Raw genomic sequence first — 72,089 nt, forward strand, 5'->3', positions numbered from 1 at the left:
AACATCTATGGAAATAAATGGGAAGTATTCACACATCCCCACACACAGCATTTGACAACAGGTATAGGATTTCATTGATCAGTTTCTAGCCTCAGCACTTTGAATAGCAGCCATAGCATTAAAGCTTGCTTAAATACTAGGGACTATGGATAATCTTGAAAACTCCAAGGACCCATGTCAGTGGAAGTAGAAAGGCACACAGGACAACTCTTCCCATTCTAAATATTCTCAATGTTTCTTATTTATTTACTTAAACTATTTTAACCCACTTTTCACCTTAAAAAGACCCAAGGCAGCTCACAAAAAAGACAATATTTACGCGAAGAACAGTTAGTGTACAATAGTAAAAGGATCAATGAATACAATACCAAAACACATAAGCAACACCAAAGCACACTCTATGCAGTGGGGCACAACAATCCATTTTTAAAAAACCCACTTGACAGCCATTCACTCTGGGAAAGCTTGCCTGAAAAGAAAGGTCATGCCTACTTGTATTGCAACATGAAGAGATGCATGCAGCTAGGAAAATTCTGATAAAATACAATATTTCTTCAATACCTTTGTATACCTTCCAGTCTTCCCATAGTTCCTCCAAGAGTTAGTTAAGAGCATTAAGTAGAGGGAAGCACAGGATAAAGATGGAGATCACTTTGCAGTAGCAGTGGAGACCAAATTAAAAAGATGTGTATTATTCCTTTACAGACTGCAGTTCATGGTGTCACATTACTGGAAGAAGACAGATAGCAGGCTGAGTGTCAAAACCAGCCTTTCAAGAAAAAAAATTAAAAGATATTTTCATTTCAGAAATCAGGAAGCATTTTTATTTTTGACTTCAGGAATTTCTTTGAATGATGATGATTAATTTACAGTGGGGAGCTTTCTGTAAATTGTGACATTTTGTAGCACCGTCAGGTGAAATATTGATCACTTCTTGATGGTAACTGACACGCATGGAAGTGCTGCCAGCCTCTGTGTCGCGAATAATAGTGGAAGATATTAATATTTTTGGAGTGAGTTGCAAGCAAAAGTAAAGGTCTTTTCAAACCCCAGGGAGTTTGATGTTGAGAAGCATATGATTCTCCACGGGCACAACATTTATGACTGCCACACTGGGGCCAGGAGAAACGACAAGAGAATAAGGCTCAGATTACTGTTCAGTACAATTGCCATGAAATCCGTTGGTTTCCGCTCAGCTCCAATATAAGCTGATCATAAACTTAAGTGTTCAATAAGGAATTCTTGTTTCAGAAAAGGGCAACCTTCACACTGCACTGTTTTATCAAGGCCAACAGCTTAAATGGTACATGCAGGAGAGACCGTAATGTATGGCGGTTCCGCCTTTATTACAGCCAGTTCCAGAAAGATGCGTTCAGAATGGGGGTGGTGTTCTGAAACTTGTGCCCTCACTCTATATAGGAGGGTGTGGAAGTGAACATCCCTTGGAAGCCATTGGCCCCAGCATACAAGTATCAGGCAGCAGGAAGAGGGTTCGTTTTCTCAGGATCAGGGTGACACAGCTGATGGAGAGGCAGTTCCCTGGTGAGAAACAGCTGGAGGAGGCAGGGCCAAGGGGAATAAAAGAGCAGGACTGAGAAGACAGGGGGTTGTTACTAGGCATGGGAGCGCCATATTCATATCCCAGAGGATGCGAACATGAGGCTTGGCACCAGAGATGCCGCAGTGGTCCATTCCTGCCCCTAGAATCAGCCCGGTCTCTTCAGAAGGCTCCTCACAGCACATTTGCCCAACGGTGGCGACATCATGCCAATCACAGATGTTGTCCTGCCCTACCTCTTCCCACAGCCGACCACTCTGATGAGGAGGCAGGAAGAAGAGCCTCCCCACTCAGATGCTGAGCGGTCAGCTGAGGGAAGAGGCAGGGCCGCACCTGTGGGACTACATCTGCAATTGGCGAATGTTGCCACTATTGGACACATGCGCTCTGAGGAGCCCAGTGAGTGGGCCTGGCTGGATCTGGGGAGCAGGAATGGAACACCATTGGCAACTGTGGTGCCGAGCTTCATATGGATACAAAAGCACCTATGTCTAGTTTTTACCTATCTCTGAAGAAGGAGGACATGTAGGAATAAGTAGCAAAGGCGAATGCTGGAAGATGTCTACCTTCATCTGGCTTGCTTGCAACAGGAGCCAGACACCAGAGGTTCCAGGCATAACATAGTAAGGCTATGTTAACTTTGCCTCCACGACAGCCCTGGAGAGGCAATTGGCAGGTGTGTCAAGGGAGGGGACTGTGAGCCTGATGTCTTCTGTTCATCTATATAAGCCTTCTCTAAAACGTATATTTCCTCAACCTAAGCTCTTCTCTCCTTCCTGCTTTCCAGAACCTGGACTCCAGAGAACTCAACTGGGTCCCCGAGATAGCAACTGGTGCCCAAGGGTTAAGAAACTATAATTCAGCCCTACGTGACTGTGAAAGGAAAGACAGGGAGAAATGATGCTGTAAAGGTAATAGAAACTGTTCTGAGCTAAGAAACTGAACTGGAGCCTGTAGAGTTATGGCCGGGGGACCCCAAGTTCAGCTGGCACTGTATCAAGGAGTGCTGGTGGGGTGCACATTGAGCGATTGGTTAAGATTATGAGAGGCAGGAACAGAGTGGTCGCAACGACCAGATAGGCGGGATATAAATAAATAAATAAATAAATAAATAAATAAATAAATAAATAAATGAATAAATAAATAAATAAATAAATAAATAAATAAATAAATAAATAAACAAACAAACAAACAAACAAACAAACAAACAAACAAACAAACTTGCAGAAATATATACACATCCATCCTTAGACCTTGGAGGTCCATTTCCTCTCCCATAACCCCAGTTCAAAAAATTTCCCCCCATGTCCTCCAAATTTCATTCACTTTAAACTTACAGAATTATTTTTTTCCTGATATTTGCATTACCGTTGGCATGCATTTTTGTTTACCCTGTATTAACACGTATGCTTGTGTGCAGTTTTGTCCAATGTATATATTTCTCCAAACAATTCTCATGATATAATGTTGCATCATCATGATGATGGAAGGGACCCTATGGATCATTAAGTCCAGCCCCTGTCAAGGCAGCATAGTGAGGAATTGGAACTCCCAATCTCTTGGCTCCTGAGCAAGAAACCTAAACCACTGAATTTTCCAGCTTTATTATTTTCACTATCGTTTTATATGTACTTTCTCTGCGAGGTGCATTTGTATGCTAGACTGCAGCTGGAAAACAACAACAGAGAACTACGCATTTCAAAGGATACCTAAGTTTGGGTTCACATAGTGGTTAAGAAATGAGATTAATTAAGTTTGCCTCAAAATGTGACACAGGTCGGCTCCTTTCCTGCTCATGACACCACAACCACACTGCTCTGCTTTTCTTCGTCATCTGAGTCATGTGGGGCCATGTAGATTCTGGAGGGGTGTCTGCACTGAGGAACAAATCGGAGGAAGGCCAGCAAAGTGAACCACAAAGCTTCTAAGTTGCTCCCAAGTATAAATATTAAACTAACAAGTTTTTGAGTTCCTGTCTTTATTCATCTCCACTTTGGTCACACTCTCTTTCCTGAGTCAGCAAGAAAACAATCCTGACAGATTTCACTTGCTGCAGCAGTGTTTATTTTGAATTTTTCTATGGTCCTGTGCACATTTCCTTAGCAGCAAGTCCCATTGAAGCCAACCTTTCTTTCTCTTGCATAGGCACATAATTCAGAGCAGTGAAAGGCAATTCCATGCCATAAAGGTTCTTGAACGTATGGCAGGAAGTATAATGCCCTCCTTTGGTATTTTCTCCTTGTTCTTCTCCTGGCACAGTTGAACATCATCATGGCTGTATTGATTTTGGATGAGCCACTCTAAAGAATGATGCGTTGCATCCAAACCAGTTACCAACATTCTCCGGCAAATAAATTCTCCTTTCCTCACTTCTTTTCCCATTTATTTTATCTCGAATTATCCACTTTAACCATCTGCTCTTTTCATTTCTCATTGTGTGATTAAAGTATTCTGCCTTTTTGCATTTTATGGTTTCTTTTAGCTTTATTAATTCATCTCAATACTTCTTTGCTGGTCACCTCAAACCATGAATATTTTTTGTGCTGATTTGAGAAGCCAAGCTACTGTAAATCTGATGGGAGAAGAGTGGTAGCTATCTCTATAGGGAATTAGATAATTTGGAGATAATAGAAGGAGAAGGCTGTAAATGAGAAGATGTATTTCCTTGTGATTTTGGTATGTTTTTCCTTGTGATTTTGGTATTTTCTGCACATGGTATTAAAATATTTGGTTCAGCCTTAGGCATTCTGCAACTTAATGAAGGCCAAGGGTCATTTGCTGATTCTCCTAAGACACTAGAGAATCACATTTCAAATTGATGATGCCAGGAACCAAGGCAGTGTAAAGAATTCTCCAAGGATCTGCTAGCTCTAGCTTCATTTGAAGAAATCTTATACAGATGCCAATTTCACAAGGACATTTATCTGGACATCTGGAAGGCCTTTACTGATATATAAGCATAATATAAGATATATGTTGCAAAACTATGTTGTAAATCTATAATGGTGGTTTATAGTGAGTACGAACATGACTGAATTTACCATTTTTGCTCTGTTTTTGCTTAGTTTTTTCTTTGTTTGTTCAATTTAATTTTTTTGTTAAATTTGGAAAAATGAAAATAAAAAAGGAGAGAACAGAACTCTCCAAGAATTACAGGAAATGATAAAATTAGTGGGAAGAGATAGTCAGTAAATGACAAGGGTATTTTTGAAACCTTAGCTCTGTACTAGTAAAACATTCAGTTATTTTGCATTTCCCCTTCTGCTTGCTGTTTCTTTCCAGGGCCAATTCCTCAAACATTCATTAGTAAATGAATTTTTATTTTTACTCTGGGTTATCCTCCAGGGAGCTGAAGGTGACTTCATTAGCTTGGCAGTGAAGCTTCTTCTCTTTCTGCAAACTCTCTGGGTTTCTTTCCAGAGCAATTTCATATGGCAGTTCTAAGAGAACCATTAAATAATCAACCAAAGTAAACCCATTGGACAGCGTCTTGTAGATTATTTACACATGTATATGTTAAGTGATATAACCCACCACAGCAAATTGCCATAAATTAATAAAGTGCTCATTGTGTTACTAGAAACACATCTGTGGTGCAATTGGGCACATGCCTCATAACATGCCCAGCACCTTGTTAATTAGCAGCAATTCACCTCAGTGAGTTATACAAGATTCTGGCCATTGAATTCATTGCTGAATAGTAAATGAACATTTACACAAATCCTATTGTGCAATTACTCTATTCTGGTTGGCCGTTAGATTCAAGCCAATATTTGAGAAGCCTGATTCAATATAAAAATGCTCAACGTTTGAAAGCCAGTGTGGGAAAGAATGGGGGGGGGAATGGGCAGGAGAGAAGAAGAAATTGTCCTGTGCAAACCTATCACAGCTTAAGCATCTTGAAGGATAATTAGAACTGAGGATTCCCCTGGACTCTTTGCTCCACCACATAATCACTGCAAAAATGCACAAACAAACCTGGTTTGTATTTACACAGTTGATCCAAGATGGTGCACATGAATAAACACAAGGAAAATGCAGAATGTATTCTCGAAGGTTGTTGTGGGCTTTTCGGGCTCTTTGGCCGTGTTCTGAAGGTTGTTCTTCCTAACGTTTCGCCAGTCTCTGTTCTTCCTAACGTTTCGCCATTAGATCCCGGCCGTGAAAGCCTTCACAAATATATTCTCGAAGGCTTTCACATCCAGGATCTGATGGTTGTTGTGTTCTTCAAATACCCCCAAAACCCGCAACAACCCAAATGGAAAATGTTTGCTAAATTCCTTGCTCTTATTAGAACTATAAACCTAATTGTATTAGACTGTTTTAAAAGTATTGATATAGTATCTCAGGATCTGATTGTCATGTCAGTTGAACTCCAGTTATGCTCCCCTCTCTCACAGCTCCACAGAGCCTTAAAAGCCGCTAGGATTGCCCATTGCACCATCTCTTCCTTCCCTTTCTGCTCAGACCCCATTCAACTATGACTATGATGTAAGGCTTTTTGCTCTATTGGTATTGCTTTGGATTTCTACCAATTTTTTTCCTAATATGATATACAGTATATAGTGGCTAATGGTTCTGAGTTCATACAATTCTGCACAGGTAAATTATTCTTGTCCATCTGCATCACATTTAAATTACAGGTTTAAATCTCAGTAAAATATGTATCTTTCCTGCTCACAGACAACCCATTATTTGCAATACCAATACGTTTGTCTATAAAGGGAAAGGTGTAACGGCATATATTGCTACAGAGATGAAGTCTCTTGTGTAACTAATCCATATCCAGATGGAAAAATAAGGAAAAATATATAACTATTCTTTTCCAGGTCTGCATGGGACGAAAAAACTCTCAAACAATCCTGGATGTTCAACGTGAAATCTGTGACAAAGCTGTCGGAATCCAATGGGTCCTTACAGACTGCCCCCCCTCTCTCTGTGTGTGTGTGTGTGTGTGTGTGTGTGTGCAATTTGAATAGTAGAATGAAGGAGTGGAAACTGCAACTGAACTTTCACTATCTTGCTTGCCCTCCTTTGGATACAATCCAGGTTTCCCATAGCTTTCTTAAGTTGAAATGTCCAGGACTGGACACAATAGCCCAAGGAAGGTCTAATCAATATTAGATCACATTCCAGCTTCAATTGTTTTAATTTTTATTGTTGGCCAAAGTCTTATCATTCGTTTTGCTTGCAGGCAAACCTGACAAATCACCATAGGCATTGCCTATTCCATATCGAGTTGTGCAACTTAGCAAACAAGAAAGGTCTACATTGACTTTATATATATTTAAAATTTAAATTAATTTAAATTAATTTAAAATTTAAATTAAACCGTAATAGGATTTTGGCCATTTCGTTTAAACTGTTACTTTGCCCAGTTTCTCAGTATGACAGCTATAAGACAATGAGCACATATGCATTTTTTAAAATTCTGAAACATTGGCTGAAATCCTGTTGCTTTGTGTAGTAAGTCCCAACTAGAGTACTGTATAGGCCAATTGAATCAATGGAACTTACAGGGGAATTGAGTCACAAAAACTGCTACTGATTCAATGGGCCCACTTTAGTGTGACCTATACTAAGCAACAGGATTTCTGCCATTAAACCCTTCAATGCACAACTTTTATACAGTTCCCATTTCAAGACATAGAAGGATGAATAATAAATATATCCATTCCTGGCTCTCACTGCAGTTAATTCTTCCTCATTAATTCTAGAACTCACTTCAAGTAATGACAATGGTTTTTCTTCCATTCTAGACCTGGGTCCATTCCTTCACCTCCCAGTTCTTTTCCCATGCTTAGTACAGTGGTACCTCAACTTACGAACTTAATCCATTTTGGAATAGCATTCGTACATCAAAAAGTTCGTAAGTCGAAGTACCATTTTCCATTGAAATGCATGGGAACGGAATTACTGTAATCCGTTCCAGCATTTCAAAAAATTATCTTTCGAATTTCCAGCCCTTTCTCCCCGCCTTTTTTGCCTTCGGAGCTCTCAAAGGGCTTCCTCCGATGTCGGGGGGGGGGGAAGCCCTTTGAGACCTCCGAAGGCGACGAACGGCTCCGTTCGCAAAAAAATGACATTGACTTGCGAATGGAGCCTCGACCTCATTCGTAGGTCGAAGCTCCATTCACAAGTCAATGCCAATTTTTGCAAAAGGAGCCATTCGTAAATCAAAAAGTTCATATGTAGGGACATTCGTAAGTCGAGGATTGACTTTACCTTAAACATGACGAATAGCATATACTTCTCAACATTTCATTGCCTAACATTTAATCTCCATTCTGCTACAACAGGTGCCTATTTCCTTCACCCTCTAAATTGTCAACAACTTTGGCCCCAATAGATATGATATCCCTCTCTGTAATTCTAGCCATGAGAAGAAATACAGTACAAATATATGCCTGTTAAATGTGGTAGTAATAGAGGGATTAGAGGTTCTGTAGCCATGACAGCAATATCAGACCTCGGTATCCCCCTTGCCATGAATGGGATCACAAGTTTAAAACTACGATGGTGTAAATTGCTGCTCACACTGTGAGAATTTAAGCCAGTCTCTAGAACTGTACTGCCAGTTTTGTGTTTCAAAATTCCATCCACCCTCTCCACATCCTTAATTCCTTCTCGCTCTTTCTTCACTTGATAGAAAAGATAGAAGAGTGTATCATGATAAACACAGTTCCTCAATAGCCATAACAGACATTAGCTGTCTCATTTTCAGTTCAGCTATGGAAACAGAGCTTAAAAATATAAGTTCATCTCCAGGGCAGTTTTATTACAGTTTTTTTCCGACACAGATACGGATGAGTTACAGGAGCCATTTTATCAGCAACCAGGACACAGTCGCTCAGCCAAAGGAACGTTATCTATACACAGGCACTGAGAATAATTGACAAGAAGGTTTCTGCCTGATCAGGAAATGTATTCAGAAACTCTTTAAAGAAAGAGAGGCACTAATGCTGTTCAGGGAATTGGGGGAAGTTCCTGGATGAAATTGTTTTAGATGGCATAGCATGGTCCAAGACTTAAATAGGTTAATCACTGCTGTTGTCATATAGCAAACGTCCAATCCATATCCTATATAAATGCTGTTATTCTGATTTGTACGACTGTTGCAGGTATAATTAACAATGCAATTTCGGTTGTGTTCCATTAAGGTTTTTTTTTAAGCTTAATTAGAGAATCTGGTAGACTTTATCTATGATTTCTATGAACATTGCATACATATATTTTTATCCAGACATACGACCATTTCACGTTGCAACCAGCTCTGGTCGCAAAATTTTGCTTCGACTTGTGGCCGGAGTTTTGAGTTGTGATCAAAAGAGGCAGGGAAAAAAGGCAGGGAATTCAAATTAGAGGGCTAACCATTGGTCGGTGAAGAGCTTCTTTGTAGCTCTTTCGCCCCCAATGGTTAGAGTGTGTGCGTCGGAGGAGGCTTCGGACTGCCTGGTGCTGCTTTCTGCTCCTGAGTAAGTACATTTACTTTGTTTTGCAGGGTGGGTTTGGGTTTGGGGAGGTATGTTTCTATGCTGTATGGGGGGAATGTTTTTCTGTTTTTTTTTCCAGCCCCATCGCATTCTGATGGGGTTGACTGTGGTTTGTGTATGTGTGTGTGTGTGTGTGTGTGTGTGTGTGTGTTTGTGCGCGCGCGTGTGTTGCTTTGTTTTTCAGCCCCATTGCGTTCCGATGGGGCTGTGTGTGTGTGTGTTTGGTTTTTTTAATTTGTTTTTCAGCCACATCATGTTTTGATGGGGCTGGCTGTGGGGGTTTGTTTTTTTGTTTGTTTTATGTTTGTGTGTGATTTTTTTTCCTGCTGGAACAGATTAATCCTATTCTAATGCATTCCTATGGGAAATGGTGCTTCGACGTACGACCATTTCAAGTTATGTCCATCTTTTGGAATGGATTATGGTCATAAATTGTGGAACCACTGTATTTAAAATTCTGCATGGCCAAGCTATATCTACGATCTGCTACCCAATAACCAGCTGTGCTACCCAAAAAAACAAGCTCTCAGCAGGTTATGGTAAAAATGAAAGTGTTAAGGTATTAAAATAACAGTGACAATGCATGAGAACATATAATGCAGAGCAGACCTTCCCAGCAGCAGAGAACAAATACAGCAAAACAAATCTCTCAAGCCATACCAGCAAAAATTTTAAGCCTGTTTTACACTGGTTTAACTTCCTCTTCATAGTGGTTTGCAATAAAATAAATGACAACAGTAAAGAATAAGCATTGTTATAGAACAACAAAAATAGCAGTTAAAAACAGTGTCCATATAACTTGTCTTAGCTTGTAGGAATAAAATCACTTTTGCCAAAGGTTAACAGGAAGGACAGTCACTTTGCATCCCTGGAAATGGGTTCCAAATACGGTGTGCTGGATGCGGAGTGCCCTCCCAGTTGTGGTAAGAATATCACTTCAGGATCTTTTAATTAATTAATAAATAAATAAATAAATAAATAAATAAATAAATAAATAAATAAATAAATAAATAAATAAATAAATAAATAAATAAATAAATAAATAAATAAATAAATAAATAAAAACTTACCCCAAAATTTCAAAACTGAAATGTGGGTGAAAGCAAAGTAGAAGTTTTTTCTATCCTTCTCTGTGGGTGTTGTTTGTGACCTGGGTGGCAAGGGTGCCCCACAACTGAAATTTTGGGAATAAGCCCCCCCAAATCCTTAGTCACCACCTGTCTCATTGCGGATGGCAAGGAAAGTGTCTTGGTGAACAGGTAGTTTGGAAGAATTCTGTCAGACAGAGCCGGCCCTACCATTACACAGACTGAGGCAGCTGCCTTAGGCTGTCAGATTTTGGCTGCTGTGAAAGCAGAGCAAACCGCCAGTTATTTGCTTTATTGTCGTGGTACTTTTTCTGCCAGAGAGACCAAGGAGTCTTTGTGGGATTTTCTGAGTGACTGGTCTCATTCTGGGTTCAATGTGCCTTGATTTCACTAGATTTGGGATGATACTATTTGCACCTCCACCTCAAGCCATGAAATGTTTTGAGCCGGCACTGGCAGCAGGTGTCAGAGTCCAAAGTTTCATGGGATGTTACAGGTAAGCACATTGAATGACACCTGGAAACAAAGCTGTTCAAAACACAAATTTATTCATGAACATAACACAATGAATTAGAGATTTTTTTTAAAAAAATGAATGTGGGAAGATAAAACTACCAGTCTATTAACTGTTTGTTCTTAAAAGTCAAGATTTGAATCCATGAGTATTTTCTTGCTACAGGGATGGTAATCTAAAGAACAAGTGATAATCTATGGATTAATTTGTATTCAGAGAGTTCTAAAAATAGCCTGCAGGTGTGATGAGTTATTTACAACTGTGTTTCCCAACAGTAACTCCTGAGATGCTGTTGGACTACAGTTCTCATAATCCCCGCCCATGAGCCATGTTGGCTATGGTTTTACAGAGTAGGAACCCAGCAGCATCTCGAACTTGAGTTAGGAAATAACTGGAGTGGGCGACAGACCTGTGGTGTCTCCAGACAACTTTGAATACAGTCAAGGGCCGTGCAGATGGGATATCTTTTCCAGAAGCCAGGTAGACGTTTGGGCTTAGTCTGGACTTCTTGTATCTAGAAAATGACAGTTCTCTTTTGGATTTTTCTGCCATGTCTTAATAATAACAATAATCTTAGAACTGTAGAGTTAAAATGTAACCTGTGGATCATTGAGTCCAAACCCTGTCAAGGAGGTGCAGTGGGGAATTGAACTATCAACCTCTGGCTCTGCAGCCAAAGACCTTAAACCACTGAACTGTCCTGCAATTGTTGGAATCTGCAGCCAGATACCTAAACTCTTGAGCAGTTGTTCAATTTGTGGATCCATTTTTGATACATATGTGTTCCATCTCGGGCCAGGATCAGGGAACCAGGAAGATAGGTGGTAGGAGAGAGGTGAGCACCCCTTGATTCAGATCCTAAATATAAGTTAAGACGCTTGCACTGCCCATAATTACAACAATTGTAAAGTCAAAGAACCTGGATTCTAGACTGCAGTATTTGTCATCTCTACCATTTATTTTTCCATGCATATGGTACATGTCCTGTGCTAGATTGACAGACACAACTAGAGATGGGCACAAACATACAAACCAGAAAATTTGGGGAAATGCTTTTAAAAGTCTGTGGTTTGGGTCAGTTCAGATTCTCTGGTTTTTTACGAACCTGAACTGATGAACCAGCGATTTTCCACTAACTTTCTGGTTTCTGCCTATGTCTAGACATAACTAAGTAAGCTACAGGATGGCTTTTCATACTATGAAGATACAACTGTTTCTTAAAAACAAAAAAATGTTAGACAAGTGCATATTTTTCAGGAATATTAAGACGCTTGTAGGGGCCTGTGTGGCTTCATCCAGTGCTGCACAAATTAAGAAATACTGCAACTGTGATAGGCCAGGAGTGTCAACACATAACCTCCACTTTTCATATGGGATTAGCACCACCAGTGAGGTCCAAAGGTGACCACCCTCAGCTAAACTTTCCAAAGATGCATAATACTTAAAAGTTCCCAGTCAGTGCAATTTCACTGCTTTCAGGCTGACTGAGTAGAAGCAGCAAGCTGTCTCTTGAAGGCTCCTTTGGTAGTTTGCCTCTGACCCCCACTGACCCCTTTCCCTCCTCAGAGAAGCAGCTCTGATGATCAACAAGAAAAGCCAGACGCTCAGAAAGTACTGCTGAAGTCAGCCGCCAATATGCTTCTGCAGAAACAAAGGCTACCGTTTCCTTCTACCTTTGCTGTTCCTTTTTACATATTTCTTAGAAACAGAGTTCTCAAATTGCCATACTGAAAATGCAGTTTCTCTAAGGGGGAAAGTGTTCTGGTTTCCAGGAACCACAACCCAGCTACTTCTAAGAATGCCTCAAAGCCAATGCAACTAGATGATGGACCTTGTCAGGAGGTCTGGCTGACTGAGCTGTGTGCCTTCCCTTGTATTTACTGACAGACTCAGAAACCTTAAGCTTTTCCTCTGGAAACTCTGAGGGGCACCAATTGTTCACACTCAGAACAGTGTAGTATGCCAGAATGCTGTAAGTCTAAAAGCCTGTCCACCTCTTTGTTGTGCTGAGACAGTTTTCTGGCTCAAAGGAATCAGGAGTGGTTGTTGTAGGTTTTCCGGGCTGTTTAGCCATGTTCTGAAGATTTTTCTTCCTAACATTTCACTAGTCTCTGTGGCCGGCATCTTCAGAGGAAAGGAGTTAGAACTTTGTCTGTGTTCTGGTATAGTGTAGTTGAGTATTTGTAGCTGTGGGATCAGCTTTTTGTTCTTTTCAGGAGATTGGGTGATTATGGTGATCAGGTTGTTTTTGTTATGGGTGTATTGTTGTGATAAGGGGGGAGATGATCTGTCACTGTGATTGACGGGTGTTGTTAGCTAGTCTTTTGTATGCAGTGATCACCAATCCTTGTGGCTGGGTAGAGTTCGTTGTCTTTTTGCAGGCTGTATTTTTCAGTGCTGGGAGCCAGACTTTGTTGAGTTTTAGACTTTCTTCTTTTTTGTTGAAGCTCTGCTGGTGTTTGTGGATTTCAATGGCTTCCCTGTGTAGTCTAACATAATAATTGCTGGTGTTGTGCAGTACTTCTGTGTTTTGAAATAGAATTTCATGTCCAGCTTGTTTTAGGGCATGTTCAGCTACTGCTGATTTTTTCTGGTTGTTTTAGTCTGCAGTGTCTCTCATGTTCTTTGATTCTGGTGTGGATGCTGTGTTTTGTGGTCCCAATATATACCTGGCCACAACTGCAAGGTATCCGGTATACTCGTGCAGTGGTGAGGGGGTCCCTTTGGTCCTTTGCTGACCATAACATTTGTTGTATTTTTGTGGTGAATACTGTTTGTAGGTTGTGTTTTTTCAAAATCTCCCCATGCGGCCCGTGACCCCTTTTAATGTATGGCAGAAATACTTTCCCACAAATAAAGAGAATGGTGAAACGTTAGGAAGAAAAACCTTCAGAACACAACCAAATAGCCCCCCCCCCAAAAAAACCAACCCTACAACAACCATCAGATCCCAGCTGTGAAAACTTTCGAGAATACATTGAATCAGGAGTGATCTATTTATCTTATTTATTTACATTTATACCTCACCTGTCCACTCAACAAGGCACTTAAGTGAGATGAAAGGAAAAAAATGTTATAAACACATTAAAAATATTGACTGTAATCCTATTAGTGCTTGTGAAGGGAATGATAATCAACTTCTGAGTATAGCTAGAAAACACTAGAAAGAATAACCAAAAGCCAGAATCAACCTGACAGCATCTTGCTGTTGTTTGTATAATGTGTCCCAGCTAATTGTGGTTAACTGCTGAGATGGCACACCTTGGTTGTACACTTGGACACACAACCAGACATACAATGAATACATACCCCAGCACCTTGTCAGTAAGCCACAATTATCTAGGGTGAATTACACCAACCTTACAAGAACACCAATAGGACTCTGGGCATTGGAGATAAACAAATAAATCAAAAGTGCAACAATAAGACCTTTGTCTTCAGACAGGCTTTCCCTTAGTGATTTGCTGCCAGAGTGGGAGTTTTAAATAAAGTGTTATGCCTTCTTGCTTTGAACATGGGTCTGGTGTCGATTTTATTTACTGTTTTTAGAGTGATGTTGCTTTGATTCTTTTTAAATATTTGTGTACTTGCTGTATTTAGGTTCAAAATCTTGTCTTTTAACAAAAGTAAGCCACCTCTGGTCTTTTTTTTTAAGGGAGAAAGGCAGGGTAAATGAATGAATGAATGAATGAATGAATTAATTAATTAATTAATTAATTAATTAAGTGGTGCCATGTTTACAGCAGATATCCTTGTATCGCAGCTGTGGTCTCCCTCTGGGGCGGTTTCCCTGCACTAATTCTCCATACAGGAGATCCTTTGGAATCCGACCATCAGCCATTCTCACGACGTGCCCAAGCCAACGTAGACGTCGCTGTTTCAGTAATGTGTTCATGCTGAAAATTCCAGCTCGTTCTAGGACTACTCTGTTTGGAACTTTGTCCTGCCAGGTGATACCAAAAATCCGTCGGAGACAACGCATATGGAAGGTGTTTAGCTTCCTCTCCTGCCGTGCACAAATGGTCCAGGACTCACTACAGTACAGGAGTGTGCTTAGGACACAGGCTCTATAGACCTGGATCTTCGTATGTGTCGTCAGCTTCTTATTGAGCCATACTCTCTTTGTGAGTCTAGAGAACATGGTAGCTGCTTTGCCAATGCGTTTGTCCAGCTCAACATCCAGAGACAGGGTGTCAGAGATGGTTGAGCCAAGGTACACAAAATCATGAACAACCTCCAATTCTTGTGTGGAGATGGTAATAGAAGGAGGTGAGTCCACACCCTGGCCCATGACTTGTGTTTTCTTCAGGCTGATTGTTAGTCCAAAGTCTTGGCAGGCCTTGCTGAATCGATTTATGAGTTGTTGGAGGTCTTCAGCAGAGTGGGCAACAATGGCTGCATCATCTGCGAAGAAGAAGTCCCGCATGCATTTCAGTTGGACTTTGGTCTTCGCTCTCAATCTAGTGAGATTAAAGAGCTTTCCGTCTGATCTAGTCCGGAGATAGACACCCTCGGTTGCAGTTCCAAAGGCATGCTTCAGCATGACAGCAAAAAAGATCCCAAAAAGTGTTGGTGCAAGGACACAGCCCTGTTTCACTCCGCTTCGGATGTCAAAGGGGTCTGATGCTGAGCCGTCAAAAACTACAGTGCCTTTCATTCCCTCATGGAAGGATCTGATGATGTTAAGGAGACGGGGTGGACATCCAATCTTGGGAAGTATTTTAAAAAGTCCGTCCCTGCTAACCAAGTCAAAGGCCTTTGTGAGATCTATGAAGGCCACTAAGAGTGGCTGTTGTTGTTCCCTGCATTTCTCCTGCAGCTGTCGGAGGGAGAATACCATGTCAGTGGTGGATCTATTAGCTCGGAATCCACACTGTGATTCTGGATAGACTCTGTCTGCAAGAACCTGGAGCCTCTTCAGCACAACACGGGCAAGCAGCTTCCCTACAACGCTAAGAAGAGAGATGCCACAGTAGTTATTGCAGTCACCCCTGTCGCCTTTGTTCTTGTACAATGTGACGATGTTTGCGTCCTTCATGTCCTGTGGGACTCCACCTTCCCTCCAGCAGAGACAAAAGACTTCATACAGTTCAGTGATGATCTCCTTACAGCACTTCAGCACTTCAGCAGGGATGTTATCCTTTCCAGGTGCCTTGCCGGAGGCGAGGGAATCCAAGGCCGCTTTTATTTCTGCTAAGGTTGGTTCACTGTCCAGCTCTTCCAAGACAGGCAGGCACTCAATGTTATTTAATGCTTCTTCGGTTACTACATTCTCTCTGAAAGCTGCGATACAAGGATATCTGCAAGCGAGATCTGAAGGCCTTAGGAATGGACCTCAACAGATGGGAAACCCTGACATCTGAGCGTTCAGCCTGGAGGCAGGCATTGCATCACGGCCTCTCCCAATTTGAAGAGACCCTTGCCCAGCAGGCTGAGGCAAAGAGGAAGTCACAAAAGCAGCAAAACCAGGGAGCTGGACAGGGGACAAATTGGATTTGTCATCAGTGTGGAAGAGACTGTCACTCTCGAATCGGCCTCCTCAGCCACACTAGACGCTGCTCCAAGTCCTCCATACAGAGCACGATACCATAGTCTTTCGAGACTGAAGGATGCCTAACTAACTAACATGTTTACAGCAGTGGATTTGCATTTAATAATAATAGCCTTTGAACAGCAGAGCTGAAAGGGACCCTATGAGGCATCAAATCCAGCCCCTCTCAAGGGGGCACAGTGGGGAATCAAACTCCCAACCTCTGCTTCTACTGCCAGAGAGAATTAAGCCACTGAGCTATCCAGACTGCCTTACAGCTTTCCACTACAATCAGTGAAGGCTGTTGACTTTGGTGAATCACAGCCCTCACAAAAATTGGGAAAAAACAGCCTCTGTTGTTCCCAATTTAGTGTTTTCTCCTCTTATCATTATGACCATAATATGCCACTGTATTAGACTAATTAGTTAAATGATTTCCTCCAACCAAGGCAGTGCTTTACCATTTCTAAATGAATTCCTTCGTAATGAAATGCCGTATCCCTGAGGAATGAAAGAGGAGATGTTGGGTTCTCTGTGTTAACAATAATCCTTCCTCCCCACCCATTTTTTTGCGGAAGAGCTGTACAAGGTAAGAAGAAGGGGAACGAAATTAGACACAGCTGCTGCAGACGAGAGCTCAATAGCACAGTTCCCATTTGCATAATGTTCATTTTGACTTCATGTTAATGAATCCTCACCGTGTGAGCTGTAGGGATGCTTCCTCCATAATTTGCAGAAATACATCACGTTGTGTAACTAAATAATAATTCAAGCATTAAGAAAATGAAATGTTCCTTCATTTTCATTTTCATTTCATTTTAAAGAGGGAGGGGGAAAAATAGTGTTGCTCTGAAGTTTTACTCATTTTGAAAAAGTATAGTCAGTAGTACAGCACATATATTAGTGTAGAGGTACTACATAAGGGTTGGCTGTTGGCTGAATAGCTAAATAGCTGAGTGAGTTATGCTTCTGGCTTCAAAGCTTGAGGTTGGCAGTTCAGTTCCTCAACGGTGCATCTCAGAAGAGCCAGGGCAAACTCTACAGTCCCAGGACGAGCCTAGAAGAAGGGAATGGTGAATCATTTGAATACCTGTATTCTCTATCTAGAAAATCCTGAAGAAGTTCATCATAAGTCAGAGTTGACTTGAAGGCACACAATTATTATGAATTATATATGGACATCTTGCTCCCTCTCCCTTCCTGTCTCATGCTCTTGTCTCTCTTTCTCTCAAGTAATATCTCTTTCTTGCTTGTTTGTCTCTCCATTTATCCTCCATGCATCTATCTATTTCACATGCCCAGGAGACGTTTTTAAAAATGAGTCTTTTGATCCACAGATACTCTCCATGCTGTCTGCAACACTGAAAAAAAAAACCAGGGGTTCCAGATCACATGGAGAGGAACCATAAATGGCAGAGGTTTTACATGTGCAAAGATTGATTTTGGAGGGACCGGGCTAGTGCGTTCTCTCTTCTCACATGTTTGCAGTCCAACATGTTTTGCCAATTTCCTTATCAAATCAAATCAATTATTGTTTGTTTGTGGCACAGATTTGTTCATTCTTAATTCAAAGGAATTTAATAGCAATTTCAAACAGTAAGAAAATTGTTCACACATCCCGCCTGTCCTCCCCACCGCCACGCCATTCTGTTTAACGTAGTGGTGGTTGACACAACTGAAAGGGGAGTCTTGTCGCCAAGGTACTTATACGAAGGGGGAGGGGCCTATTCTAATGTGGGTTTTTTTGCTCCCGCAGAAGCTCTAGAAGTTTCCGATGAGGCTCCATGCAGGCGCGGATCACCCAGGGTGTGAATCACAGAGGTCCACTCGAAGAACTACAATTAAAGGTGGGTAACCTGTCGTTCCTCATGTTTAATATGGGATTCTTGGGGTTAAACAGGAAGAATGATAGAAAATGTTTCTGCTCACCTTTCCTGTACCTTTCTGAGGAAAGGTGAGTAGAAGCACAACATGAGGAGGCCTCAGCTGGCATCAAAAGATAAGGAGATTAACAGTTCAACACCCCAATAAAACCCAAGAGCAGTTCTGGAAATTCTAGCTGCTGAGGGCTACACCAGCCTGTCACATCCACCCTCCATATATTTCTTGAGCTGCAGTGGATGATTTGTGTTGGGGTAACATATTCTCTAAAGGGACGTGTTGGCACTGCAGGCTAAATCGCAGAAGCCTTTATGTGCTGCAGGGTCAGAAGACCAGCAGTCGTAAGATCAAATCCACGCGACGGAGTGAGCTCCCGTCACTTTGTCTCAGCTCCTCGCCAACCTAGCAGTTCGAAAGCATGTAAATGCGAGTAGATAAATAGGTACCATCTCGATGGGAAGATAAACAGCGTTCCGAATCTAAGTCGCGCTGGCCATGTGACAACGGAAACTGTCTTCGGACAAACGCTGGCTCCACGGCTTGGAAACGGGGATGAGCACTGCCCCCTAGAGTCGAACACGACTGGACAAAAATTGTCAAGGGGAACCTTTACCTTTACCTTTTAAAAAAAACTTACTTACTCCAAGAGGAATGAATGTGTGTTTGTGTTTCTGTGACTATATGCACTCAGATGGATACCAGTACTCTTGTGATTAGATGAAGACTTAACTTGATCCGTCCTTCTCTCCCAGACCTTTTTTGCTTCTCTTTTTTTGGTGGGATGTTGTCATGGTCAAAGTTCAGGAAAGTTATCTCTTGCTTCTCTTTTCTTTGTGTTTTCTGGAATAATTCAGCCAGAAATAATTCTGGTGGCACTATCTAACCTTCTTTCCAAGTCAAAACCACTTCATTTCCCCATTCACAAGAACGGCGTTGTTGTGTTGTTGTTTTATTTCATGAAGATCCAGAAATGGACTGGGTTGGACAAGTTGTGTACTTATCTAATTTTCATTATTCATGTATTCTGGAGAGAAAAATCCTCCAAAGGATCGCAGTAGTTTTCACCATATTTCATTTATCTGCACTATATTTTTTTTAAAGTTATACTTGTTTGAGTTGTATATTTTCTGGGGGGGGGGTGGTACTATCTTTTTTGCTATTTTTGTCATGTTCTGTATGTATATTGTAGAAATATAAAAAAGCAGTTTTAAAAATGTTTCATATGACTTGTCTCCATCTGGAACTGCATTCCAATATACTTTAGAAATAATAAGATAGATATGACAAAATACAAAAGCGCCTTCTAGAGAATGCCATGTTCACCCAGATTTCCCTATATCTCCTTTCCCAGTTTTTTCAGTGTGTGAAATCTGCTGTCACCAGAATCACACTTAAGCAAATATTAATTTGCATTTTCTTTTTAAACACAAATTTCTTAGTGCATTTTCTTTAAAATGTGCACAACACACATGTACAGCAAACACAGAACAAGGGAATGATTGTTAGAAAAGCTGCAAACAACTCTTCAGATTCTTTCAACTCCCAAAACACTGTGCTCTGAAGCAGCAGCCTCTTTCATTTCACACAATTTGTGTTAACTGGCACTAGAGCATTATTGGTTTTCTTTGAGGAATGCTGCTTAAGGAGCACAAATATTCCTTCTCATTCCCCTTTTCTTCTGTTGTCAAAAATACCACAGAATACCTCAGCCTTTTGCAAGGGACCAAAATATCACTTTGCTGTTACTCAATCCTCACCTGGACATTGTTGACATAAGCAATGATGTACAGCTGCAGAGTATACATAGGTATACACAAAAATGCACATGTTAGTTGAAATCCAGTAGTAATTTGTAACTAGAGCCAGCCCTTTGAATCAGTGGAGATCTGGTGAGTCAACTCCCTCATATGTGCCATTGATTCAATAGGCCTACTCTAGTTGCCGCTTCCCACTGGATTTTGGCCATTGTGTGCAGCCCCCATCTGACACCAGTTAAAGCCCTTAGAAGCACAAGCACTTAGAGAATGGCATGAACTGGGAAGCTGGTGGTTCGTGATAGTTTGTGGCTACTCACTAACCACGACCTATCACAAACCTCCTGAAAAACAAACTGGTTCACTGTTCGGTTTTTCAGGTTCGTGCTGGGAGGGGGATATACACACTCAAGAAAACATGGCAAAAGCATGAAGCAATCTTCTAGCCCTCCCAAATGACATATCACTTTCGGAGCGCTCTTTTAACTCATTCACACTGCAGAAATGGGGGAAATGATTTAGCCACCTTCTGTTCACTGAAGGATCCCTGCAATTAAACCGCACCATCTTAATAATGCTGAAATGGCAAGAACCTTCAGGTGATAAATATCTTGTTCTTGTCCCCAAATTAGAGTGAATTAAGGTCCTGACATGACAAATCTAATGTGTGTTGACTTACTATCTTTCATAAAAAAATTCTGTATGAAAATCCAATCACTGAAAAGGTGTGTAATAAAGTAATGTGGTATGATAAGCCAGAAATCGAGCTACCAAGCACACAGATGGCTAATTGGCATGAATTCTTACTTTGTGCCATTCAAATTAGGTTTTATTAGGATGAGACTTTCACAGCTTAAACTGATGCCTTTTGCTTTATCACAAATGACCCGCTGACTCAACTTTTATTAACTTCTTTGTTAATAAAAGAGGCCCACCTGAGCAGCATGAACTGCAAATATATTATATGCACCCAATGACATGTGATACTTGATTCTATTTACCATATTTTTCCGTGTATAAAATGAGACTTTTTCCTAAAATAATTAGAGGAAAAATTAAGGACCGTTTTATACATGGTAGTAAGGAGGGTGGGTGGGATCAAAGCGCTTTGATTCCTGCTTCCCCCCTCCACTTTTTGCAAAGAAAGAAATTTTGGGTTAGAAAACTGGGGGGAGCGTCTTATACATGGGGGTGTCTTATACATGGAAAAAGACAGTAATAGTGGAAACACATAAATACAGTAGAAAATATGGCGAACAAAAATGCGTACATTCAAGAAAAGGGGGAACCAAAACATATGCATATTTCCACGAAGGAAGAGACATCTCACAACGAACCAAGTTGGGACAAGGAAGCAAGTGGCATTCTGGGAAATGCCACAGTATGAAACTGCCAGAGAGTTCATGTCCCATATACATACTGCAGTTTGCATCTCCTTTCCTATAATTTTCTGGGCCTCTTTATACTTTGCTCAGTTCTTCAGTTATCTCCTTTTTCCTGCAAGTAATGAATATATTTACACTATGATTCCAGTTTAACTGGCATGGTAGGAACCCAACAGAATTGTGGGATTTGTAATTTGAGAAAGTCTTTAAGAGGTCTCTGCTCGGGACCTCCACTGCTGTCATTCCGGGAAATGGGCTGCAGCGCTCTAGTAGATAATTTTATAATCTGAGTTGAGATGGGCATGAACTGCAGTTCGGCGGTTTGTCCCAGTTCAGCTGAGAAGGGAAGTGCACATTCTGATCGGTGAGTGGGCAGTCGCACTGAGGAGGCAGGGGTAAGTGTGTTTCACCCGGGGAATGGGCAAGCACGCAGAGGAGGCAGGAAAGGGGAGTGTGAGGCACCCATGGAATACCTGTGCAGGCACCACGCTGAACTGGGCTGAATCTCCAAACTACAGTTTGTGTCCAATAAGCCGCCTTGGCTCCCTTTCAGGGAGAAAGGTGGGGTAAAAACCTTTTACAGAAACAAACGAACATGGGGATGATTATGATGAGGATGATGCCCCATGAAGTCAATTTTGACTTAGGGAGACCCTCTGAGAGTTGTCTAGGTATAAAGTACTCAGAAGCTGCTTACCAGTTCTTTCCAGTGGTGCCCCAGGACTGGGCAGCTTGCCCAGGCCACTGAGGGAATCTCAGCTGCCCACTCTCCCAGGAGGCACAATCAGGACACAAATGCCCAGCCCAGGAGTTCCAGCATACTGAGCTGTGATTGGTCTTTCTTGATGCCTTACCAAGCTACTAAAGAACAAGCCCCAGGATTATTTAAATTGGAGCCATGACAGTTAAAGTGGAATTAAATTCCAACAGTGGCGATACACTCAGCACCGTGCCAATAAAGGAAACCACACTATAGAGAAACTAGCTCTTATAAACATCGCTCCTCAAAACGTTCAGCCTAACGGTGAGCCCTTGCATCTGTTGGAATTTTATTTGCAACCTTACGTGCTATCTGCAGTTTGTGTGAGTGGGAGGGTCTTTTCTGGGCTGAGGTGATTCTACCCAGCACATCCTCCTAGCCTTTGAATTCAAAGGCAGTTTTGCCTCTCTGCCGAGTGCTTCTTTCTCTCTCTTTCCCAGGTTGGTGGCAGTCGTTTGTTTGCTGTTGATCTGTTGAGTTGGTTGCTAAGTATAAGTGCAGTAAAGACAGCAGCATACACAGGTCTGTAATTTTAGGGAACTGAAAGTAAAGAAATAGATTTTTTAATTCTTTCTCCTACAAATGTCTCAGACTGAATTGTTGAGATTTTAAGTGCCAATTAATTAGAAAGAGGTGGACTCTGGGGAACTTGTAGCTATTCACCTCTTTGTGTCTCTGTGCTTCTATTGCATAGGAAAAAGGAAATTTTACCAGAAATTCGGGACTTTGCAACAGCGTCCATTCTGTCCGTTAAAAGAAAGTCACAAATTGAGGGTGTTTGCATGCTTGTTACTAAACTTCATATGCACCCAGACACCAACATAAAATTTATATGTATTTGCTAAAAACTGTCCATGATTTCTGGCTTTCTGAAGCATTTGTGTGTTCATAAACATAAGCCGAATCAAGAACATTGATGTTGTATGGCCTCTTTTCTTTCTGTCTTTTCCTTTTTCGAACAAGTCAGCCTTTTAATAATGACCAGATTTGAATTAACCAATTGGTTTCGCACTTTATAATGAGTTGACATAAATATCTAACATCTTGTTCCTCAGTGGTTAACTGTTTTTGATTGTCTTGCTCCTGAGAGTGCATGGATCTGTGTTATCTCAGCTCCTCTGAAAGGACAACGACCTACAAATCTCTTATATTCATCTCTTTCCTTTCTTCCTCCAAAAGAATGAACAATAAAAGATACATTATGATTGCTCAGGCCATCCAAGGAAGCTTTGGTGTCTGTTTTTCTCCTCAATTTTTTCCCTTCAGGTGAGGCACAGATGAGAAATGTTTAGGTTTTCAGCCTGTTACTCCCTGAATCCTATGGCCAGCATGACACTGGCGATGCTGGCTGTGTAATGCTGGGATTTATATTCCAAAAAACCAGATATTACCTGTCTCTGGGGAGGCGAGGGTAAAATGGTTCAGGGGAAGGCCCACTGTCGCTTTGAGGTGTGGTGGAAGACGCTATCCCAACAAATGTGATGACAAAAGATTCAACTACCAACTGGGATTTATGGAAAGGAAGTATTTTCACCTAAGGGGTAAAATACCTTAAATCAGATGGGCTCCTGATGGGCTCAGAAAATTTGCAGTCAGGTGGCACTTGTTCCCTGCAACCTACAAAGAGGAACCTGTTTTTCTGCTTTGTTTTTCATCAAGATCACAGCTGACCTGATGGATTCTGTTTCTATTGAAGGAGGAGTCAAGTGGCATTTAGTGGAAGGGGGAGATATGGAGGCAGTGACAGATTTTACTTTCTTGGGCTCCATGATCACTGCACATGGGGACAGCAGCCACAAAATTAAATGACGCCTGCTTCTTGGCAAACCTCGACAGCATCTTAAAAAGCAGAGACATCACCTTGTTGACAAGTGTCTGCATCATCAAAGCTATGGTTTTTCCAGTAGCAATGTCTGGAAGTGAGAGCTGGACCATAAAGAAGGCTGACTGCCGAAGAATTGATGCTTTTGAATTGTGGTGCTGGAGGAGACTCTTGAGAGTCCCCTGGACTGCAAGGAGAACAAACCTATCCACTCTGAAGGAAATCAACCCTGAGTGCTCACTGGAAGGACAGTTCCTGAAGCTGAGGCTCCAATACTTTGGCCAGTCAGTACTATGACTATAAATATATGCATGTAAGTATATACACAAGGTATGTAGCTTTGAAACTATTATTCAGATACATATCCTCTTTTATTTTCTTTCTCTCTTTTTAATGACACCTTTTCTATATTTTGGCAATCTGTAAATTGCATCCCACCCACCCCCCAGCTGCAGCTTGGAATGAGTCACTGCAAAAATGTGGAGCTTTCCAAGCATTTAAACGCTCGTGCTTGAGAATATTTATTTAATTGATAAATATATACGTTAAGAAAAACAAACATAAAGAAAACAAGTGTGTGTATTTTGGGGGGTGTACTGAATTTATGGGCCAGTTGCTCACTGAATCAGGGAAACGTGCCTGAGAGTTGATTCATTCAGCAATTTATTCAGCGAGGTCTGTTGTAGGTGGGACTAGAAATTGGATTTAACCCTTAGCTCCTTCTCTCTCCCACCTGAATACACCAAATGAAGGGGCACAGGAAGCTATAACTTCCATGCTATCCCGCAGAATATGACACACCTAAGTGCCTAGATTTGGAGGTCTGCAAAGCTTCTCTTGCAGCCAGTTCCCCCACTGCTCAGTGATTTTGGCATACAGCCGCAGAGCCAGAGGTTGGGAATTTGATTCCCCACTGGGCCTCCTTGACAGGGGTTGGACTCATTGATCTATAGGATCCGTTCCAGCTCTGCAATTATATGATTCTAAGACTAGATTCTGAGATTTTTCACAGTAACTTTATCTGGGACCAGAGGAATACCAGCTCAGACTATTAGCAATCATTTTTTCTGCAGCAGCATGCTTATGTATAATGGGTGTCTTTCCTTCACTGCCTGATGTTTGCACATGTGTTTTCCTTTCCAATCCAGTTTTGATCCTAAAACTGTTTTGATTAGCGGGGTACCCTTTCAGTGCACCTTATAATGAATCTCCTGTCCTTCTCTGTTCATAGATGCGGCATGACCTCAGGTTAAGTGTTGGCAATGCTTATCACGGTGTAGATGGCGTATTGAACGAGCCTGTCAGATTCATTTTCCATCAAATAATGGCTCCTTTGCAGATGATTGCTTCACAAGGTGTGTGGGAATACCCAGTGAAATAGGATCTGAAAAAAGCCAACCTAAAATGGTGTGTGGTGGGAATCTCCCCCACCTGTGGTTTTCTTTCTGAATGCCTATTATTATTTTCTTTCTGAAGGCACATTCTTGAACAAATAAGATTTCTTATTTGGAAGAACACTGAGGAAAAACACCACCTATAAAAGCGAAACCATAAACAGAGTCCCTCACAAGATGGAAACACCTGCCAAGCGTCTAATTACATTTGACACAACGCAGTTAACTTACAGAAGGAGCAGGAGGACTGGTTCCAAGCCTTTTAAAATGTTTTTTAATTAATTCAATTTAATTTAATTATAAAATAATAATGATACTAATAATACTATTATTATTATAGGAATATAATTAATTAATTAATTCATATATAATTAACATTGTTATATACTAATTCTATAGATTGCTAGGGAAGTGCCCATCAGTGTGATGGATGATCTATTAATGAAGGAAAGCCAGCAGAGAAAAACAGGAGTCAATAAGCTCAGAGGCTGCAAATTTACAGCTGATAATTTTAAAACTTAAAAAAAATGCTTGGAAGGGCACTGCTGGTTCTGTTTGGCTTTGTTTACCTTTGGCTGGGGCCTTAGGCCTTCGAAGTAAACAAAGTTTTAAAAAAGAGTATGTGAGGCCCACAGGGCACTTGCCCACCCCCACAGAACAATGCTAGTTGGTAGCCTCCCTTCTGAACAGGAAGCTAGGCCTAACTAGGCCATAATGCATTCTAGCCTAGGCCTTTCTCCCAGGTGAACCACATTTAGCTGTCTGTATGTCAGATGGGATGCTTAGTGATGGACTAAGAAATTTAGGTAGAAGGGATAGAACCCCTGTTTATGAAAGCTGCTTAGCTCTCCTCATCATGGAATCATAATTACATCCCACAGTTGTTCTTGGTTTTAGAAGAGTCAACACATTAAATGCATTCATTAAAGATTCCTACAGATGCCATTTAAACCGAAGCTCCAGTTTAAATCAAGAAGCACTTGGCTTTTTGCTACTGCCACGACTGGAAAAATCTGTTTGTCTCCTGGGCAGAAGGGTTTGGAAAGACAGACCTAATTAAGACATTTAAAATCTATCATTTTGTGCAATTGGGGAAATGTAATGTCTCTCACAGTGCTCATTGCTCAGAGTTCAGAGTGTCTAACAACACAATTTATTTTGAAGTGCCATTTCGAAGTCTGAGGAAATCTACCAGTGTGTGCGCACATCTCTAGCCATTCAGTTAGTGTACTTTCCCATGTAACTCCAGTAGGCTTGGTTGGACCTCACACACAATTACAATATGAAGTACTGTATCTATTTTGCCATGTGGAACAATGAACCTTGGGGTTTCCTTCAGCTACACTCTGAGAAAAGGAGACTATCCAATTTGTGGAGACTTCCCTTTGTCAACAACAGAGCTGGCAGAGTCATTGATCCGGAACAATTTTCTCCCTATATTATTCTCCTAAAGGAATTAGAAAATAAGATCCATCGTTTAAAGAAGCTTTTTTTTTTTTTTTTTTACAATCTCTCTTTGTCTTCCCATTCCTCAGCACACACTTGAGGGTGAAAAATAGGACCCAGGTGAGAAAAGTTTCTGCTGAAGTTTTTATTTGCAACCTCATATGCTGTCTGCAATTTGAGTGTCAAGAAGGGAGTTTTCTGAGCTGGGATGACTGTCAATTTATTCAGCACTAACCAATTGTTCCTGCCCAACTGTGAATTTAAAGAGAGCCCCACATCTCTGTTCAATGTTCTCTTTCCCTCTCTTTAGTCTGTTGAAGTCAGTTTTTTCTTTACTGTTGATCTGTTCACAACTGTAAGTAATTAAATGTTTTTTATTCTTTCTCCTACAAATGTCTCAGAGTGAATTATTGAGATTTAAGTGCCAGTTAATGAAAACAATGGGGACTCTTTGGGGATCTTGTAGCTATTCTTCTTTGTGGGTCTCTGTATTTCTAGAGCATTGCAAAAGGAATTCTGCCAGGAATTCAAAACTCTGTAACTGTTTGATGGGTGGCTGGTGGTTAGAGCTAAGGCAGTTTGTTCAAACCCATCTGCCTTTTTGCAAGTAGAGACCTGAAAGTCAAAGACCGTGCAATTAAGGCTGTAAAAAAGTTTGTCAGTTATAGGTTTCGGGGAAAATATATGGCAGGAAAAATGTGTTGAATGTATTTTCAGGAGTCAGGCAGATCGTATGAAGATGGAGGTGACTCTGGATGATCAACAGATCCTGGAACTGAGATGTTCTGATTTGGAAAACATTCCTGGCATCCCTAATCTTGAAGGTCTAGTGAATGATTTTTTTAACTGCATAAATATATTTTCTTTTCCTGCGAGGACAGAAAATCAGGATCTGACAAGTTGGTGAGAATTTAGTCAAAATAAGCCATTGTACCAGGTTGGGAGATGCTGCTAAAGAACCTCTAACTCCTATGAAACATGTGGGGCTTAGAGAGACCCGTAGGAGGCCAAGGTATCAATCAAATTTCCTTTGCCATGTTTCTACAATTTGCAGGAAATTTCTATCAGCAGAATGAGACTCTTTCCCATTGTGTGTGGACAATGCATGCACAGAGAGGAAGAGAAAGGAAGAAGGAAAGTGTGGCTGTTCAAAATATCATAAAAGTAATTTGCATTCATTGTGTGATTCACACACACAAAATACATTTTCACAAATATGAAAAGACTTGTCATTCTGCAAAAATAGAGAAAGATTTACACCAGCGCCCTGTTTCCTGAACATGGACTGCAGAGAAACCACATAAGAATCTCTCCTGTTGCCACAGGCTTCCTGTTGTCTGACCAATCAAAGGACCAACAGGCGGCCTGCCTGAATAGGCAACACACTTTCACAATTTCCCTTCTGTCGGTTCCCTTCTGCTCCGTGTTTACTCTAAGGTGAGGCTTGATCATGAACTTACCTACTTCCATTTTTTCCCTATCTAGTGATTAATGTTTCCCAGGTTTCCTCTGGGACCTTCACTGCCCTTGCAGAACAATACTAGCGAGGAGCTTCCTTTCTGAACAGGAAGCTAGGTGGAGCACAGACAAGGTTCCCTCTAAGCTGCGCAGCTGCATGGGTGCTCAGTGCTGTGCCCCCTTGCGCATAGCATTCCTCCCCTTCCATGTGCACACAGCAAGTGTTTCCAAATCGTTTGTTTCCAGTCATGGCCAGAACCCTGCACGGGTGGGGGTGGGGGTGGGGGTGGGGGTGGACTCACGTGTGCAGGAGGGTGGAGTTACATGGGGGGGGAATCGTTCATGCAAGGTGCAAAGCCCCACCCAATGGGGCCGAAAATTAAAGGGAACATTGGCCACAGAGCATTCTAACCTAGGCCTTTCTCTCAGGTGAGCCACATTTAGCTGTTTGTATGTCAGAAATCTTGCAGTTCTAAAAAAAGTAAGCATGGTATTATCCCCTCCTTTTGATAGCTCAGTGGTTTAGATATCTGACTACAGAGCCAGAGGCTAGGAGTTCGATTTCCTACGGTGCCTCCTACAAGTAGAGCCAGCCTGTATGGCCTTGGGTAAGCTGCACAATTCCAGACCACCCCCCAGAAGGAATGGTAAACCATTTCTGAGTATTCTCTACCTGAGAAACCCTGGAAAAGCCTAACCATAAGTCAGAATTGACTTGTCGGCACGTGATTATTATTATTACAGCATTTCCATTTAGGCTTGGCCTTTTTCCATTTCCCTAATGCAGGGGTCTCCAAACTTTTCAGTATGAGGGCCGCATCGTATATTTTACACATTTTCGAGGGCCAAAGTAGGGAAGGTGGACCCAAGCAATTCCTCCACCCCCACCATCTTTGCAAAGACAGCGGGGGTGGGGGACAGCTTCTGTCCGGTTTTGCTTCTTTTCCTATCTCTGTCCAGGTATAGGAAGAGGAGGGAAGAGGGATCCAAGCAGGGGTGGGGGTTCGCTCGGGTCCCCCTTCCCTCCTTTTCCTATGCCCAGGTCAGATAAAAAATCAAGGCAGGCCAGATGTGGCTCATGGGCCATAGTTTGGAGACCCCCGCCCTAATGCATTGGCTTCTTCTCCACAGCCTGATTAGTAAAGGCCGTATATTTTGGACAGATTGCTGAATGACAGGTTAGATTCCTTGTTCATTCATAAATCTGCTGCTTAGCTGATTAAAACAGAAATAAAGAACATAGATTTGATTGTTTATGCCAATTACGGTGTGGAGTTTGCAATCAGAGGAAGACAATCTGTGTTCAGCAAATGACTTAAGAACAGATGTTCATTTGCTAAAGGTCACCCAGGTAAACAACATGTGGGAATACCATCCTGCCACTACTAATATAAATTTATTTCTGGCCTAACGGTGAAAGGTTTTTATTCCTGTACCCAATTCACCAACTGTATCTTTATGTTCAGATCAGAAATAGTTGCTTTATTTGTTCTTCCAGCTGCAGCTATCTGGAAAGAGAGAAAAAAAAATGCAAATCCTTCGATTTTGATAATCACAATCCTAATCTTTATTCTTTCATCACAAAATGACCTGCTGGAATGGAATATATAATACCTTTTGGAATAATTCTGTCTCTGAGCAGTGGCTACAAAGGTAGCTCCGAAATGACTTCATTTGCATGGCAATTTTCTAAAGTTTGTTCTTCTGCACTGGATCTTGAGGTCTTACGTAAATGAGCTCCTCTTTGTCATAACATAAACTCCTTTGAATTCCTGGGACTCTAACTGGTAGATTCCATTACTGCTTAAATGCGTTTTGAGGCTTATGCACAAGAGCTTTCTAGCAGGTCATATTCAAAACATATCTGAACAGAATTATACAAGCCTATAGTAGAGCTACCTCTGAATGGGGGACATAGAAGGAGCCTCCTGAAAGAGTGCGACAGCATTGTAAGTACATTTCGGCAACGACATACAGCTGTCAAATCCTTCACTTCCAAAAGTGCTGCACTGGAACAGTACTAAACCCAGTATTTATGGACGTCGACTCCGTGGACAACGGCTGAAGTCAAGGAAAAATGTTGTTAGCACACGTGGCAAACTCTGGCCATGTCTGGTCCAAAATATTCTGATCGCCTTGACATTTTAATTGGCTTTTGATTTTGCCTCTACATTTCATGTATGTTCATGATTTTGAATCGTGCAACGAATAAAGAAAGACCATGGACTTGTAGTTGTCCCATCTCTGAAAGTATGATCAGGCACACATAAAAGGAGAAAGAAGGATGTTCAAAGTAATTTCAAGACTGGAATATCTTCCGTACATGAAGATGTCAACATGTTTCGAACTTGTCTACTTGAGCTGTCTCTGTTTTGGGAAGGTGCAGCATTGGCTGATAACAAAGTTAGATTCTCTGGCTGATGGTACAACCACATCTCAATATGAACTTGATTAATCTTCCGAATGGGACATGGTGGTGCTGCGAGTTAAACCGCAGAAGCCTCTGTGCTGTAGGGTCAGAAGACCAGCAGTCGTAAAATTGAATCCACGTCACTTGTCCCAGCTCCTACCAAACTAGCAGTTTGAAAGCATGTAAATGTGAGTAGATAAATAGGTACCACCTCAGTGGGAAGGTAATGGCATTCCGTGTCTAGTTGCGCTGGTCACGTGACCACGGAAACTGTCTTCAGACAAACGCTGGCTCTATGGCTTGGAAACGGGGATGAGCACCATGCCCTAGAGTCGGACACGACTGGACTAAAAGCCAAGGGCAACCTTTACCTAACCTTCCAAAACCCAAGATGACTCATGACACTGTTTGCTGTCAAAGCCCGTATATTTCAAAAGTTTGTGATGAAGTTTTTAAAAACAAAATGTGTATAGGAATGCATATTTTCACCAAAAAAAATCACACAAAATGTACACCTTTTAAAAAGGCATGTAAAAGTAAATACACTTGAAATTATTTTGTGAAGCAACTGAGAAGTGGGGGAGCATGGAACATAGAGTTCATCTGCTAAGAAGCTTCTTTGTAAGTGCCTAGGCAGCTGCCTGAGAAGGCAGAGGTCAGTATCAACTGTGAACAAAAGGACAATTCACACCTTCAATTGGCCTACTGTAGAAATACACATTTTAAAAATGCATACAATACTTCCCCTCCTTCTTCAAAATGTACACACAAATTCATTTTAACTTTTAGGTGTGGGGAGAAAGCCACAATCCACACCAAAAGGCAAAATTATTGAAAATATTAAAGCCCAACCTAAATTAGGCTTGATAGATCTACCTGTATATACAGAAGCCTGTCACATGACTCTGTAATTGAATAAAGAGCATATTGATTGGATCCAATTCTGTACTATTTAGGAGACATCGTTGTGCTCTGATCTGTGGGTTTCTGGATCACCATTTTTTTTAAAAAAAATGCTGCAAATGGAGAGAAACCCAAACAGCTATGATCTGGGTGGTCTATGCAGTACTCTAACTGTGTGGCTTATCACAGCTCATACAAAATCATCTTTCCATAACCACACAAACACTCAGGCCTAATTACACATAATGTTTCGGTAAAGTTTAGTAAACTAACCACAATGAGAAAACAAAGAACAAGAAGAGGATTCAGCAAGAAGGCTTTCTAAACAGCAACAGACGTCTTTCTCTTTGCTGTACAGTTTAGTGAAATGGCTGGTGGAGCAACTGTGAGGAGAACTGTCTGTCTGTTTACATTGCGTGCAACAACCTTAGTCTCAATCCACCACAGAGCCACAAGGGTTTAAGGGAAATTTAGTAGTCTCTAAAGTCTGGGTCCAGCAGGTGGTACTCTGTGAGGGTTCAGGTTCTGGCTCTATTTTTTTTTTCAAATTAATTGACAAACTTCCTTGGTTTAGAAACTGGTGTTACATTTATTGGATTGTTCAACAAACAGCCCGTGTCTACAAACGTATTCCAACCGTTTTCTCCTTCTAACGTGTTATGAGGGGGTTTCCGGTCTTCAACTTTGTAGGGATTAGTCCCCTGGATATTCCAGGGACCCGGCCAGTCCAGGGTAAAGTCTTTGTTGAGTAATTGTCTGTCCTCCCCTTCCAATAGGGGTACTGTATCCTCTTCCCGGCCATCTATCCAGATCGGTTCTCATGAGGAAGAGTCCTCCAGCCATAGTCTCCTGATCTCTCTCTCTACCCGGGGCTGCCATCCTTTTCCCGCCAAAATATTCCCCCTGTTCCAATGGTCATCCTCTTCAATTTCTCCTCCACATTCCCTGGGGTTGCCTTAGGCGGTCATCTTTCTGGGAGGGGGAATGGGTGGTGTTTGCACCTCCTTGTTGGCAGAGGGTGGGAGGGACAGCACTCCCATGAGAGGGACCTTGCTCTCACCGACAGCCTCACGTACTCCCAGAAAAGAGAGTTAGGGCATGTGTAGTCTTAAAGATCAAAACTACACATCTTAGTGCATATGTCTTGGTCCAGAAGGGTGGGTGGTGGGTGGCAGTGGAGGTAACATCTAATTTTGTGTCAAATAATGTTATTGCTGTTGATAGTTGTAGATAGAAATGGACACGACTTGCCAGTTTGGCAGTTCATACCGGTTCATTTATCAGCTGAACGGGTTTCAGTGCTTCAAAGCCCCGCCTCCTCCAGCGGGTGCCCACTCAGAGGCAGCACCCCAATCTCCCTGCCCCGCCTCCTCTGGGTGCTGCTTCTGAGTGGGCACCCACTGGAGGAGGCGGGGCTTTGAAGTGCCAAATATCTGTTCGGCTGATAAACGAACCAGCAATTTGCACCCATCCCTATATGGATATATTTTTGTATTTGTAATGCCAGCATGGCGTAGGGAAGAGAAGGGTGGACTAGGCCTTAAGAGACTTCCCTTTGAATCCCCATCCAGCCATGGGAAATCACTGAGCGTGTGGCACTGGTAAAACCACTCCTTAAATACTGTAGATCATTTACTTTGAAAACCTCTTAGAGTTGCTAGAAATTAAATGTGACTTGATGATACATAGTGCACACTTTATTTATTTATCTTGGATGTTTATACCTACCTGCCTTTCATCCTATTATGCAGAACTAGCTAAATTGGGTTATGTCTTCACACTGATGTGTCTTGAAATACAGTATCTAAAATCTTATGATGGGATGAGCTGCTCTGAGCTCAGTGGAACATGGGGAAGGCCCAGGCAAACAAATTTAGGATGGCAAAAATTATTCTGTCAGTTGACAACTCTGTCCATAATCAATCTGTGCTTCCTTCAATATTCTGAAATAAGGAGATGACTCTTGAAGGCTGTCATCCCCAGAGAAAAACAAGAGTGGAGGATCATTCTTTTTTTTTTCCTGGGAGGTTGTACTGATGATGGGAGGAAACGTGGTAGGAAGTCCCATTGAAATCAAGGAGTTTTGTCACATCCCTGTCCGCCAGCCAGGCCGTCTAAATGGTGAATGACCTCCAAAGCCCTATTCATGGACCCCTTTGTCTGAGTAACATTGCCAAGTTCCTATGAGACCTCCCTTGCCATCAGCCTCTTGGTATCTTTAAAGCCAACAGGCCTTCCAGGAGCCAAGGAGAGCCTGCTGTCTTCACCCAGCCATGCACCAGCCAGCTGGTAGGCCAGCACAGGCAGGCCCTCTGCAATAGAAAGAACGTTCTAGCAAGTCAGAAGGCTTTTCGTGATGCTCTAGCCTGCCATAGTCTGAGGACAAGCCCTCCTATTCATGTCAGTTGCCCTGGTGACTTTCCGTCCTGCCGGGTGGCAGCACCTCTTGGCTCCAGGAAGGGAGGCTGGGCCTACTGCCTTTGAAGATGGCCACCGCGGGTGGCAGCAGGTAGATTGATGGTGGCGGAATGGGCAGGCTCATGGGCCTGCTCTCTGTGTGCATGTGCTACCCTATCAGCTGAGCTGTGTGCATGTGCAGTTGGTGTCACAAGTCCCAAGCCTCACTGGGTGAGGCCGAAAACTTGGAGACTCGAACTCGAGGCTTTGGACTTGGTGCCAAAGACTCAGACTTGCCAACATCCCTGCCCATCTGTGAGGGCCTTGGAGGATTTTGGAGAAATCAAACATTTATTTTTATTTATTTTTATTTATTTATTGTATTTATTCCCCGCCTATCTAGTCATTTCAACCACTCTAGGCGGCTCAAAGCAATGAGCGCATTTGAAAATGCATGTGGCTAGAATGCACACTATTGAAAAAATGTGCAAAGGGTACAGTGGGGGCTTGACTTGAGAACTTAATCCGTATTGGAAGGCGGTTCTCAAGTCAAAAAGTCTGTAAGTCAAGTCTCCATTGACCTACAGTGCATTGAAAACCGATTAATCCTGTAACAGGCCGTTTTTGTTCCATTTTGGTTTTTTTCTGGTCTGTAAGTCAAATCTCAGGCTGCAAGTCTAACCTAAATTTTGCAGCCAGAGAAGTCTGTAACTCAAAAAGTCTGTAAGTCAAGCCGTCTGTAAGTCAAGGGTCCACTGTACTCCATGAAATGCTGGGAGGCAGAGGGGAACAGTATTTATTGCAAACACATAAATACATGTGGACTTTAATAAAGCACATTACATGTTTCACTTTCATATGAGACCGGGAGAGGAAGAAAGCACAGGTGAAACTGGAAATAAAAACAATGAAACAAAGACTGAGAGATTTTTATGCCCCAATGCTATGATCATATCCTTTACTGAACTTTGGTCCTCGTCATTCAGGCAAGCTCTTTGCTGCCGGGGTTTTTGAAGAGGGAACAGTTTTATTGTTTTATTTAATTGATTGTTATATTTTTATGGCATTTGTAGCTGGCTTTACTGCTCGGTTTTAGGCAATTTGAAACCCACTTGCTGAGTTCTTGGCTATAATAAGTGGGAATAATGTTTCTGTTGGTTGTCAAAGCAGGTGTAAATATGCCATTACAGTGGCACCCTTTTCTATGTGTTGACACTATCCGACCGAGACATCGAAAAAAATTATTGGATTCCACAGACTCAAGGAAAACATTAGTTACTCTTAATGCTCCCATGCCCAAACACTTAGATACTTTTATAACTGCAATTTTTGAAAAGGTAATTTGTTACTTCTCACGTTTTTCCAAAAGTAACTCAGGTAACTGGTTTTCCATTAATTTTTTTTTGAAAACCTGAATTCTACAGGGTCTGATTTTTGGTACAAGATATTGGGGGGGGGGGGGGGTTGAAGGCATTGGGGGTTGAAGATCAATTTGACGGTGCAAATTTGGTCCCAATTCTGTTCTGATGATTTAAAATGTGATCAAACCCAATTTGGATCCAGCTCCATTCTGAGATATGGCAGACCAAAACAGCATAGCTATTCTTGACTTGGATTAGAAACCTAAAACGGCCATAACAGTTTTGGCTTTTTCTGTATGAGGCTTGACCCTACCAGGTATCTGACACTTAAACACAGCTGCTTCTGCTCCAGCCACCTTTAATATTTCCCTGGAGAAACAGCCTTTTTGTCTGTTTTTGTTTTTCAGAAGCATGTATGAAATTTGAAGACATGATATTGTGCCAATATCTTTACATTTTGCTTTGTTACAAGGTTTTCTTATGTCCAAAGAGAAAGGACATGAGTTTTGTCTACAGAAAGTGTGCAAATTACAGGAACATATTGACTCCACATAATTACAATGGGGTGCCAGGGCTCAGCTGCCTGCCTTCTCCCAGAAGTCCCAAACTGGCTGTATTTACATCCAACCAATCAACTTGGTTGGCCAAGCTGAAGCGCCATTGGCAATTTAAGTTCCATCCACAACCACTCATCATCTCGCTATCCCCTCCATGTTTCTGAGGAGCCCCAGGATTTCCCATAACATGACTTCCATGCTAATGTGTCTTTTGGGCTTCTGTGCTTTAGGCTCTTGAGAGAAGACCTGCCTTTGTCAGGTTTTCTCTTGCAAATCTATGCAACCGCAATTACTTGGGATTAGAGATGGGCCCAAACCACTGATTTGGCAGTTTGTTCCCATTCGTTGACTGGCCAAACTGGTGTTCAGCACTTGCCAGCCCCACCTCCTCCAGAAAGCACCCGCTCAGAGGCAGCACCAGAGGAAGAAGGGTAAGGAAACCAGGGCATTGCCTCTGAGTGGGCACCTGCTGGAGGAGGCAGGGTAGGGAAGCCAGGGCATTGCCTCTGAGTGGGCGGCTGCAGGAGGAGGTGGGGCTGGGAACTGCCACACACCAGTTCGGCCACTAAGCAAACCAACACAAACCACTGAACCAGAAGTCCATGCCCATCTCTACTTCAGATAATACAAAGCTGTGTGTTTATCCTTGTTTATCCTTTGGTAAGTCTATCCTTTTGTTATATATCCTTTTATGCATGTTCTGAAATTTCCTTGACATAAATTGCTCCTTGGTGCCTGACTCACTGCTGCCTTTCTGATTCCCAGTTGATGGGGGTGATATATTCTCCCACCCCCCACCCCCACCCCATGAGCATGGCTGCTAGAGGATTACAGTTTTAACAATCGGAAATGTTAGTGTGGCTCATGGAAGCTGCTACACCTTCCATAATTCACAACAATCCATCTACCTGCACGCGAGGCCAAAAGAAACAGTACAATACACCCGCTGATTGCATAGAACAAGTCTGTTTGTTCCCCTTCAGAAACAGCATTTGATCAAGATCGTGGCAGATTGAGAGGCGAGTCGTCTTTTCCTCTGATCTGCAGCCCTGTCCAAAAAAAAAAATTCCTCCTTCTTCCCAAGCTGCCATTCATACCACGGAAAACAGCCGTTGACCTCACTGGTACCTTTCCTCACAGACAAAGAAGCAGTCCTTAGGGAGGAGTTGGCAGTCTTGAAAAAGGTTCAATTCCTTTTCTGTACACAAGAAGAGTCAGCCCGGGGGATGTTGGCAGGTCTTCGGGTCTGAGTCACAAGTCTGAGTCTTTAATACTAACTAAGTTTCAAGTCTCAAGTCCAAATCCTTATTAAAAACAAGGACTTTTCCCCCAAGAAAAAAAAGGGAAGGGTGGGTAGGTTCCGAGTCACAAATCATGTACAAGTCATTTAAAAAAAAAAACTCTAGTCGAGTTACGAGTGTGACTTAAGTCCCGACTTGACAGTGAGCCCCACGACACAAGTCCCCATCCCTGGGTCATCGGCAGCTGATATTTTTTAAACTAAATGCAATCACACATTTAGAGTGATTGCTTAAGGCTGAAATCCTATACGTATTCACCAATGACAAAATGAAATTCAGTGGGATTAAATTCTGGGCAGGCATACATAGGACTGCCCTGTTACATACGGCAAACACATGTCTAGTGTAACCAGAGGGAAATAGTTTTATCACCTTGCTCTCATCATTGCTTCATGTGACGATTTCAGGATCAGGAAGGACTGTTTTAAGCCAATCATTAATGCTCTTCTAGCCATGCTGGCTGGACGATTCTGGGTTTTGGAAGTTATTGCCCCCCCCAGAAGTAAATTTACAATATCTGATATTGCCAAGCGACATCTTCCCCAATTACCCCAGGAGGTGGTGAGCACTCCAACACTGATGGCATTCGGAAGAAAGTTAGACAACCATCTAATTTCATGTAATAAAAGTTACAGGTAGACAGATTTTGGCTGAATGCCAGGAAAAACTTCTTAACCGTTAGAGCAATGGAACTAATGGCCTCGGGAAGTGGTGAGCACTCCAGCACTGGAGACATTCAAGAGAAAATGGGACAACCCTCTGTCAGATCTGCTTGGATTTGGGTTCCTGCATTGAGCAGGGGGTTGGACTCGATGGCCTTACAGGTCTCTTCCAACTCAATATTTTACGATTCTGTTATTACCCATCCATTGGGTTTCACCCAGGCACTGTCAGCTTGGACTTTATGTCCAATGATTAATGAATTAATTAAAACATTTCTGCTCTCATTTTCCATTCCTACAGGCACATGCCAAAAGAACAAAAATAATAAAGCCACAGATCATTAAAAACAGCAGCAAGTCAATTATTCAGAAGAATCTTGAGGGGGGGGGGAAATGCTTTGAGATAATGTCAAGATGACAGGAAAAAAATGAAGCAAAACAAGCATTTTTGGGAATGGGGTTTCAGGAGCAGAGGGACTAAAGATGTGCTTGCTTTGTCCTCACATGGGCAGATATGAAGTTACATTTTTCTCCTTACCAGTGAGGAGGGCGAAACATTTCCCAGAATTTTCACTAGAATTCTTGCACTGGAGAGAACAATTCACTGTTTAAATTGTTCTTTCCTTTGCACAAAACTTCACAGTTTGCATGATTCTACTCATTGCATGAATTAACCAAAACTTGGATGTTTGCAGCTACGTATATTTAAACCTCTGAAGCACTGAATGGGTTATTTGCATCTTCCTTAACAATCCTTGAGTGCTTCCTGTGTGTATTTGTATGCTTTGCTTCTCACAGAGAAAATACCATGGGGATATTTTGTGCAAATTACAAAGTGAGGGAGGCGGAAGATTTTGCCTCATTCTTAGGTGAAAACAAGGGTTCCTGTATGATTTTAAAATTCCTGATCAAGATAGCTGATTGTATTAATGCAGGTTACATCCACAAAAACATGGCATTTGGTAAGTATTCTTTCTATCCCAATTGAAGACTCAGGGCACCAACTGAAATGTCCATGTCTATTTGGTACTTCACCACTGATTGCAGATGTAACTGAAGAAGATCCAGTGCCCTTTTAAAAAAAAAATAATTTAGATTTTTTTAAAAAAATCTTCCTCCTGAGATCCGTGCTTCCCTTTTGCTGGGCATCTTTAAAAGCCAATTGAAAACCTGGCTGTTTAGGCAGGCCTTCCCTTCAGTTATTATTTGATTTATTTTCTCTTATCTTTTTCCATCTTGAATAATTTGATTACTGATGTCTATAATGTGGTTATATTTTATATTGTTTTATTATATGTTGGAAGCCACCCAGAGTAGTCAATTGACTAGATGGGCAGGGTATAAATGCAATAAATAAATAAAATAAATAAAATAGGCAGATTCACACAGGGATGATAACCAAATTCAACAAAGTAAAATAAAATAAAAATGAGGGGGGAAAATCCCCTCAAGGATTTGCTGTGGTTCTTTTGGACATGCATCAAGTTTTCCTTGGGGGCTAATCTGAATCACAAATTTATTTATTTCCTTCAAGTCATGCCATTTCTAGCGATAACATAATATATTTCAGAAGATCATTCACCCTTAAGTAATGACACAATAAATCCATGCTATTATATCAGGACATCATGTTCTCCAAGTGGCGTGCAGCCATTTGAGTAAGGCTATTTCTATCAAGCTATTTAGGAAACAAGGGAAACAATTAGGCAGAATGTAGCTTTCACAGCGGGCATATAAATAATAAGTGAAACGGAACAAGTTCCATCATCTGCAGCAGGAAATTAGTAACTCTGGACACATATTTTCAAGTAGCATTATTTACAACCAAAAATAACAATTACACTGATAACCAGGGTGGGATAAATGCATTCATTGCTCGTTCCTTGGCATTATAAAAGTCACTGTTAGTTTTGCTTATTAATCCCTGTCTATGGAACATAAACTGCAGGAAGAACAGGAAATAGAAATAAGTTACTCAGAGTTTCATACAGCTTTATTAGGTGAGGAGATCAGATTTGTTGAGGAGGTTTCAAAATGTATATTTAAAACTGGAGAGAAACATAAGCTAACGCCACAAAAGAAGAGCACATCCAGTTTGGGCGGGAGTCAAAAGTATACACATTTCTCCCACTTTTGTTAAGTTATGTGTCATCAAATCAATTCCAACTTAGGGTTGGTGAATCTACTATGGCTTCCAATTTATGTGAGATATTTAAGGACTGATTTTACCATTGCCTCTCCCCAGGGATTTTTTTGTGACCAAAGCGGGGATTTGAACCCAGGTCTCAGAAGTCCCTAGTTGTGAGGCAGATCAGGCCGCTTTCAGTGGTCCAAAGAAAAGAATAGGTAGATGACATTGGGTACTCAGTGTGGTGTAGTGGACAGAGTGATGAACTAGTCCTCAGGAGACCTGGGTTCGAATCCCTGCACAACCATGGAAACTCATAGGGGAAGTAGAATTCATAAACCACGCCTTAGATATCTCACATAGCTTGGAAACCTGGTTAGGGTTGTTTTAGTTTGGATGTTATGCAACAACACATAACACACAACACAGATGATGTTACTTTAGGAAGTTGCCTTCTTTGGTCTCCCATCCCTACACACACAGTTTGCCTGAAGGGGTGGGTCTATCCTCATGTGTGGGGCCTTTATTAATTACTGTCATATCCACCACTTACTTGACTCTACATCCAATTAACTGCAGTGACAACTACTAATTAAATGAGAGCTTGTAGCTCTCAAATTTTTTTTCCTGCTAATTAGCTCAGCTGACAACAGGCAGGGCATCAAATGAGCCTCTAGGAGATGGGATTTCTCTCTCCTCTGTCTAAGGGCAGAAGGCAGAGTCCAGTCCTTCCATTACTGTCCCCGTTCTATTACGTCTCTCATGATGGAGTGCAAGGAGTAATGTATTAGTGGAGAAAGGGTGGGAGGAAACCATGTGACTTTCCTACACAAAATGTGTAGACTACTGGATGCATAGGACAAGATAGTTAAATGTCACTCTTTGAGTGTATCTACACTACACCGTTATAGCACCTTGATACCATTTTTAGTGTCATGGCTCCAGCCTATTGAATCCTGAGACTTGTAGCTTGGTGAGATACTTGAAATTTCCTGCTGTATTTCATGGCCCCCTCTTGGATGCCTGCATTAACATGGCAAGGAGGTTTGAGCGTATCAAAGAAGCAATAGCACCTGCTTATAAGACCCAAGGTGGAATAGTCGAAGGTAGTTATGAAGCATCAATCTTCAAGAATTAATGGTTCCATGAGCAGAAAAGAATTGAGAGTAGTGTTGACGGTGCAGTTATAAATAAAAGACAGCTATAGGACAGCAGCAATAGTGAAAGGTGACCAGGAGCAGAGGATCTTGCAAAGGCATCTAAACTGACAATCCAATTAAACACTTGTTAGCAATGTGTACAAGAAGGCAATGCTGAATATTTTATACCTTTGAAACCATCTGATGAGATAGTCCAAAGACTAACAAGACATAGGGGTTAAAGATGAGACACTCAAGTCACAAATGGGGGAAATGAAAGGTTCTGACCTGGGACTGGGTTGAAACTCAGTACCATCAACTACTGCTTGGCCTCCTTTGAACAGATAAAACTCCTTCACCAATTTCCTTCCTTCCTTCTTTCCTGGCTCTGGCTGACAGTTATGAACTTTAGATAGCTGTTAGGTCTTATTCCTAATACTATAGTGACCTAACACATTCAAATCCTGCATGGAGGCACAAATTTCGCACACACAAAGGTGCTTAGTTCATTGGAGCGAGATTGGTCTCAAAAGAATAGAAGAAAAAATCCTCCAATTCTCTGTCCCTCTTGAAAATGAAAGTGATGCTAAACTTTCTCTATTCTGGACATTCTGCCTTTCCAAAATATCCACCAGTGACATGGACAGAGGAATTCCTTCCCAGGATCTTAATGATTGGGGTTTCCAGGAGAGCCTGGGCTTTTCATAGGCACTTGAGCTGTCCATCTCCTTCTTCATTCAGCTTCGCGTTCTGTTACAGTGTTACTTTTCTTTTCCAAGGCGGGTTTAGTTTTTTAAAAAATCCTCATATTTTAAAACCCCAAAGTACCAAAGCAATACTTGATGCTTCACAGAGATCGGGTTTGATTCACAACATCCCTGCATCCCTGTGGGCTCCCTTATGATCTCTTTGGAAATGGACAATTACTCTTACTTCATTTTAGAATCTGAATAAATTCCAAAGCCAAAGTACATCCCCAGTTGCAACAAAACTAAATAAGAACCTGCCTTCGAAAAGGGTAATTTCTCTTCTTTTAAATCTTTCTGACCTTCGCTAGTAGAGGCATGCTTGCTGTCACTCTCAAACACACACAAGATGGAGTTGCTTTAGCACCTATTAATGGAACCCTCTTCCTTTTCCCACCCATGGCACCTGTTGGTGAGATTCTCAAGTCTCCATTTTCAAAGGAGCAGACCAACAAAGGAATGCACAAGCGAGTGAGACTTTTGACATTTATGCAACTGAGCAGTGATGGCAAAAAGAAAGAAAGAAAGAAAGAAAGAAAGAAAGAGAAGAAGAAAGACATAAAGCTCACACTTATTGCAGGCTGATTACAATTCAGCATTTTGATTTGTTCGGTATAATGCCATGTTCTGCTTCACTGCTTCCTGGCTTTCGGCATTGCCTCTCTGTCAAAGCAAAGCTGTAATTGGAACTCTTACGTTGACCTTGGTAGAATTCATTGGTCTCCCTACTTGGTGGAGAAGGTTAGGGTAATGAGAAGGTGTATTTCATTTATGCACAAGTAACAGCCTATCAGTCAAGTGCTTAGCACTCATGTTAGGGGGATGCTGTAAGAAGAGAAAAGAGGGGCTGTGGTCCCTATGGTGGGAAGCACCGAGTCTGCAGTTTTCTCTTTCTTTTTAGTTTTGTTGATTGGGTGTTTTAATGTTTATTAGTTATTAAAAATAATTTAAATAAAGGAACTGTGACTCCTTGGGAAGCTAAGGATGTAGATCCTCACCTCTTTCCTTCACAGATGCAAGAACAAGAAATATATATTATATATAATTTTTATATATATACACATACACATATATTCACAGTCTCTTCTCTTAGTTTAATTTTTAATAAATAATTATTAATAACTGATAAATACACATGCATTGCATGCATGCACACATGCACGCACACTCACTCACACACACACACACACACACACACACACACACACACACACACTCCTTCCTGGAGATATTTTCTGAAAGTATAAAGTGTGCTATTTGTATACAGCCCCATAGCACTTAAAGCACTCTCTGGATAGTTTACACTTTTTAAAATTATACAGGCTACATGTTGCCCCCACCCACCCCCATTCATGAGCTGGATACTCAATTTACTGACCTAAGAAGGATGGAAGGCTGAGTCAATCTCGAGGCAGCTGTCAGAATCAATTGGTCTCGAACACTGAATGTGAGCAGAGTTTTGGCTGCAGTACTGCGGTTTAACCACTGTGCTCCAAGGCTCCTCAAGTCTTGCACTTGTGAAAATGCTCTCTGTGCAGTTTTATGATCCCTGCTCCCTTGTTACCTTGGCTTTTACAAATGGGAAGCACAAGATGTGTTGTTTGTATTCTTTTGATCAATCAGCCAGGTTCCCAGACATCATACGAAACTCCAGATGGCTTCCCGTGTCGTAGAAAATCCCACAAAAAAGTTTTACATTTTTTAAAAAAACCCAAGCAAACACAAATCCACAATTATCAGCGGATTAACTAATCATAGCAATCAAAAAAATCAAGCAGATAACAAGAGCTAACAACCCCACCCATGGAAACAACTGGTTTGGGGGCTGCCAGTAAGAGCACAAAGCTTTAAAATAGGCTAAAAATTCTATCATTTTTTACACTCCAAAGAGAAGCTGGGGAACTCAAGATTTTGTAGGATTATAGCATCCGGATTCCCCCAGCCACCATGCCATGCGGGAATCTGCTTGTCATGTGCAAGAGCTGAACCAAACTTTCTCTGCAGTATGGCATGATTAGCATTTTTAACAGACACCCCTGGTCTCCTTTGTATGCTGGTCTTTCCTTCCCTCCCTCTTTTAAAAAGGTACCTGCAAGCGGCTTAATAACAACCTGGCCATTTGTGCACTTCTGGAGAAGAAGAGAGAAAAAAAGAGAGAGCTTTCATCAATTGCAAATGAATTCGAGCTACAGTTCCCAGATAAACTCTGCTCAGTAGCAATCTTGTATCCGATCTATGCATCAAGTATTTCACTTCTAAGCCACCTCCCAGCCTGCATTTAAAAACCAATTTTGAAGACAATGAACACCTGAAGGTTTCTTTTGATTGGGGGGGGGGCAGGGGGAGAAAATGTAAGAAGGGCACACCGCACGGAGTAAGACATTGCATACTTGTTCCTGGTCTCACTCCTCTAATTTCAAGCTGCAGAAAAGCTCAACGCTTATAAAGTACAGGGCAGAAAACCTATTTGAGCCCCCTTTACAGTGCAAACGGTGGTCTCTGATTCTCATGGATCACCTCCATATTCTAAAATGGCCACCCTCACTTATTTCACATGGATAGAACTTGACATGGTCACTGTGACGTTCACCCTTGGTGGCACCTACGTGTTGTGACCTCACAAAGGCTCCAGTCACGTTTTCCTCTCACTGCCACCAGTGGATTACCTCAATCCACAATATAAATGAAGTTTGTCAAAACACTTGCCTTGTGAATGCAAACAGAACTTATTTATTCAAGTGAAGCCAATTTAATAATCACAGAGGTTCTTCAGATGAACATTGTACACAAGGAAATCATTAACAAGTCTCTCAATACATACTTTTATCTTGCCATATATTTACCACCTTCTCTATCTATTTATCTTAACCAGCTTTATCTCTATTAGTATCTGTTCCTTCTCTCTCTGACTAACCAGTCTCTTATCTCTCTATCTCTCTCTCTATCTGCATCTCTCTCTGACTATCTGATTCTCCCTCCTCCTGCCAAAACTTCATATATCCGCTGACTCCGCCCCTCCAATCCTCTCATAGGCTCATGCAAATTAGATCATGACTATGAGTGGCAGGAGTGACGTGGGGCAATCATCACAGTCACAAACTGCCAACCTGGTGGTGGTTCATGCCGGCTCGTTTTTTTGGCCGAACAGGTGTTTGGCGCTTCCCAGACCCCATCTCCTCTTAATCAGAACTGAATTGGTTCCCTAGCAATAGTTGTACAGTGGCACCTCAGTTTATGAATTTAATGTGTTCTCGGGACGTTTTGTATTGTGAAAAATTTGTAAACCAAAACACGGTTTCCCATAGGAATGCATGCACGGAGGGGGGGGGGCGCTATAAACCTCCCAGGCCTCTCTTGCTTCGTACTGTGAAAAAAAATCGTAAATCAATGAATTTTCTTTCATAAACCGAAAATTATGTTAACCAAGGTGCTCGTAAACTGAGGCAGGCCTGTAAATTGAACCCTACTTTCCCACTGGGGCCAATGTGAAACCGAGGTTTGGTTCCTGGACAGTTCTGAAGCCTGAATCCCACCTTACCCTCCCCTCTACTGGCCTTCAGTACCTTGCTTGCTGACTTTTTCTACAAGCTCTTCTTCTCCCACCCATCTTCCACTGCCTTCCTTAGTCCTTCTCCCTCCCCCTGTCTGCCCTATGCTGTCTTGTTTACTCTTTCTCTCCCACTCTATTACTTCCCCCTCTTCTGTTTCTTTGGTTGTTGTTAGTATGCCAGTCAAAGAAATTGTAAAACTGAGTTTTTGAATGCTAGTGGAGGGCACTGGGTCACACTGGAGTGGTTGTAAAAGCAGGGGGTTTATAAAGCAAGCTGTCATAAGTTGGGGCTCTATTGTGACTATAAAGAGCATCAGGGATCTGTTGTCTGTGACAGTACAGCTATAGCTCACATTGCTTTGCTCCCACACGCACAAGCTCCAGCTGCTTGCAAGCCGCTAAACACCAAGAGAGATTTACAGAACCAAGAAACAGTAAATCCACCCAGTATTGTACTTGCGATTAAATGGCAACATTAACTATATGAGGATTTATGCATTGTTAGCAATTGCTAACCTGCCACAATAAACAAAAGGCCAGTACAAATGTCTTCTGTGGCATTGCATTCCCATATAACACAATAAACTCCAGCGACTGTCTAAATAGCGGAGTACATCACGCTAACAGGAATAACCAGCGCCGTTGCATGACTAGTGATGGGGAAAACATTTGCTAAACCCCTCATTGTCATCAATTTAGGATGCCTTGATATGAAAATAATGAGGAACATTGATGAGGAATATACAAGAGTTGCCACCACTGCACGAATGAAACAAGAAGCACTCCCCCCTCTCAATGTTTCTGCAATGTGTGCAAAACGTCTCTGCACAAAACCTATGTTTCTGGTCTGTGTGAAGCAAAGCAAACACAGGAAGAGACATGAGTGGGCACACACCAGAGGAGGTGGAGCTGGGAAGCCACAGCGCCCGTGGAACAGCTGTGCAGGTGAAGGTCCAGATTGGTACCAACGATTAAACCAACAGCTTGTCCCCATCTCTACTGCCCACCCTTAGCCCAAAGTGGACTTTCTTCGATCCAAGCATTCTAGATAGCAATGGTGATGTCATGGGGGTAGCAGTTCTTTTCTAATGATGAGATGCCAGATTTCCAGTAATTCGTATCCTATATTCAGTATGTTAGCTGGCTGGGTTTTACATATCTCATTTAGTTTAGTTTAGATGTCTGGCTGCAAAGCGAGAGGCTGAGAGTTTGATTCCCCACTCTGCCTCCCAAGAGTAGAGCCACCCTGTGTGACTTTGAGCAAAGCTGCACAGTCCCAGGATGTCAAGGAAAATTACAGGCCTGCGCAGAATGGAGTATATTAATGAGAATCCATATTGATCAGGTGTGTTAAAGCTGAGTCAGGATGACTCAGCAGTGCTGACACAGCTCATGGATGATGCAATGTGTGATCTGATTGGTCCTGTATATGTATATAAGTGTGAATTGTACAGTCATTTGTATCTTCTTTCTGCTTGAAGATCACTTCTACATGTTATGCTGCCAGAATGCTGTAAATACTGCTGTAAATACACGTTGCTGAAGGAAATGCTGCTGGACTGTGTGTGAGTTATTTCTGGAGTGCCTGGACTGCGAATCACTCTGCTAAAATGGCGATTTGCATTAAGAAACACTGATACAGGATGCTGCCTGAAGAAGGGATGGGTCAACTACTTCTGAGTGCTCTCTACCTGGGAAATCTTCAAAAGGGCCACCATAAGTCAGAACTCACTTGATGGCACTTGTTGATGATCATTATTATTATTATCATCACCATTCTTCAATATCTTAGAGCAGGGATGGCGAACCTATGGCACGCGTGCCACAACTGGCATGATGAGCCCTCTCTGTGGGCATGCGAGATTGCTGGATTGCTGGATTGCTACCCCCAGCAGCCAAGTCTGAGGAGGCGGTTGCAGCCACAGTGCTGGCTCCCCGACAGACATCGGGCTAGGATCTGGAGGAGCTGGTGTTTGCGGTGGCGGGCTGGCTGGAGCCGAGCTATAGGTTGGGCATGACTGGAGGCAGATCCAGAGTGGGGGGCACCTTTGTGCCTGGGATTCCCCCTTCCGCCACCACTTCAGCTGCTGCCGCCGCTTCCGCCACCACCACCTGCTGCGTTGTTGTGGTTTTCAATTTGGACACTCGGGATCAAAAAGGTTTGTCATCACTCATCACTGTCTTAGAGTAATGGAAAAAGGCAAAAGAAAGGGGGTCCTCCTTTCTGTTGTCTCTTTGGTTTCCATGTCTACAGTTGCCACCATGTGTGGAAAAATAAAGGAGGTTGTGCATCTTGGACCAGAAGCAGACAGGGATAGTTTTTAGGGGATGTGAGGGCTGATGGAAACGGGCTCTTAGATTGGCTCAAAAGATGCAAGATGTTTCAGTTGGGGCAGTGATCACGGTAGTCTCTGATCATCCGCGATGATTTTTGGGGAACTCTCTCGTCTTTAGGGATAAATGACTGGATCATCCCCCCCAATAGTTTTTAAAGCCCACTTCCTTCCATTCCCATGTTCAAACTCACAGACATTTCGAAAGCCGGCACTATTGGCGGCTTGGGAGACTCTCTCTCATTTGGGGGGGGGCCACCCTTGCTGCAGAGAGTGGGGTTCGTACCCTGGGGATCCATCTGGACCCGGCGCTCACCATGGAAACACAGGTGGCATCAGTGGTCCGCTCCGCCTTTCTCCATCTTTGGCGGATAGCCCGGCTGCGACCTTATTTCGACATGGGGGCGCTCACTACCTTGGTGCATGCACTCATAATCTCTAGATTAGACCACTGTAACACACTTTACATGGGGCTACCTTTGAAGTTGACGCGGAAACTCCAAGTGGTGCAGAATGCAGCGGCAAGACTCCTTAGTGGAGCGAGAAAATTCCATCATATTTCTCCTATTCTGGCCGCGTTGCATTGGCTGCCCATTCAGTTCTGCGTTGACTTCAAAGTTCTGATGCTTATGTATAAAGCCCTAAACGGTTTAGGGCCTCGATACTTGGCGGAATGCCTACTCCCACCAAGTTCTACCCATGTCACTCGTGCGAGCCAGGAGGTGAGGCTGAGGAGCCTGACGCCGAGGGAGGCCCGGAAGGAAAAAACAAGAAACCGGGCCTTCTCGGCGGTGGCTCCTCGCCTCTGGAACAACTTGCCTCCTGAGATTCGTGCGGCTCCCTCGCTGGGCATCTTTAAGAAACAACTGAAAACGTGGATGTTTCGGCAGGCCTTCCCTTCAGCCAACCCCAGCTAATCCCTTCCAGTCAATCCCTGATGTTTTCCTCTCCTCCCTTTACTGTGAGTCACTCTGTTTTCCATCTTGTTGCAGCTGTTTATTTATAATAATTCATGTATTTATATATTTTATGTTGTACGCCGCCTAGAGTGGTCGTAACTGACTAGATAGACGGGATATACATTCAATAAATAAATAAATAAATAGATAGATAGATAGATAGATAGATAGATAGATAGATAGATAGATAGATAGATAGATAGATAGATAGATAGATAGATTGATTGATTGATAGATAGATAAATAAATAAATAAATAAATAAATAAATAAATAAATAAATAAATAAATAAATAAATAAATAAATAAATAGTTCAATTGTGTAAAACCAAGGATTGTTCATTATATTTATTTTTATAACTTCATTCTTCCCTTAAACTCAAGAAACATGGAAAAGATACAATACAAAACCATAATATTGATTATACGTCGGAAAAATTATAACCCGCAAAGGCTCTCAGAGGGTGCAGAAGTTCCAGAGAGTGTTTGGATGTTTAGATACAGATTTTCACAAATTGTCACTCCGTTAACAAGATGTATCTATTACTTACTTCTCTGAAAGAATTTGACATGACCTCCAAACGATCTTGGTCTTTGCAGTATTTACAAGCATCCAAGAACAATAAATGAAATAAACTTCTTAAAAGAAAAGAAAAAGCCATCCTTCCTGAAAAAGGCTGACCTGTATAGATTTTTCTGACAACGGCATGCAACCCATTGGCAGGTGAAATCTTTTAAAGGACTCTCAAAACATGGTATTGTCATTCTGAAAGTTAAAGATTCTGACTAGCAAGGGTAGAGGTGAATTTAGGAATAGGGGTTGAAATTCGTAGGACCATTCTGAGCTCAACCTGAGTCCAGTTCATGATACTCTCACTCCACCATAGATAACTTAAAGTGGGAGCACTAGCAAGGGTGCATGGTGCTCGTGAGAGAACTACATATAGAGTACATGAGCTGGACTTTATATATAATTTTTTACATTTTTACAAAGGAGATTCATTCAGCACCCTATCTGGAGTTGCCCAAACCTGTCTGTCTTCCTTCCTGTTATTTTATACTAGAAAGACACACATGCTGTGTCCTGCATATGCCCTTCTTCACACACACCCTTAAAACCAGGTGCATGCTGTCTTTTTCATAAGTAGAAGCACACTCTTGCAGCTCCCTCTTTGTGACCCTCTTTGTATACAAGCAGTGTGGAGAGAAATTTTATTATTCCCTTTAAAGTAAGGTGGTCGTGGTGATGATGATGATGATGATGATGATGATGATGATGATGATGATGATGATGATGATGATGATAATAATAATAATAATAATAATAATAATAATAATAATAATAATAATAATAATAATAATAATAATAATAATAATAATAATAATAATAGTGTGCTGTCAAGTCAATTTTGACTCACAGTGACCCTTTTCAGAGTTGTGCAGCTCTGATTATACACCGTGGCAGAATCCAAAAGCTAGATGGAATAGAATTTAAAAATGGCAATATTATAAAATCACTATCAAGTGATGAAAATTATAAATACCATGGAACGCTCGAAGCAGACAACATTGTGCATACAAAAATTAAAGAAATGACAGAAAGGGAATATATCAATAGACTGCAGAAAATCTTAAAATTAGATGGGAAAAATACAATCAAAGTCATAAAGTAATTAGATACCCAGCTGGAATAATAGATTGAACTTAAAATGAGTTAGGAGAACTGAATTGAAAAACACAGAAACTAATGAACATGCATCATGCACTACATCCAAAAAATAATGTGGACAGATTATCATAGATGATGATGATGATGATGATGATGATGATGATGATGATGATGATGATGATGATGATAATAATAATAATAATAATAATAATAATAATAATAATAATAATAATAATAATAATAATAATAATAATAATAATAATAATAATAATAGTATGCTGTCAAGTCAATTTTTACTTATGGTGACCCTTTACAGAGTTTTCCAGGTAGACAGTACTCAGAAGTGGTTTACCCTTCCCTTCTTCTGGGGGTGCCCTGGACCTGTGCAGCTTGGCCAAAGCTATACAGGTTGTCTTTTCTGGGACGCAGAATGAGGAATTCAGCTCTCAGCCTGTGGCTGCACAGCCAGATACCAAGGTCCTCATCCAGTTTTTTAAAAGAGGGGAAAGGATACATTTTTCATTGTCAAGGCAAATTTGGAGGCGGCAGTGGTGACAGGGGCTGGGCAGAAATAATTAAGGTGGCCGCAAAAGGGGGTGAGTGGGGTCACATTCAGGACAGACCATGTGTGTGTTTCTGGTGTCAAATGTCAGAGGATGCCAATGTGGCCCTACAACTCTGGAAGTTGCCCATTTCTGATTCATGTGCTGTCTGCTAACTAAGGTTAACGACACAATTCATGGTATATTTAGAAAGTAATAAAACAGACAATCATTCTTCGAGATCTTGGTTTGTTACACTGGGCCACCGCAGATCTTAAATGCCTGCTGCGGTAGCAAAATACTAATGCATCACAGGGTAAGGCTTCTTTGTCTAGGCCGCCACTGCTCATCTCTCTCACAGTTTGGGCGCCTCATGCCTGATAATACAAGTATCTTTGGAGATTAAAAAGCTATTCACAAGCCTCACCTGTTCCCCAGATATTCCAGCTAGAGATGCGCTGAAATCTATCCTCCAGTTTCCCCCTTCCATTGTATTTTCATTTTTTTTTTACTTCTTGTCCAAACTTTTGAGAGATTGTGCACACAGTGGATCAAGTGTGAGTATTAAAAAAACAAACACAGATTCTAATTAATATTCTCCCTTGAAACATATACGTGTGTGCCTGCAGGTGAAAGAATATTACTTCAGTCTTGGTAAAACTTTAAGAACGTTTACTGTATAACATGTTGAAGAATAAATTAACAGGCCTTGAAGATTTTGACTTGATATAGATTTGATTTGTGTTTGACAGACTTATAACAGTTTCATAACACCTTCTTTTACTAACTTAATAACAGCAGACACCTAGCAGCAGAAGGTCCTCACTGAACACCTACATATCAACAGACGTATTAACACACGAGTTCTCAGACACTAATAGACAAGACTCATCTTTGCTGTCTTCTTGTCTTCCATCTGATAGTTAACTTTCTAAGCACTTATTGGCTGACAATAGACAGAATCTGATTGGCTATACACATTTTTTTTCTTTTGCCAGTAACTTATCTAATTCATTCTGATATATCCATATATACATGCTGGGTTGCATAATTATATATTCTAACAATTCTGTGGGTGCTTTAGAAGTTCTTAAACTTCTTTTGGTGATGCTTTGGAGATTAGCTTGTTCTTCAGAGGTGGACAAGAATGCCGTGGGGTTCTTTTTCTGTATGTAATCCATATCTCAGCTGCAGGAGCCTGTTGTTCCTAAATCTGAAGAAGTCCCATCAGAGAAGTTATCTTGACATGTTCCCTTGGGCTTTAATTAAAGTGCCAGAGATGAGGAAGGTACAGTTTGCCAGAGAGATGATTATACAATGAAAGACAGGACACTATTTCTCCCAATCTCTCTCTCTCACTCTCTCTCATACAAACACACTCCTCAGCCACCTCATATTTCAATCACAAACAAAGAACTCTATAAACATAAAGTTCATACAAAATGTCAGCTTGCTCGAGTTTTCGAAAGGTCCCCATTTACTGTCCAATTGAACTCCATGACAGCTGCCAGAAAAAGTGGGAAAGAGTCAACACAACATGCTGACTTTGCTTCTGGGGCCTCAGAACTTGGTGAATATAAAAGAATATAAAAATTCTTTTCTGGAAATGACTGTCACAGTAGACAGCTGTCAATGCTTTGTGAGGTGCAGTGTCTCTCCATTTATACTTCCCCTATAACCCTGCCGCTCCTCCTATTCTCTCTTTTTTAGGTCTCCTCAGGTCTTCTAAAGATGTTCAGTCGATAATCCCCTCACTACCTCTCATGCCTTGAAATATTTCCTAGAATGGTAACCCCACATTCAGATTAGACCTCAGAACTGATGCTTTCTATGATGCCATTAGTTTACTCCCTTAATGCTCGGCCTCAGTTTTTAGTTCTTAGGCATTCTTCAGTCTCCAGAGACTATGGTAACATGCTCTGTATGAGTGTCCTCTCCAGAGCACAAAGCCTGAGTAAAATAATATGGAGGATAGGCTGTTACCCAAGCAGCAAATCCCCCCTCTCCACATCGCTGAAATAGTCCAATGGAAAGGCAAGACCCAATACAACTGGTTCCAGCGATGTCACAGGAGTTGGCAGAATGACACAAACTGCCTCTGGGACTCCAGCTCCGGATTTTGCCTCGAAGTTAACTCCTGAACCCTTTTCCATAAGTGGATATAACCACAAGGCAGTGGAGGTTTGAAATTGGAGTTTTCCTTCTCCTAGATGGGCTGCCTTCCAAGGCTAACGAGCCCCACCTAACCGCATCAGTATGGCCTCTGTAAATAATGAAGGACTATCATGGGATAGTCTCCTCTATGGAGAATTAGTGCAGGGAAAGCGCCCCAGAGGGAGACCACAACTGCGATACAAGGACATCTGCAAGCGAGATCTGAAGGCCTTAGGAATAGACCTCAACAGATGGGAAAACCTAACATCTGAGCGTTCAGCCTGGAGGCAGGCGGTGCATCACGGCCTCTCCCAATTTGAAGAGACCCTTGCCCAGCAGGCCGAGGCAAAGAGGAAGTCACAAAAGCAGCAAAACCAGGGAGCCGGACAGGGGACAGACTGGATTTGTCTTCAGTGTGGAAGGGACTGTCACTCTCGAATTGGCCTCCTCGGCCACACTAGGCGCTGTTCCAAGCCCTCCATACAGAGCACGCTACCATAGTCTTTCGAGACTGAAGGATGCCTAACTAATAATGGGAGTTCAAACACTGACTCCTACCATGCCTCAATGATTAAAAAAAGTCATAAATACTATGAGGCTCAGACAATCTCTTAAAGCTGATTGCATGACCACAATGACTACACATACAGAGCCAAGCAAATATCTTAGGGGACTTCTGAATTGAATATTGAAGGATCCAGAATGATCATTCCCATTGCCTGTAGCTTCCATTGCCACAGCGGTCTGAAGGCTGCACTGATTGATGGCTGCCATGTTTTAATTCCATTACAGGCATAGAGTGAAGGCAAGAGCTAACTGGCTCTTGGGCATCTGCTCTCATAGATATGTACCATCAATTTCTGGAGTTTTGCCCACAATTTTTTCACACTATCCATGGAGGAATTGTGCTAAGCCTGAAGAAGGGGAATTTTATTCACAAAGGCAGGGTGAATCAGGTGGAACACACAGCTCTGTCCCACAACAGAGACAAACAACCAGGGATGAAGGGGAGCTTAGGAGGAGCATTCTGGAAATTGTTCTGAGTGCCACTGCCACTGCCTCTGGGGACCCCATTCAGCCTTTTGCTAACGCCAGCTCTGCTCTCTTTCCATGATTTGAAACCTGAATAAGAAAAGTCTGTTGTTGTTTAGTCATTTAGTTGTGTCCGACTCTTCATAACCCCCATGGACCAGAGCATGCTAGGCCCTCCTGCCTCCCAGAGTTGGGTCAAATTCATGGTGGTCGCTTTGATGACACTGTCCATCCATCTCATCCTCTGTCATCCCTTTCTCGCCTTCACACTTTCCCAACATCAGGGTCTTTTCCAGGGAGTCTTCTCTTCTCATGAGGTGGCCAAAGTATTGGAGCCTCAACTTCAGGAAAGTCACATTAATCAAGCAGGGCCTTGGTTTATCTCTTTTAGCTCATCAACTGAGCTCATTACACATCATAGCAGTGAGGATTTCTCACACCACTTTAATGAAAAGAGATATTCTCTTCGTTGTCTTGGCCAGCAACCCAGTTTGTCATCATAAACATTTCATGTTCTGCCTGCCAAACAGGGCGAGCAAGTATTGATGAACCACTTCATTTTCTGCTTCAGTTGTTACCTGCACAAAACATATTCCACCCTCTAACCTGTTGGATGTGGAAAGAAGAGGAAGGGAGGCACAGATTCTCATATTAGTTTCATGCCTATAGCTTATGACACCTTGGGGAGCTGGTGGAGCTCATTGAGTGGATGGCATAAAGGGGGACTGGGACGTTTCATTTCATTGAGTAATCATTCAAGCACATTGCATTCACGGATGCCATCTGCAACTTAATCTGGTGGTTCTAAATTTCTAACAGGTATGAGTGGAAATTAAAACCAATTTGTTGCTATGGACTTCAGCTAATTTTGGACCAAAACATTAGTTTATTTCTTAAATGCTCCCTTCTTCTCCATTTGGGTTTTCATGGCTCTGCACAGACAATTAAAATGGCATTACGAACATCATCAGAAAATGAAGTGTAATGACAGTTGAAGAATTAGAATAAACAGTGGGATCGTTTAGAAGAAGAAGAAGAAGAGAACAATGCTTGTTGATTATTTCAGGCAATGCATTTCTTTGAATTTGTTCCAGGCTTTGCAATTAAAATGTGATTAAATTTAAAATACGATGACATTTACCAGTATATAATCTGGACAATGGAGAAAGCAAAATTGGAGGTGTGGGGGTTACATTTTTCCTGCCCCGGTACTGACTAAAGTGTATTCAACATACATAAACAAATGGATTTCACAAAACATACAGCCCCATCAATTCTCCATTTTTTTATTCCAACATGCTTGATTAATCTTTATATTTATCTGCTAGAGGTTCCTACATTCCTTTAAAGAACTTGCGTACCTCTCTTGACAGATTTGGTTCCTGGAAGTTTTACAAATTTCAGTCCACCAGTGGTGCTGACTTATCATTCCAATTTACTCAGCTGCTGATTTATCTAGCACATACTGTAAGAGGTATGTTATAAATCCCAAAGGGGCAGTCAGGTAAGAGACAGACACTTGACAAAAAGGGGTGATTCACTAGTAGCAACAGATCTCACCAAAGAAATACAGATCCAGGAACTAGTTTCTGTACAAGATCCAGATGTGAATTATGTCCCTTTGTCTGCTCTGGCCATACAGTTACAGACCCTGATAACGCTTTCTGTAACGTCAAGTGTTAGTATTAGTCAGCAGTGCATTGCTGCATATCAGGCATGTGCACTGTCTTTGGACGAATGTGCAAAATAATGGCAAAATCAGGTGTTCATGTGTGTTTCTGGAGTGACCACAGGGCAGAGCAAAGAGCTGTTGGTTGTGCACAGGGGAGAGAACACTCTCCCAGAGGTGATGTGTGAAATCTGATTTTCATAGATCATGATTAGAAGTGAAAGGTCAAAGGAAGTTACTCCAAAAGGTTATGGGGTAGCTCAATACCAATTTGTTTGCTCTTTAATCAGGCACAGACTGGGTTGCATACACTGGCCAATATCCTGTTGCTTAGTGTAGTAAATTGCATGAGAGAAGACCCACTGAGTCAATGGGGATTTAGTGATTCAACTCCTCTGTAAGTTCCACGGAGTCAAACAGGGCTACTCTAATGGAGATTTACTGTGCTAAATCACAGTTAGAGTAGACCCATTTCAACCAAAGGAAGCAAAGGAGGAGTTAATTCATGAAATCCTCATTGATTCAATGGGCCTCTTGTACATAGTGTCATTTTGTATGCTAAGCAATAGGATCTTGGCCATTATGTAGGGTAAACAAACCAGTTCCTATGCAAAAGAATAAATGGACACAAATGTGATACCTAAGATGTCAATATTCAAATAACAAGACTATTTCAATCTCTTGGAACACTCATATTTCTCACTTTAGCACAGCTATCCTATGTGGGAAAAGTTTAAAGGAGAGCCAAATGAGAGGGGAAAGAAACTGCACATCAGTATTTTTCATGGTTTGACCAGGGGCAAAAATGTTTTGTTTAGTTTTTTTTAATCCTCTCATTACATCATCTCATCTGTTTAAAGATGTGGATGTTATCACCCCAGTACTGTTTGTTAGTGACCACTCTTAAATAATGATTCTTGGCATTACAGTTGCTTCCATTCCCCCTGATTTACATGCCTTCAAAACTCACCCACGGCACATGTAATGATCTGACAAACCAGGCAACAATCCATACGTGTGCTGACATCTGCTGGAGTTCACAAAAGCAAAGGCCAGACAAAATGTGTCCGTCTTTAAGGCAACACAAAATGTTCTGTTACAAACGCCATATCTGCTTGAACTTTAAGGAATGCAGAACCAAAATTCTTTGGTCCTTTGGCAGTTGTCATTTGCATTAAAATAAGAGTTGAAATAAGACAAGCCATTCTGGGAAGCATGCCTGTACACATGTACACCGGGAAAATTAATGAAACACTACACAAAGCCCTGGTTATTATTATTAATAATAATAATAAAAACACCATAGTGTAGAAACATTCTTTTTAATGGCACGTTATCTGCTAGTATGGTCATGAATCATGCTGACTGCAAGATTCTGGGTGGTGTATTAAATACAGTGGGGTCTTGACTTGAGAACTTAATCCGTATTGGAAGGCGGTTCTCAAGTCAAAAAGTCTGTAAGTCAAGTCTCCATTGACCTACAGTGCATTGAAAACCGATTAATCCCGTAACAGGCCGTTTTTGTTCCATTTTGGTTTTTTTCTGGTCTGTAAGTCAATTCTCAGTCTGCAAGTCAAACCTAAATTTTGCGGCCAGAGAAGTCTGTAACTCAAAAAGTCTGTAAGTCAAGCCGTCTGTAAGTCAAGGGTCCACTGTAATGAGTTGAGTCCAGGACATTTAAGGGATTATCTCCTCCCAAATCATTCTGCATATAACCCAGCTAATAGGCGGGCACATGCTTAGAAGCAGTAGGCCTGATTCGTGGCAGGGAATCTGGGCTCACTGTTTCTGAGGATGGCAGTGGTGGGGAGGCAAGACCAGGTGATGGGGGCAGTGGAAAGGGGGCAGGTGGGTAGCAGAGGAGAAGGAGGAAGCAGGAGGAGGAAGGCGCGAACCAGAAAAATGAACCACAAACCAGTCCATTTTTCTGGACGTTTGTGCTTAGCCACAAACCATTATGAACCACTGTTTCTTTGGCTTGTGCCCCTCTTTAGTTAGGATGCAGCAGAAAGTGTGTTTTCCCCCCATGCTACATCCAAGTTGTGTTATTCTCCCTGTAGGAAGTTTATCTGGTGTTTTCCTTTTAGTTTCTGCATTTTGGTAAAGCCAGAATTATTGAGACGTGTTTTGCGTACCTGCGGGCTATTGTTCTAAGGCTTAGTCTTGAGCTGGCATGCATAAAATTGAGCTGTGATTTGTTTACTTGGTTGGACATAATCAATTTCATCTGTTTCAGGAGCGTTGCTTTCTCTCCATCCATTCTTGCTCAAATGCATCTTTGTGGCCTACAGTCCCAGCGGAAGACTTTTAGTATCCCTGTTATAAAAATATTATTCTTGGTGGCTATGGAATTCTGGGAGATATAGTTTTAAAACTATATTTTTTTTTACCTTTGGGCTTCTCTCTCTACAACACTGCTTCCCAACCTTGGGTCCTCAGATGTTCTTGGATAACAAACTTCCAGAAATCTTGGCTGGCACAAAAAAGTGGTGAAGTCTTCTGGGATTTTTAGTTCAAGAATATCTGGAGACCCAAGGTTGGGAACCATTGCTCTATAGCTATAATATACAGATAAATAACTTAAAAGGCCATTTATGCAGATACAAACTGAGAACAGGATGGGAGTTCACAGCAGAGATGGGCATGAACTGGAAAATTGATGCTTCATGATAGTTTGAGTTTTGTAGCTACCCATGAACCATGAACCATCATGACCCTCCACCACAAACAAGCAAACAAACAAAAAACACCAGACTGCCATTTTGCCCAGAGACATTTTACACAAACCAGAGAAAGCAGGGTGGGAAACTAACCCATATTTATTGTCTCATTCAGGTGTTGGAAATGAGACCTCTTGCAGAACCAAGCAATTTATTGATTTGTCAGCAACTAGTCCTCTTGTATTGTACACATCCTTAGCCTCGAAGGACCTGCACTGCTACCAGGATTTCCTGCTGACAGCAAAATCACCTATTTGCTTTCATTTAAGATCCAGTTCAAAGGCAGACCTCATTTACAGAAGCCTGACAGGTGGGAGGAAGAGAAAAATGAGCCTTCGCCACCATCACTTTCCCCCGCTTTGACCATTCTAACTCACACAAAAAATACCGCACAAGAATATTACTTTCTGGCAGCTCTCTTGTTTGAAGTAGAGAATGGCCTCAAGGCAACTAGACCAAAAGCTGTATGTACAGAAATGTTAGGAATCAGGATTTACCCTAAAATACCAGACTGGAAGGCTGAGAGATCCACTGGAGCAGCCTTTTTTACTGCATATACTGTATATATATATTTATATATGCACAGTATCCCAGGGGAAGGGGGAAGAAAGTTCTAAAGCGATTGCATTGGTAACATTGAAGCCGGGCCATGGAGTTAAACGCATCCTTTCACTGAGGTCTCTAGCATGCTTCTCCATGAAATTGCACAGAATACAGGTGGAAATGGCTTTCATTGTGATATGTTCCAGATGCAAATGGAATTCAAATGGAAATGAATTTTAGAGGGAGTGGATTTCCAGGTCAGCTGGGTCAAATAATTTCTGGGGGAGAACCAAGAATTTCCCCCCCACCCATTTCTTCTCCATTGTTATACCATTCAAATTAGCTACGCACATATTTGCATGAAAGAAAGAAACCAGAAAAGGCCAGTGTGCTTTGGATGCAACCCAAGACCATTGTTTAGAGCTCTCACGTCCATAGCCATGAAGATGTCTGCCAGCTAGCTCAGTGGTTTAGGAATGTGGCTGCAGACCCAAAGGCTGGGAGTTTGATTCCCCCATTGTTCCTCCTTCCCAGGGGCTGGACTCAATAATTCATAGGGTCCTTTCCAGCTCTGGAGTTCTAAGATGATGGTCATGACGATGATATGTCCAATGTAAGGTGTGTGCATGTTTGGCCTGGATAAGGTGAAGAACCAGGGAGAGAGAGAGTTAGGACACAAAGATGGAGACCAATAGAACCAGAGGAAATATGGGACTTTGTATTTCTGGCTATAAAATACCTCATTGTGAGAAATTCAACTCTTGAACTGAACGTTTTGAACTATGCTTTCAGTAAATTGACAAAAAACATCTGCTGCTAATTGAGGGAGTGGAGCAAACTCAGGGGTTAAGAAGACCCTGGTACGAGGATCCTCCTGAGCAAGCAGATTCCACACCTGTCCACTAAGTCAGTGGTTCTTAACCTTGGGTTACTGAGGTGTTTTTGGACTGCAACTCCCAGAAGGCTTCACCACCAGCTGTGCTGGCTGGGGTTTCTGGGGTTGCAGTTCAAAAATACCTGAGTAACTCAAAGTTAAGAACCACTGCACTAAGTGATGGAAGACACATTAAGCACTGCTTACTTCATGATAAGTGATAAGGACAATATACAGTGGTGCCTCGCTTAACGAGCACACCGTATAACGACAAAATCGCATAGCGATCTCTTTTTTGAGATTGCTAATGCGATCGCTTACTGATGGCCTCTATGGCTAAAACTTGCATTGCGAAGATCGGTAAGCGTTTCGCTTACCGATCTTCGCATTGCGACGCCGGGAAATCAGCTGTTCGGCGGCTCCAAAATGGCTGCCAGATGACCCAAAACGGCCGCCGCAACCATTTTCACGCCCTGCCCTCGCTTACCGAGGGCGCGAAAATGGTGGCGCTATGAGGAAACTTCACTTAACGGTGAGTATAGAAGCCATTGGAACACATTAAACTAAGTTTAATGCATTCCAATGGCATTTTGCATCCCGTTTAGCGATGTTTCCTCATAGCGAGGGTTAATCCGGAATGGATTAACCTCGCTATGCGAGGCACCACTGTATCTAGGGGGAAACAAAGAAACATCTAATGTGCATGCCCAGCTAGCAACCTGCCTAAAAAGAATATATGGCCTGGGCAACCACATTTTGTCTGTTGAGAACAAAAAGCTTTTGGAACCAACTACCTTTTTTGGAACTTGGACAATGCAAATAAAGCATTCTTCTCTCTTTGGTGAGTATGTATGTGGTGTGAATGTGCTGAATGCATGAAACCCCTTTATTTAGAATTGTAATCAATAGGTAATAAAGTATATTCATTTTGTATTTATTAATGTGTCTTGTGAGGTCCTTTGCTGTTTAATATTGTTCTATCTGGGATACAAAGATCTAGTGGTCACCCTTTTGTGACATCCAATATCAAGGAGGAGAAGGAGGAGAAGAAGAAGAAGAAGAAGGAACAAAGGTTTTCATTATGAGCTTACATCTATCACGGCTATTGTCTTTTGGTTTTGTATGTATTATGCTCAGCACCATAGATTCAAAGGCATATGCAAAAAAAAATATGTTTCGATTTAACTCCCCAAAAGATACTCTGGTGATAACTGCTAAATTACAATTCATTAAGAAGTTCCAAACCATCAGAGGTTTGAGTCAGGACAACAGACTCTTATCACCAGAGGTTTGAGCCAAGATAATGGATTCTTATCACACTGCACGTGTTAATTGGCTTACTCGTTCCATGATGTTTCTTTTGTCAGGAACCATTTTCTCCAATGGCCAGGGTTAATAATGTAACTGCCAGTCGGTATGTTCTGCAGATTTCCACTTATCTTGCTGTCTGCAGTCCCACCCTCAGCCTTGTGTGCTGTATATACAGATGTGATTTCCAACTACAGCTCCCAGACTCCCCCAGGGATGTTGGACACTGTAGTCCACAAAACTAACCTACAGATTAGGCATCCTTCAGTCTCGAGAGACTATGGTAACATGCTCTGTATGGAGGACTTGGAACAGCGTCTAGTGTGGCTGAGAAGGCCGATTCGAGAGTGACAATCCCTTCCACACTGAAGACAAATACAAACTGTCCCCTGTCTAGCTCCCTGATTTTGCTGCTTTCGGGACTGTCTCTTTGCCTCAGCCTGCTGGACAAATGTCTCTTCAAAATGGGAGAGGCCATTATGCACCGCCTGCTTCCAGGCTGAATGCTCAGATGTCAAGGTTTCCCATCTGTTGAGGTCCATTTATAAGGCCTTCAGATGCCACTTGCAAATATTCTTGTATTGCAGCTGTGGTCTCCATCTGGGTCACTTTCCCTGCACTAATTCTTCATATAGGAGAATCAGCCATTCTCACGACATGCCCAAGCCAACGTAGACACCACTGTCTCAGTAACATATACATGCTAAACATTCCAGCTCGTTCTAGGACTACTCTATTTGGAACTTTGTCCTGTCAGGTGATACCAAACATCCGTTGGAGACAACGCATACGGAACGTATTCAGCTTCCTCTCCTGCCATACACAAAGGGTCCAGGACTCACTGCAGTACAAGAGTGTGCTCAGGAGACAGGCTCTATAGACCTGGATCTTGTTATATGCTGTCAGTTTCTTATTAAGCCATACTCTCTTTGTGATTCTAGAGAACATGGTAGCTGCTTTGCCAATGCGTTTATCCAGTTTGACATCTAGGGAGAGAGTGTCAGAGATTGTTGAGCCAAGATATGCAAAGTCATGAACAATTCTTGTGTGGAGATGGTAATAGAGGGAGGTGAGTCCACGCCCTGGCCCATGTCTTGTGTTTTCTTCAGGCTGATTGTTAATCCAAAGTGTTGGCAGGCCTTGCTAAAATGATTCATGAGTTGTTGGAGGTCTTCAGCAGAGTTGGCAACAACAGCTACATCATCGGTGAAGAGGATGTCCCGTATGCATTTCAGTTGGACTTTGGTCTTCGCTCTCAATCTAGAGAGATTAAACTTTCACAGGCTCTGTAAAAAGAATACCAATGCAAATACATGTACAAATATACCTGAAATTCTAACTCACACCTGAAGAGCATCTGATGAAGGGATTTGTAACCCATAAAAGCTTATTCTATACCATATTGGTTGGCTTTTTTTATTGGGTGTATTTTTCCCCCAAACAATAAGCTTGTGTTGACATAAAAGCATGGCTCCTCTGTCAGTAATACATTTCCTTTTAATACATTGCTCAAAAATTGCTGTATACTTTGGAACACAGCTTGCTGAGTGTTTTCACTTGTTCTCAAGAGTGCCTGCTATCGGTATACCAATTACTAGCGTATGTCAAGCGGATGTGACTGATTCAGCATTTTTACACAAACTGTTTTCTTTGCTATTTAGCATCCTTGAAAAGTTTGGTGGAGCTACAATCCATCAGCTGCAACTCAATAGATCTTATGACCTCATTTGGTTTAGCCCAATTTTCCAGATCAAGAGGTTCCTTGAGCCTCCATCCCATAAATTGGAAATCTTTCTAATGATGAATTGTTAGTATACTTCCCACAGCTGTCTCAGGTAAGCGGTGGGAGGGGGGGTGGGAACCATGGCCAAATAAGTCTCCTATTCGGGTCGATACCTTCATTAACTACATTTAATTCATCCAGTTTGATTGATACATTAGCACAGAATGAGGTCAGAGTAAAGTCCAATCAGATGGTACATTGATTCACTGAAGTCCAGAGCTGTTCTGTAGATTAGGCTCTTGACCTGAGGGAGCAAAGCGTGCTCCTCAGCATGGATAATTGGATTTCTGGGCACCCAAAGAGAAAGCCTTTCATCTTGGAAAAAAAAATGGAAAATGAAAATCACGTTTCAATCCAGCACCTTAATTGTAAGTCTGATTACCGAAGCCACTGTGGATCAGTGGATGCGGTCTTGGGTTTGAGTTTTGAAGATGCAGGATCTGAAGTCAGCCACAGAAAACTTTGGGTTAGGCAACAGATGCAGAAAATACCTGTTGTCTTTGTTCCCCCACAGAAATGTAAATTCCAGCCTGCTGCAAAACATGGGTTGGAATCTAGTTGGCATAAATTACAGCAGTCAAAAAGGATGACATCATCACACAGAGACGTTTAACTGCATTACTGTTTATTGTAAGGTAGTTAAAATTTTCTTTCCCTATCCTTTCAGGGTCCAAAGCTCCCTAGGGATCCCTTTCTCCCTGAGGAAGCTTTGGAAAAGAGAGAAGCCTTCCATATTGGAAAATCACGGTCAGATCCTTGCCAAGGATCCCATCACGAGGTGAGGAGAACTCCTGATTCTCTGATATGAAAGTCTCTGATGTTCCATCCAATCATCCTGTCATGTGTGTCTGCTGCTGTCCCAGTGTTGCGCTGTATACATTATGTATGCCATTGTACTAGCTTCCATGGTGGGTGACTGCAGATGATTGACAGTTGTATGAGGGATGGGTGGTAGGAGTAGCAGCCAGGATAGCTGAGAAGTGTGAAAGAATATTTATGAATGGAACTACACATGATTTGGTCTGTATAGTTCCTGAATGGAGAGGTTCTGTTTTGTATGTAAGAGTATGTGACAGAGGAAGAGATTCAATTAAGTAAAGCCTAGGGGTTAGTTAATGTTGTCTATTATTGCTGTGTAAGAATGAGTGTGATCTGTCGTGACAAAGCTGTTAACAATATGTGCTCTCATTAGTATTTTGTGTTAAAGCAAGTGTCTACTTATCTATCTGTCTGTCTATCTATTAGGCACAGGAAGGAGGAAAAATAAAGGCTTATGATTTTATAGTGATGAAACCGACCTCTGAAATACTGTTCTTATATTTCATGTGCACCTGTACATTTTATTATTTCTTTTTAAAAACAAGGTGGTTTTGATTTACAAACCCTGCTTATTATTTGTTGGATCGCAGTCCTAAGATATTACACTCATGCAGCTCCCTAGTTAGCTTTGGGATAATGGCAATCTTGCATGCACTAGGCTATTAGTGGAAGGAGGCTTTACAACTTAATGTGATTGTTCTTTATCACTTACATGATTAGTGAAGTCCTTTTCCTGCCTCTTGCATTTGCCCCTCTTCCTGTATGTTTCTGCTGCCATTGCTGTAGATTGCCCTCCTCTGACCATCCTTCCTCTGACCATTCGTCCAGCAGCAAGCATGCAAAGTCTCCTGCATGCTGGAGACTCCATCCCTTTCCCTATCTTCTGACTGTAACAGCAGGTGATAATTGTAAGTGAAGATACATTTTTCTTCCTTAAATGATTCTAGAATAATTTTATCATACAAAGTGCTAGTTTGTGTACAAAACCAGGGATGGCATTGATGAGACTGGGCTAATCTCTCCACGTTTCTGTGTTGTTCTTTTCACTGGCTTTTTCTTTGCCTTATACTTTGCCAACTAAAAGAATAACAAAACTCCTAGAAACCTCCCTTTTAACAAGCGTCCCAGTATTTAAGGCTGGGACACATCATTTATGTGATGATGTCACCAAAGTAAAGGTGGCAGCGTTCCACCAGAGACGTCCATTCTTTCAAAACAGGGCAGTGAGAAGTCCTCCCTGAACAGTGGCAGTATTAAAACAGTCGTGTAAAAGGGAACAGTAACCTTTTGTCTAGGTTGATGACAGGGATAGTACAATGGAAGGAGTCTTCACCAGTTGAAACAGCAATCCCAAATGTAGTGGAGGAGTTTGGAGGTGGCTGTCATTTGAGAGGCAGCACATACAGGTGGAGAAGTTGCGTTGCAAGCACGTCATGTTGCTTGCCTATATAATTTCTACATATTTTGTACAAATTATATAGCATGCAACCAAAACAAAGCATTTATTTTTCCATCCCTATACAATAGGACCTCAGTATTCACAGGATTGGTATCTGTGGTCTGAAAATATTTAAAATATTAAATTAAAAAAAACTCACACACAACATATTATTTCCTTGGTGCAATTACCAGAGCTAGTCACTAGAGGGAACCAAAGACTAACCACTAGGCTACAGGTATGTTATATATAGTGTTCACTATTATCCACAGTTTTCAGTATCCGTGGGAGGGGGTGTTAGAACTGATACCTTGCAGATATAGGGGTCCTACTGTACTGGAGAAAAACGCTCACGGAGGCTGGAGGTTCCTCAACAAGCTGTCATACCATATAAAAGACTGTTTATCTCAATCGGAAATGAGGTCCTGATAAGATTTCTTTACATCTCCTGTCAACCACTATACAGAGACATGTAACCACTGCAGACCCTTTGGTTCAGCCCAGTGGGCAGGGAAATCTTAGGAAGGGGCTGTGATTCAAGATATCAGATGAGAAAGAGTGGAAAGCTGGAGAGGAAGGGCCTGCTGTTCCCCTGGAGGATGATAATTCCCTTACCATCTTGTTCTAGGTTGCAGGTAGCAACATTTCCTGATCTTTAGGTAGGACTGGCACTGAGAGGGAGAATCCATGCAGAGATCTTATGTATTTGGATTTGGATTTGTATTTATTTTAGAGCTTTGGAAACTGTCTATTTGGAGCAGATTCCTTTATGTTGTGAGTGCCCTGTCTTGTTTGATACGTATATCTGGAGCTCTGTTCTTATTGGGGTTCAAAGAGATATTTGCATTCTTCCTTTCTTCATCATCCTGCTCTGGAGGCGGTGAAAAGAATTTGGGGTGTAGAAACTGTAGCATCCAGTTTTGGGATGAATTATATCATAGTTGTTTTATATTAGGTTGAAATTTCATTTGGTTCACTGTTCAACCTCCCGCCAACCTAGTGGTTTGAAAGCATGCAAATCCAAGTAGATAAATAGGGACCACCACCTCGGTGGGAAGGTAACAGCGTTCCGTGCCTAAGTCGCACTGGCCATGTGACCACGGAAGATTGTCTTTGGACAAAACGCTGTCTCTATGGCTTGGAAATGGGGATGAGCACCGCCCCCTAGAGTCAAACACGACTGGACAAAAATCGTCAAGGGGAACCTTTACCTTTACCTTTACACTGTTCAAAGTTTGTACATTTCCTAATACAGTCAAGATAAAAACCTGGAGATTTTAGAGACACAAATGTGGAGCACATATTGTCCCTGCCCACTTACCTGTGAGGGAAAAGGATTTGAAGGTCAGCTGCATGCCATAAATTTCACACAATGCACCGAGTGACCCAGGGAAGTTTGCTCTGACCTTATTTACCCTTTATCATTGTTTTCCTACTACAGTGGAAACCTTTGCTTTCATCCATTGCCCGAGCCACTCTGCCATGTGCGATTTTTACTCTCTGGCTGTCCTGGGACATTACATTTAATATATTTTAACAGCACAACAACAGCAATTGAATCACTTTGATCCACGACATTGTGCAGCTATAGAAATATGCTTTATTGCGATTTATTTCCCTGTGAGAACTGGCTGTTATGAAAAGGTTACAGAGAAATATATTCCAGCCATTCAAATGGGAAACTGCCCTTTTGAGAGCACCCTGTTAAATATGACTGTTGTGGTATTTATTAGAGATGGGCACAAAACACTGTTTGTTGTTACAATGATTTTAGCTTGGAGGAACAGGAAACACTGGAAGAATAAATATTACTTGGTGGCTTGTTACCTGCTTCAATTTTTATTTTATAATAATCATATAACAAGCCAGAATTCTGGCTTATGGCTCATCGGAATAGTCATTTCATAGATGTCTTCCTCTGTCAACAGACACTGACTATGATTTTACAGAACTTTCCTATATGTACAGTTATTACTACTACTACTAATGATAATGATGATGCCATTAAGTCAATTCTGACTATGGTGATTCTTTTCATGTTTTTTTTTGGGGGGGGAGGGTAGAGAGTACTCAGATGTGGTTCATCATTCCATTCTTTTGGGGGTGCCTTGGGAATGTGCAGCTTGCCCAAGGCCACACAGGCTGGCTCTTCTCCCATGAGGCACAGTGGGGAATTGAACACCCAGCCTCTGGTTCCACAGCTACCCAGAAGCCACTGAGCTATCCAGAAAATAATGCCAATGTTTTTAGGCAAAAGATTGAGTAGACAACAACAAACCAATTGTTCACTATTGGTTAATTTTCCTAAAACATGCACAGAGCCAGTCCATTGAATCAACAGGGATTGAGTGAGTCAATTTCTCCATAACTTCCATTGATTCAAATAGGCCTGCTCCACTGTGGATTTACTAAGTGAAACTAACTTGCCATTAGAACAAACTTGTTTCAATCTCTTCGCCAATGATGCAGCTGTTGTCGGCCATTCTGCTGAAGAACCCAACAACTTATGAATCGTTTTAGCAAGGCCTGGCAAAACTTTGGATTAACAATCAGCCTGAAGAAAACACAAGTCATGGACCAGGGCGTGGACTCACCTCCCTCTATTATCATCTCCACACAAGAATTGGAGGTTGTTCATGACTTTGTGTACCTTGGCTCAATGATCTCTGGCACTCTCTCCCTAGATGTCAAGCTGGATAAATGCATTGGCAAAGCAGCCACCATGTTCTCTAGACGCACAAAGAGAGTATGGCTTAATAAGAAGCTGACACCATATATCAAAATCCAGGTCTATAGAGTCTGTGTCCTGAGCACACTCCTGTACTGCAGTGAGTCCTGGACCCTTTGTGCACAGCAGGAGAGAAAGCTGAAAATGTTCCATATGCGTTCCCTCCTATGCATTTTTGGTACCACTTGGCAGGACAAATTTCCAAATAGAGTAGTTGTAGAATGAGCTGGAATTTTTAGCATCTATACATTACTGAAACAGTGACGTCTACGTTGGCTCGGTCATGACATGCCAATGGCTGACGGTCAGATTCCAAAATATCTCCTGTATGGAGAAGTAGTGCAGGGAAAGTGCCCCAGAGGGAGACCACAGCTGCGATACAAGGAGATCTGCAAGCAGGATCTGAAGGCCTTGGGAATGGACCTCAACAGATGGGAAACCTTGACATCTGAACATTCAGCCTGAAGGTGGTGCAGCATGACCTCTCCCAATTTGAAGAAACACTTGTTCAGCAGGCCGAGGCAAAGAGGCAGTCCCAAAAGCAGCAAAATCAGGGAGCTAGACAGGAGAGACTGTATTTGTCTTCTGTGTGAAAGGGATTGTCACTCTCAAATTGGCCTTCGCAGCCACACTAGATGCTGTTCCAAGACCTCCATTCAGAGCACCTTTCCATAGTCTCTCAAGACTGAAGGATGTCTAATCTATCAAATTTTTGAAGTGGTCAACTAATTAAATTCCCATCTATATCCCATCCTTGTTCCTTACAGCCATATCTTTTCAGTGATGTCTATCATACAGTTGGAAAGAGCATGAAACATCCACTTACAAAGAGAACAGCAGCTAGCTAAACTTAAACCAAGGTTGCTGAAATTAGAATATCAGTTCCCAAGCTGACCTTTAAAATGTTCCACCCACCCAGGCATCTTTTAGTTGTCTTACCAACTGTTTTCGTGGCACTAATTTCAGGTTTGGTCAACAAATTGTAGTGACTGTCACTATCAAATTAGAGGTGTGTGCCAGCGAAGAAAGAAAACTGCCTATTGTAGACTCATAAAAACAGTATTTACAAGACTTCAGCTTTGTGCAATCAAATTTAATTGATCGTACGTAATCTAAGAATAGCACAATCCAAATTTAACAAGTTGTAAAACAGAAACATATTTTTTATCCAAGGTTAATTGGCATCAAGTACGGAGCTGATAATCCATTCAATGCTTACAACATTCTTTGTACTGAAAATATATAGTAATATCAGGAGGGTTTCTAAAGGGTTATCTCACATTCTGCTGCAGAATATATGGTGTGAGTAAGTGGAATTTAGAGATACAGCTTGCAATTGAAGTGGAAATAATTTCATTTCAGAGTGATGTATTCTTTATGCTAAGTCTGGGACATTTCCTTCCATTTAGGAAGCTATAGCAGCCCAGGGCCTCGGTAAGGCTCCTGATGCTTGCTTTTGCTACTATCCCCTGGGATTTCTGCTGCCTCCTGTTGCCATCTCTCTTTTTGGGGACACAAATAAATTTGGCCAATATTACCTGTTGAAGATTCTCCTGAAGGCTCTCCGCAAAAAAAACTCTCCTCCAGCATGAGACCGAGACACATGTGTTTTTTCTTCTTCACCCAGTTTGTGCTATTCATGCGACATGTCTTCAGCCTTTTTTCCTCTTGTGAAGCTAAGGATACCTACAACATGCGTAGCACAAAAGCACGGTCTGACTGCTCAGAAAGACACAAACAACCAATTCACTGCTCAAAGTTTGGACATAACGAGTTACAAGTAACTTGGTTACCTCTAAGCAACTGCTTTAAAATATTTTCTAGCTAGCTAACTCTAGTAAATAGTAATGTAACCGGTGGTCATAGTTGCTCTTAAATATAACAAGGAGCAGCTAAGTTACTTAGGTATGAGGAATGATCTAGTTACTTGAAAAGTTTACTTTTAAAAAGCATTCTAAACTATTTTTAGAAGTATTTTCATAGGAATTTTTCAGGCTGCTCGCCATTCTCTTATCCATCCCAAGCAGAAACGGACATATTCTTTAATTAGTCTTTTGGTTGCATGAGCCACCAAATGGCAGCATAGAAAATATAATAAAGATGCTTGTGTTAGCAGTTAGTGTCCCTCCAAAAACATCATGTGCACACACACATACGCTGATATTGAGGTCATTCATTCATTCCTCCTCATGTATTTACTGTACTAATTAATGTATTCGCGAAGGCTTTCACGGCCGGGATCTAATGGTTGTTGTGGGTTTTTCGGGCTCTTTGGCCGTGTTCTGAAGGTTGTTCTTCCTAATGTTTCGCCAGTCTCTGTGACCGGCATCTTCAGAGGACAGCACAGAGTGTTACCATTAGATCCCAGCCATGAAATCTTCTGCGAAAACTCTATTAGTCTTTGCCCTGCTTCGTTTTGAAATCCAAAGCCAAACTTACCAGTTGTTCCTTTTATCTCTTGACTCCCTACATTTGCATTCCAATCCCCTATAATGAGAAGAACATCTTTCTTTGGTGTCAGTTCTAGAAGGTGTTGTAAGTCTTCATAGATTTGGTCAATGTCAGCCACTTCAGCATTGGTGGTTGGTGCATAAACTTGGATGACTGTGATGTTGAAAGGTCAATAGTAGATATGAAAATCATCTGAATTGAATTTGCCCATTCCTGTGTGACAGGTTTGAGATAAACCTGGAGAATTGTTAAATCCAGTTTTGTATAGAGCAGTCAAAGAATATAAGTAATTGTAAGGATACATGCTAAAGTAAAGTAAAGCAAGAATTTCTGCAGCTGGGGTAATGTAAGAATTGTAACAGCTGAGAAAGAAATCCCAGGATTGGCTAACCCTGGGATAAAGCAAGCAGACCCAGCACACATACTCTGTGTTGTTGTTGTTGTGGTGGTGGAGTGGTTGTGGAAGGTGCTGTGTCGTCGTGGAGAATACTGGAGAAGGACTCTGACTGATGGACTGAATATATGGTATATGACTACTGAATTGATTTACAAGTACTTTAACCTGATTTGTGCCTGAACTCTGTTGGAACTGCTGTGTATGACTAAGGGACTGGAAATAAGGACAAAGCTGTATGTGTATGTATATATTCTACAAACAAATTGAGTTAATACAACTTTTCTGCTATCAACCCTGTCTTATTGCCTGGTGTCTTCATCTCTCTGGAGAATTCTACTGGTTAGCGCCACCTAGCGCATCCTGGTAATACTGGAATTCTGTCACCATGCATTTTAGTTCACTGACGCCCAGGATATCAATGTTTATTCTTGCCATCTCCTGTTTGACCACATCCAGCTTCCCAAGGTTCATAGATCTTACATTCCAGGTTCCTATGCAGTATTTTTCTTTACAGCATTGGACTTTCCTTTCACTTCCAGGCACGTCCACAGCTGAGCATCCTTTCGGCTTTGGCCCAACCACTTCATTAGCTCTGGAGCTACTTGTATTTGTTCTCTGCTCTTCCTCAGTAGCATGTTGGATGCCTTCCAACCTGAGGGGCTCATCTTCCAGTGTCTTATCATTTAGCCTTTTGTTTCTGTCCATGGAGTTTTCTTGGCAAAGATACTGGAGTGGCATTGCCAGTTCCTACGCCAGGTGGATTGCGCTTAGTCGGAACTCTCCACTATGACCTGTCCGTCTTGGGTGTCCCTGCACGGCATAGCCCATAGCTTCTCTGAGTTACTCAAGCCCCTTTGCCACAACAAGGCAGCAATCCGTGAAGGGGTTGATGCCTGTATTATCTAGTAAAGTTGAAAATGAACTATCAAAGTAGAGGTGACATACTTTTAAAAGCAAGGCTATACATATAAATTTTTCTCATTCAGGTGATAAAGTCCAGCTGGGACTCCACTATTCCCGAGCAGACATGGTCTAGAGGGGCGGGGTAAAAATCCAATAAATAAATAAATAAAAATATTCCACACTGAAGGTGGGGGCTCACATGTTTGAATAGTTCAGAAGAAGAGACACCTACAGCCTCGAACCAGGGGCCTAGCAGGGTAGGTACCAATTTTGAACTTCCTGAGAACCTGCTATCCCTGATCGAAAGACTGCAGGTTGCTCAAGCTACTGTGGGTCCCTATGGCACTCTCAACCTCTGTTTGTGGCAATCAGCTTGTTGTTGAGAGCTTAGACAGAATGAGGCTGCTTTCTTCCTTTTTTTAAAGAAAGATCATATAAACCTTCACCCATCACAACATGGAAACTGAAGAAAATCTAACAAAAGGCAGCAAATTATTGCTTATGCAGTTTTTCATTCTTATATTTTTATTGC

At 41.8% G+C, this 72,089-nt stretch overlaps 1 long non-coding RNA gene across 1 annotated transcript; it reads left to right on the top strand.

The window, feature by feature from the left end:
• Positions 1-16,273: 16,273 nt before the first annotated feature.
• Positions 16,274-29,228, top strand: LOC140707691 (uncharacterized). Its single transcript, XR_012087874.2, has 3 exons — positions 16,274-24,098; positions 25,017-25,140; positions 26,715-29,228. It is a non-coding gene; the product is annotated as an uncharacterized LOC140707691 (long non-coding RNA).
• The last annotated feature ends 42,861 nt before the right edge of the window (positions 29,229-72,089 follow it).

Source organism: Pogona vitticeps, chromosome 5 (assembly GCF_051106095.1).
Source record: "Pogona vitticeps strain Pit_001003342236 chromosome 5, PviZW2.1, whole genome shotgun sequence".
Taxonomy (NCBI): domain Eukaryota; kingdom Metazoa; phylum Chordata; class Lepidosauria; order Squamata; family Agamidae; genus Pogona; species Pogona vitticeps.